The following is a 72,089-nucleotide window of genomic DNA, read 5'->3' as shown; positions in this document are numbered from 1 at the left end:
GAGAAAGCAGCAAGTAGCTATGCAGTTTGTAGTCAGGTTTCCACCATGCAGTCTGGTGTAGTAAGGAAAGAGCTGGAGTAAGAAAGAGGAGACCTGTTGGGAAACCTGCCTGGAGAACATGGTGGCACAGCTGATGGTGCTGTGAATTGCAAGGACCTGCCCAACCAAACACACATTCATAGAAGAGGCCTGGAATGCTGTGGCTGGAAATGCTGAGACTGTAGACTTTTGCTTCTCTGAAGGGTGCATAGAGAAGCCACTCTCTTAGGATGTATGCCTTCCTGGACTTCACCATGATCCAGTGTAACAAGCCACATGTTTTCCTGAACCAGTACATGCAGGCTGACAACAGCACACCCCAGATCCAGAAGGGGTAAGCTGCTGTGAGAGGATGGAAACTCTGAAACCCACAAGTGTACTTTCCAGAGGGGGTGGAGATCTGTTTGTTCAGCCGGCTTAAGAACAGATAGGATATGGGGAACTATTGGGCTTATTTTTGGCTTATAGCCTGATGAGGAACAAAGACAGTGCTGGCTGTCATGGGAGAGCAGGGCTCTGTGCTGAAGTGGTTCCAGCTCCTGCCAAGGTTGGAATTTTGTAAATAAAAACCTGTTTCCCTTAACACTAGTTGTTAGGTCATGCGCCAAGGCTCCAAGTGCACGGGCCCTGCTTTGCTCGGTTATAGTCCCCCTTATCCATGGTTTCACTGCCTGTGGTTTCAGTTACCTGTGATCAACTCTGGTCTGAAAATATTAAATGGAAAATTTCAGAAATAAACAATTCATAAGCTGCTCTGAGTAGTGTGATTAAATCTCTCACCTTTCTGCTGTATCCCTCCTGAGACGTGAATCATCCCTATGTCCAGTGCATCCATGTTGTAGCTAGCCCCTGCCCAGTAGTCACTTAGTTACCTCCTCAGTTATCAGATGGAATGTTGTGATATCTTGGTGTTTGTGTTCAAGTAACTCTATTCCACTTTAATAATGGCCCCAAAGCCATTATTAAATGGGGCCATTATTAATGGCCCCAAAGACTAGAAATGCTGGGGATTCAGGTATGCCAAAGAAAAGCCATAAAATGCTTCCTCTAAGTGAAAAGGTGTCTATGTATAGGAAAAAGCATAGTATACACATAAGGTTTGGATCTGTCCTTGGTTTCAGGCATCCACTGGGGGTCTTGGAAAGTATTCCCTGAGAATAAGGGTGCCGTATTGCTCATTTCTCCAGGAATCACACTCTCCAGGAAGAGTGTAGAGTCCTGTTTGAAGAACTCAGATTAGCACAGCATCACTGTTAAGAGCCTTCTCCAATAGAAGGTTTACTTATGTGCCAGATGCTGGGGAAAATTTTGAATCTGCATATTTCCATTTTGTCTTCATGTAACCGGAAAAGACACCAGTGTTCGGGCTGCCTGTCACTACCAAATCCAATAAGCAATGACAGCGATTAAATCTTTTATGGGAGCTTTATTCAGATGGCCGGTGATCCAAGAAGATGGTGGGTTCATACCATAACAAACCATCTTCCCCTTTCTTTCCTGGCCAGATCTTTTTGTAAGGGGGGTGGGGAAGGACAAACAATGTGGGGCTTTGAGATTCAGCTGCTGCTGCAACATTCCTGTTCTGGGCAGTTAGCTATCTCCAAGGGGGAGGGGTAGTTGCCTGCTTCTTCCTGGTACAGATGTCTCCAGGTGGTAATGTTGGGAACTGCCCTGCCTGGTATCAGAAGCTGTAACCCCTGCCAAGGCTAAGGCTGAGGGAGTGGCCTTGGACCGTAAGCCAGCAAGGAGACAAAAACTTATCTCCCTGGCAGGAGCACTGCTTCTGCTGCTTCATTCAAAACTGAACCCCAAAGCTTGGTCGGTTAGCCAATGATGGGTAAGATTCCCCAAGGGGGGAACGATTTAAGACAGGCACAATCATGTAGGAGGCCCCCAAGAAAGGACTTTGGGGGCTACAGCAAAAGGGGGTGATGGACCCTCGCACCTCGGCTGTGATATAGCCTGAGTCCTCATCATCTGGGAGAAAATCTCCTTATCTCTTGGTTGCCTTAGTTCCCTTGCCCCACCTAAGCCTGAAACAATGACAGGGTGGTGCAGCTCTGTACTGAAAAGGGCGGGTTCCCCGGGTGATCAGGCCTAAGAAAGAATATGTAAAGTCCTGCGAAACCTGCTTTGTTTAGAATGCTCTCAGTTGAATGATAAGGGTCCAAGGAAGAAGTAAGTTTGTTCCTCAAAGTTTTACAGCTCTTTGACCCTGACTCAAAATAGACCCTCAGACTTCCTTGTTATCTATTGTTTGATCCTTACTTCCTAGCAATGAGTAATGAGCTTTTAACTGAATTCTTATTCAGACGAAACCAATAAAAAGCCTCTCCAGAGGGGGAACGAGGCGCTCCCCACGTGAGGAGTGGCCATGGTGCCCTCCAGGAAAGAGGGTGGCCAAGGCTCTCCCCACATGAGGAGTGGCCCTTAAGTTCCTATTCCCCCACAGGACCTGGTAGTCTCTGTGTATGTTTTTTAGCATATTTTGACGAGCATCCACAGCCGAGATGGATACTGCTGGCTGGTATCTTCCACATGGTAATCTCTAGCCAATGCCCCAGCAGGTCAGCTGCTTTTTCCAGGCGCCAGGATGGGCCTTATCTGTAGTTTCTGAAACAAAAGCTTAACATACACATTACCTGCTAGATTTATGGCTGTTTACCTTAAGCTAAAATTTTCCAAGTCTTGAGTTCCCTATCATTCACACACAAAAACCCCCTGTGAACTGGAGGTTATTACTTGTTAAACAATACTACTTAAACTCTGAATGCTGTTTTCTAACTCATGCATTTCTACCCAACTCCAGAGCCTTGTCACTGCCACGAGCTGCAGTGTGACAGCATTTTACTTCTATCTCTTCAGATGCTCTCTGCTACCAACAAACAATTAAGAAACTTCAAGTAACATAACATAATATTTATATCCCAAAACAATGAAATGCCTACACTTAATGATGCATTTGTTGGATGGCCATCTTGTACACTATTATTTAGAAGCTATATAAATCAATTCAGTATCTTATATTATTACTCAAAAATTTTATTAAGAACCCCATCTTCTAAAAATTTGTCATACTGGTGCCCACTCTTGAAAAAAATATTATCAGGTGATTTTTTTCTATGCTTAAATTTTGCTTATTCATCAAGAAGTAATTTTAGGAGAGACTAGTGTTTGACAACACCCCAATAATGCCATAACCTATATAACAATAACGTCACTTGAGTTCACCTTTTAAGGTAGAGATGCTTCTTTCTGAAAAGACTGAAAGCAGTGTCATGACTCACCACCACTGAGGACCCAACACAAGCAGCACTGTGCCTTTATGTCTTCTAGGCTGAATGATAAAAGCCCTTTATCTCTGAGATTGCTTGTACTCAGGCAGTGGACTCACTGTGTGAAACAAACTTGATAGAATGTGTTGGGAGAAATTGGAAACCAATAAGAAAATTAGTTTTTTTTAATACCTAGGATTTCAAAATGTTTGTGGATGTAAGATGTTTCTCTATGTTATTATACTAAAGAATTGCTACCCTTTCTGATGAAAAGATTATGAGAAAGAGTCTCAAAGATCTCAGTGCTAAATTTTCACACACACACACAAACAACAACAGAAAACACCATTAGAAAGAGCATTAAATGTTTTATTAGGATAAATGTTTGATTCTCCCAAGATTTTTTTTAAAGGCTGGCCACTCAGAGAAATGTTTAAAGTACTATTAGACATAATAGGATGGTAAGGCATGCTCCTCCCCACCACCCTGCATGCACACACACAATTGACCAGAGTCCTCAATTTAATCAAAATAGTCTGACAGTAACATATTTTCAGAGAATGGGGTAGAGGATAAGAACAGGAGGTCAACTTCAGTATTTTGTGAAAAAAATCCCCAAATGTCAGGAGTTTTATTAAAGATAGTACATAATATTCTCCTATTGCTATGCTTCTAGAGGTTGAAAGTTAGTATAAAGAATGGTGATCATGAGTCCTTACAAAATAATTTATCAGAAAAAAGAGAGATCTAATATCTTTACTATAATGAAATACACTATAACATCCTAAAGTCATTTTTCATACAAGCATTGTTTGAAAGCATTTTTTTTAGATTAACCAAAATTTACTCGGGAAAAAAGCATTTTTCCATTCCCCTAATTGTGAGGATATCTGTTTAACAGGCTATATTTTTTGCAGGGGGCACAGCAGGAATGGTAAGGGAGGTTGGTGGTGTTGGTTCAGCACCCCCCTCATGTGTTTTTAATTGCATTCCTCTAACATTTAAAAATAATTGCTCCCAACATATGTATATGTATTTATTTACTAATTGTATAGAGACATTATTATTCTAATAAAGTATGCATATAAAGTGTATATAAATAGACTTAAAAAATAAAATGTGGAAAAAACGGTTCTCAGACTTTTGGGCTTTATCCCAGCAGGTTGTTTTGCGTGATTGCTGGCGTGCCCACACGCCCCCTTCCCCCACTGAGTGCACTGCTGGTGTAAGCAGAACAAGCACAGGCCGGCCTGTCCTTGTGTTCTGACCCACCAGTCCCCTGATTAGCAACTCTCTTATTGAATATGATTTTTAGGAACAAGGTTGAGAAACACTTGAAAAAATATTGCCACATTTATTCAGAAACGCCATTTCTACAGAGATTGTGAGCAATGGTAAAAAAGAACTTCCCTGGTGTCTAAGCTATTTGTCCTATCGTGATGCATTCTGCTTGGAACAGAGTTAAACCCCGTGTGAGAGAAGCCAGTAAGATGGATTTAAGGCTGTACAAGACTTTAATACAAGTTTAGTAGAAAGAATTTACTGGATAAAAGTAGGATAATGTGTAGAATCCCTCAATTATTTACTTTAAAAGTCATTTTAGTTAGTTATATATAATAGTGCATTTAAAATGTATATACTTTGGGTTATATAAGATCATAACATTTTCACAACATATTCATTTAGATATTTCATAAAATATAAACAACAAAATGGCACATTTACATATAATCATAAAAACATTTATATTAGCTAAATGTTTAAGCAAAATGGTAAGACATAAATACTTTTAAACTTTGGTTATTGTATTTATAAACCAAGAAATAGATTTTTTTCTCCTGATCCTGGCCCAGTTCCACCTTGGTCAGCCCTACCCTTGTTTCAAAATTCCTAATTCCATTTCTTCGTCAAATATTTCGAAACCCAGTCTCACTACAGTCCTAGCTAGTCCCTTCCTTCCAATCCACATGCTGCACGTTGGTGTCACTTTTCATCATCAGTGTGTAAATGGCAGATCTAACAAGAGCTCGGTTCTATCTGAATTCAAGTCCATGCCCCTCTGCCATTCTGCATCTTGTGTGTTGTGATAACTAGACTGGAGTCCCCAAAGGGCTGGCAAGGTATTGCAGCATGTAGTACAAAATGGGAAATCACAAATGTTCTGTGATTTGAATTGATAAATGCAAAACAACTACTTTGAATATGTGTATTCAAATCATATATTAACATATAATTTAATAAGTAATTTCAAAGTCTCTTAAAATTCTTATTGCCCTTTAAATATATTTTTAAGGAAAAGAATATGGAAAGGAATATGGGGAGAAAACCAGTGGACTACAATAATGTACTATTCTAAAGAAAAATACCAGAAAACAAGACAGTAAAATTTAGGTAGAAATATACTGAAAAGGAAATAAATTCATTACTCGAGGTTGATTTTACAATCTACATCTAAAATTTTTGTTCTTCTTCGACTGTTTCTTATTCACAGTAGATGGTTAATGATGTACATTAAAAATATAGAAGGATTCCACAAAGGAAATTCACTGACACATTGTAGTATCTGCATGCCTTTCTCAAGAATTCTAGGATGTCAGAATAGCCATTGGAAATCTTGTTTGATGTTTCCCAGGAAAAAACAGTGAAGATTCCTTTCTCCAGATCCTGAGAATGCTAGTGGAGGGGATTGCAGGATACTAGCAGATGCCTGAGAGAGTCAGGAGATCCCTCCTGAGATAGAAGAAAGTCATCATGGAAGATGAGTCTGGCCTTGGGAGTCTATCTAGTCTGGTTAGAAAAGAACCCTCATGAGAGTGACTGGGTGGGCAGGGGGATGGGGGCAGTTTCCCAATGTCTTCCAGGGAAGCCCTTGGGAAATTGTTCTAAATTTCCTGTGGAGAAGCTTTTAAATCTGAAAAAGTAGGGCTATTCTTTGGGGCCCAAAATAGCTATATTCATCATTCAAAATCAATTCAAGTTTTTCTAAGAAAAATTAAAAAACCAATTCTTTAACAATTTCTTAAAAGCTACAGAGCTCCACAGTTTAGGGAATAAAATCAAAAAAGGAAGTTCTGTCAATAAAATAATGAATAAATTTATAGAAGACTACTCTCGAAATATCCCCTGGCATATTTTCTTACCTCAACAATTTACCTGTACCCTCTGTAGTCCTTCTGCCAAGAGGAGCTGGTCACATTAGGAGGCACATGGTCTCTGGGAAAAGAAGACAATGAGAGCCTTGAAAGAAAAGGTCATTGCTCTGCCCTGAGTCCCAGATTTGGCTTTTAAGAATTCATAAGAAGACAAGAGTCTGGAAAGACAGCTTTAATGAGAGAATAAAGGATTTCTCTCATCATCATTGAAGTTTGGACTTCATTTTGGAACCAAAGCTTGAAGAGTTTATCTTAAAAAGTGAACATACAGCAGAAACAATGAGAATGCGGTACAGAAAATTCCTGCAACACTGAGGGCTGAAAGCAAGAGAGCGTGGCTTTCTCCACCCCATACCTAGAAGTGAGTTTCACTACCTAGATGTGAGTTTCTGAGGAGGAGGAGGACACATAAACAGAAACACCCAGATATGTCTAGGAGAATGCCAGGTCAGAAGGTCCTCAGATACAGGCTGGAAACATTTCTAATGCCTCTCAGAGAAAAACGCCATGGTTAATATAGCACGTGGACTTTAGGCTAGAGGAGCAGTAGAGTCACAGTCACTGAGGGAGGGGCCTAGATTGGTGGGCCTGAGGGCAGTCTCTCAGGGTCCTGCACAGTCCAGCTTAGTACAGAGAAAGTAATTGAGAGACCCTGGGCCCACATGAGAGGATAGTATGGATAAAGAAGGGACAGTGATAACAAAATAGGCCTCATTTTTGGAATAGGGACTTCGGAATAGGAGTCAGGAGAAAGCTCATGGTTATCAGCAATGGGTGCCAGCATGATGACCCAAAGCTGCAGGTAAGACCAACTGAACCTCAGGCAACACTAGCAAAGACACCCAGAAATGAGAAGACTAAACTGTACCATAGTGAATGCAATGAGGTTGAACACCAGGGCCCAGAGATCAAGTGGGTTAAGAAATTTCAGTTGATGACAACCATAGACTGTAGAAGACCAGACACTCCTTCCTAATGACATATAGGAAAGTTTCCTGCATGGCCAGAGGCCATTTTGGGAAGCTGGAGAAGACAGAAGAGAGAAAATCCCCGAGAGAATAAACAATTATCCAGAAGATACCATTATAAACCTTGAAAAGACTGAGATGACATCATTTGCAAGGTAAATTGTTTTCTGTCTCTGCATTAGTTTCCTAGGGATGCTGTAACAAAGCACAATAAATCAAGTGGCTCAAAACAACATTTTCCCACGGTTCTGGAGGCTACAAGTCCGACACTGAGGCGTCGGTAGTACCATGTTCTCTCTGAAGGCTCTGCAGGAAAATCTGTTCTATGCCTTGCTCTTAGCTTCTGGGGTTACCAGTTATCCTTGGAATTCCTTGAGAAGAGTATGCAAATACTGTGTGGCAATGAATTTCCTCTATAGGATTCTTCTGCTTCATTAACCTACTTCTGCTTCATTAATCTACTGTGAATTGGAGAAAGTCAAAGAAGAGCAAAAATTTTAGATGTAGAACATAAAATAATCTTATTTTTGTCAAGTAATAAATTTATTTTCTTTTCAGTATTTTCCACTGAAATTGTATTCTATTGTTTTTTGATATTTTTCTTTAGAATGGGACATTATTGTTGTCCACTGGTTTTCTCCCCTTATTCTTTCCCATAAAGAAACAACAAAAATATATTTAAAGAACAATATAAATTTAATGGTTAATGAAATGACATTAAATTCTATGGGTATATATAATTTGAATACAAATATTCAAAGTAACTGTTTTTCATTTGTCAATTCAAATTAGCAATCTTTTTAAGATTTTTTATTTATTTATCTTTAGAGGGGAAGGGAAGGAGAGAGGGAGAGAAATACCAATGTATGGTTGTCTCATGTGTGTCCCCCACTGGGAACTGGCCCGCAACCCAGGCATGTGCCCTAACTGAGAATCAAACCACGATCCTTTGGTTCGCAGCCCGCACTCAAGCCACTGAGCTACACCAGCCAGGGCCAAATTAGCAATCTTTTTGATTCCATATTTTGTGCAAGGTGCTAAGCTAGATGTGACAATGCTATGCCAGTCCTTTGGGGACCCCAGTTTACCATTACATTTCATAAGTACCAGACAGTAGTGCTCAATATTTTTTGAGGGGACATAATTCAACCCACAACAGTTCCCAATGAAGACATGGGTTTAAGAGCTAGTTCAGTTCATTTACATGATAATTTTTATCACCATCATTTTTCCCTACCGATTATAGTGTGTACTGTACATTCTGACCTCTCTCTGGCAGGGCTGACAAACCGCAGACTACATGTGAATCAAATCCAACCACATTTTTGGTATTGCCAAGACACATGCATCAGCTATAAATGATTTTTTTTTTTACATTTTTAAATGGCCTTGGACCAGTCAAAGAAGAATAATATTTTATAACACATTACAAAATATGTTAACCCCCCAAACAGGTATCCACATATATAGTTCTATCAGAATACAGTCACAATCATTTGTGTGTGTGTTTCTATGGCTGCTTCTGTGCTACGGTGGCAGAGTTGAGTAAATACAGTGGAGACTGCAGGCCTACAAAGCCTGAAATTTTTACCATCTGTCTCTTTACAGGATCAGTTTGCCAATCTCTGATCTATGGTGACGAGGGCAAAAGGGGGAGAACTATAAAATGATGAATATGAATGAATGGATAAATCTTCAGAGAGTTCACCTTAAAAAGACTTGAAAAAATGAGGACAGAAATATGAGGGGAAATCTCATGAAGCAGAAGGAGGAGAAAGAGGAGGAGAAGAAGAAGAAGAAGAAGAAGAAGAAGAAGAAGAAGAAATATTTGGCAAGTAGCAAGGGTTATATAGAAATGATGTCAGCAAGGCTAAAAGCTCAGAAGATTCTGAGGCTTGGGGAAAATTACTAATAAAAAGAAGAATGACTTATTTGTGAGTAAGGAGACATGAACAGTAATATGAGGCCATCATTTGGGATGAATGGCACAATGCTGCTGAATAGAAAACATTAATTTGAAATACTTAACTTTCTTTAACATTACTAACTCTTTAACTATATTTCCTTCCATCTTTTCTGTGAAGATTTATCATTATTTGGAATGAACAAAATGAATAGTAATAATAAGAAAGGAAGATCAAGAGAGTAAAATAGTAAAAACATATGTATCTGCCCAGTTGATTTCCAGGCCTGGGCGAACAATAGTATCTCAGGTTACCAAAAGGATACCATCACCTCAATCTGTCAAAAAGCTGTTGACTGTTAATTACTAAATGGCTGCTGATACTCTTCAGAAGTTTGGAGGGAACTGAAAAGGTGCTCAAAATATAGAGTTAGTAAAATAAAGCTTCAAATAAAGAAAGAAAAAGATACTGCAAACCACAGAACTGAGAGCTCGTTGTGACTACAAGTAAGGCTCTGGAATGAACTGTTGCATCTTTAAGAACTGGGACAGGAAACTTGTGATCAGGTTTACTAAAAAATTCATGCCAGGTAAACCTCATAATATTTTGATAGGATTATAACATATCTTGATTTTAGAAACTCCTTTGACAGGTTCTCTCATAATAGTCTTTATAGAAAATTTAGAAGAAACGATGTTTGCAGATTAAGAAGTATAATCAGTGCAGTTATGTGGATTTGTAATTGGAGCACTTGATTAATGATACTCTCCAAAGGGCTAATTAATGAATTAAAACCAAGTCATGAAGAATTTTCTAGGGGTATATTACTGTCTTATTCCCTCTCTTTTTTTTATACAAATGATTTAGTTAAGAATATTGCTGACACGATGCCTAAATTTGCAGAAACTCAGTAACAGTAAGGAGTAGCTAGCATGTCTCATGGTAAAATCAAGATTCAAAAATACCTTCAGACACTGAAGCAAAATTCTGCAAATAGATGCCCCCTTGAAAAGAAAAGCAAAACATGACCAACAAAACAAAAACCAACAATGACAACAAAAAGATGAAAACAGAACAAAACAAAATGTGGTTTTCAATGCTAGTTGCACAGCTGAATTACCTGGGGAGATTTTTATTTAATTGTTCTGGGTGCAGCCTAAGCATCAATACTTTTTAGAGGCATCCCAGTGGATTCTAAACTCAGCTGGAGCTGAAAATCACTTGCAGTTCACTAACAATGAACTTAAAGGAGGGGATGGTAAGTGGAATAGCCAAGCCCAGTGTATAAATGGAAATGTTTAGAAGATTCTGTGGACCAAAAGATCAATGAAGCAACAGTGAGATGTGACAGCTGAAAAAGTTAAAATGATCTTAAATTGTGAATATTGAACAGATAATTAGGAAATGGTAAAAGTAAGCCCCATTTGTCAGGCAATTACTCTTGTATCAGGCATAGTAAAAAGGATTTTTCATGCATTATACAGTTTAATCCTCACATTAAGTCTATGAGATAGATATTATTATCCCAAAATTGTGGTGGAGAACACCAAGACTTAGTAAGGTCAACTAATTTCCCTAAATGGCTTAGCTAGGATATAGTGGGGCTAGAGTTTACTGAATTACTCTATGAGTAATGAATTGAAGAGGGCCTAGAGAGACTAATTGTATTGGGACTGTATTAGAAAGGAAAAATGTAAGTGATGTTTTAATAAAGAATTGTGTTGAAGTGAATATAGATAATGAAGGAAATGCAAAATTCAAGTGTTTTCCCAAGATTTCCATTCTAGGAGACTGGAATATTTGTGGGACCTATGAAAAGAAATGCAATAGGGAAGAGGATTAAGTTTTTGGAGAAAAATAATTTTGGTGTATAATAATTACTATCTCTTTCTAGTTACTATCTCTTCCTTTCCAATAGTGAGAATTCTGAGTTATTCTTTTTATGCTTTAAATCAAGTCCTCTCTTTTGGGGAAAATCCATGAAAGAAAACTAAAAGTTACTTTGTTTTAAGCCTTGGTTGTACTGGTAAAAGTCATAGTTTGCCCCAATCAGTAAATATTTTCTGCTAATCCAATTCTAGATTATGTCACATCTTAATTGTTAATAACTGCATCTATTATAATAAAGTGCTCACAATTGTTAGGAATTAATGCAAAATTTTTATTGTATAAACCATAAAATACAAAGAAAGTTTACTTATTTTTTTTACTTAGATTACATAGAAATGTTTGTATTATTTAAGGTTATATAATACAGTATAAACATTTTTATATAATGAGCAATTTTTTTAGAATGTTTTTACTGCTTCACCTATTAGTATAAGTAAAAACGATGGACTGATTTCATGGCATGAATATCCATTGCTGAAAGAGTCTCAGCGCCATTTTATCAAATTTATTTTCACTAAAATTACTATCTTTCCTGCCTTATTTTACTGTAATTTAAGAAAAATCACTGATCTGGAAAAAAAAATCCCTGATTCTATGGGCTCAAGTCTTTAATTACTCTTCCACGCCTTTTCTCACAAATGAAAACTTGCACCTGGTAGCAAGCAGATACCCTTTTCAGCGATGGGACAAGATATCATCAGGACAGCATCTGTATTTCAAGCAAAATGCAGCATTTGCTGAATGCTGGTACTTTCTTCCTCATCCTTCTGCCAAAACTGATAACCAGCTTTTATACTTATTCAAGTTGTATTTTTAGTCACCTGAAAATCCTAGATAGTGATCTTATAAATTTATATCAGAAAATTTTATGATTTTTAAATGCCAGGTGATAGTTAATATTTGATATTTAAAAATATTAAATGCCAAATATTTGTCATTTGTCAAAAGCAAGAATGAAATGGTAGATATTCTAAAGGCAATATCTTGTGACATAAATTTTGTAATTTTCTCTAATATGCTGCAAATGTGTTTCAACTCTAAAAGAAAAATCCCTTCATAGAATAACAATAAAGTTTGATTTAGAGTGCCACTAAAAATTAACAAGGAGCTTCTAGCAGTTGTTTAGAAGAGAGTAGATCATAGGAAAAACTCTAGCTGCTGCATTGTTTCCAATCAATTGGAAATAAATCTTAAAATTAGTCACATGTAGCATTTACTTCCTTTTGCATCCAAGTTGAATTCAGTATTGACAAATGATCTGTAACAGGAAGCATTCTGTGTCTGTTTATTTGCATGAAAAGCTGTCTACTGAGACACAAATCACAACTGCCCTTTTCCTCGTCTATTAACATATCAGCTTTGACATTCAACAAAGAATTATATTTCAGAAATTAATGACTACTTGAATAAATACAGTTCTATTTTCTTTATTTTCTTTAACTCGATTTACAACACATGCATGAATTAAGCACAGTCCACATTTACCTGGCAGAAGGCTGTTTTAAAATAAATGTCAAATAAACTTATTTTCTATCAAGTCTACTTCTTCCCTAGAGGGCTAAGGAGCACTCAGACACACTAGGTCATGGAAGTGTGCAGAGGAAAGGCCTCTGAAGGACACCTTAAATAAGTCACAACCTTGACCCTCACATGAGAATATGTGGGTGTCTGCTAGATACCACCTACAGTCAAGAGAGAAGTATAACAGTAACAACTGAATAAAGAAAACTTGCTTTCAAACTCCGGTTTCTCTTCACATCATATAAATCTTTTATCTTTTAAGAAGGAAAATTTGCTTCTTTCCCCTTAGCTTCTCTTTTGCCATCCTCCTTAACTGTATGAGATCTAGTACCAGTAGTGGGTATCAGGATGGACACTGGACTAAACTGGATTGGATTTTTAAATCTTCAAAGGGAAAGCTGTGGGGTCTGTCCAACCTGTCATTAAGAGTCATGGAAGGTATCTGAAAAAGTATCTTTGAAAAACAAAACAAAGTAACATTTTATGCTGGTACCCCAACAACTTTGTATGATTCAATAAATCAGTGATGTAATGTTTCATTGTTCCCCCTTGATTGATATTTATCTCTAAATATCAAACACTTAATTCATCTCAGCTTTACCATATTTAAACATTTTAAAGACAGTGTCAGGATTGGTTTCTCATTACAAAGATAGAGTATAAATATAAATTTATTTTAATTCTATATTTATGGTAAGCAATTTTCTCCATTTTGCCTAAAATACAAAAAATTAATATAAAATTTAAGATTTGGTCAATATGAATGTTCCTCAAGATTGAGGAACATATCTTGCTTATATTTGCATCCCCAGTATGTAGTACCTGGCACAGTATAGACACGAAGTAAATATTTGTGAATTAAGCTAAAGTATTGGTTGATATTTAAAGAACCGTTCAACAGCTTGAAGGGCTATATTTTTTTCTTTGTCTCTCAAATTCCTTGTCTTAGTTTTCCATTATGACCATTGACTAGAAAGAAACCTTTTAGAGGATAGTCTTTTCTAGGCTTATTTCCTTTAGCACTTAAGATTAATTTAGCATTTACAGATCCTAAAAGGAAAGCATTTTCCCACTGTTTAGTAACAAGTTAAATTCAGTGATACACAAATCAAATCTCTAAGTGGTCAAGAAGACAAAATAAAATTAAGTATTATTGAGTGCCTCTTATGAATTTGGACTGGGCAATTTGAAAGAAGCATAAGTGGTTAAAAGTTTGTGACATATGCTCTTAAGGAATTTATACTTACTGGAGGCTAGCTTATAAATACTATGATTGGTTCAAGATTCTTGAAAGGGAGGTGGGGGATGAGAAAGGCATCCCAGGCAGAGAGAAGCATTCCAGTAGAGGTTTGGATATAAGTACCAAAGCCACTTGCTTAACCTCTCTGTGCTTCTCATACTTAAAATATGGGTTAAAAAATGAGTTAATGTAGCTCCTGATCTTTAAATAAGTGATTATAATGATGATGATGATGAACAGAAACTTGGAGTTAGGTTTTTGAGGGACTCAACAATGAAATTGATGGGAGCAATTCCTGTATTAGAATAGTGAAGAAAAGGTCAGAAAGAAAGGGATAGTGACAGATGGAGCCCACTGATGTCCAAAACATTTGGATTTTGTTTGGTAATAGTCACTGAACTTTTAAAATTGGTGAGTAATACTATAAAAATAATGTTTTGGAAAACTGGCTATGTAGAATTGTTTGGAATAGGGGCAAGTAAAAGACTGAGGGAATATAATAAAAACAGTCAAATTCTATTAGATGCTTACCAAGACCTTTGTAAGTGTGCAAGTAACATTAGCTATAAACATTATTATGTTCCAGACAATATGCTAAGTCCTGTATCTTGCTGTGTATAATGCACACTTTGCCCAAGTTTTTGAGCGAAAAATAAGGATGTTCGTTATATATGGGTAGTACCTGAAAAACCTTGTATTTATGTGTTCATGTGTTTTGTAATTATATGTTACATAAAATTTCTTGTGCCATAATATGTTTAACAATAAATGCTAAAATCCCTTTACAATACAAAAACAAGTATCTAAATATAAATAAATAAAAATTGAATTTAAAAATTAAAACAAAAATTTTTTTCTGGAAGTTTGCGCCAAAAATGTGGGTGCGCGTTATACATCGCAGAATACGGTATTTTATACGCAATGTCTGTTGAAAACAGAATTTTGTTCCCCCCAAATTCATAAGTTGAAGCCCTAACTTCCAATGGGAAAGTATTTGAAGATAGGGCCTTTAAAGTGGTAGTTAAGGTTAAATGAGATTAAAGCGGTGGGGCGGGGCGGGGGGGGGGAGGGCTAATCCAATAGGACTGGTTTCCTTATATGAAGCGAAAGGGATACCAGAGGTTAGAGCACACAGAATAAGGGCCGTGTGAGGACACAATGAGCGGGCTGTCACCTGCAAGCCAAGGCCTTAGGAGAAATCAACTTTGCAGGCATAGTGATCTTGGACTTCCAGCATCCAGAACTGTGAGAAAAATACATGCTGTTGTTGAAGCCACTCCATCAGTGGTATTTTGTTATGGTGGCCCAGGCAGACCAAGCTCATTTGACTCTTTTATTTTTTAGAAATAGAGGAAAGCAGGGAGGGAGGGAGATAGAGGAAGAGAAACAATGATGTGAGAGGGAAACACTGATTGGTTGCCTCTGAGTCGTATGCACTCCTACCAGGATCAAATCTGCCACCTTTTGGTGGACAGGATGGCGCTCCACACCATTGAGCAACTTGGCTAGGGCAGCTCATTTGACTCTTAAAACAGCCTCATGGGGTGATATTCTGATGGTCATCTGTTTTCCACGAAGAAACTCAGGCTCGGGGAGCTAAACATGAATTGCCTAAGACAGCTAGTAAGAGGCAGTAAACAAGATTTATACTTAAGCTGTCTGACTACAAATATTATACAAATATTTGTACTTGGAAATGTACTTGTACTTTGGAACATTTCCAAATGTTCACTTGGAAACCGATAGGTGAAAGGATTTACAAAGTTTGGATTCAGGCTAAAAGAAAGGGTTATCACCAGATGGCAGACTTTAAGCCTTGGGGTCCACACAATATAAATGACTGGATTATTTGTATGTGATGTGTATAGTTTATATTAACTATTGGGGAAAGGCTCAGAGCAGAAAGGAATTTATAGTGACTGAAGGTCTCAGAAAACCTCATGATGGATGATAGGTAAAACGAGGGCAGAGATGTAGTACTACTAGGGAGAAAAATAGTGTTAAAGGAAAAGGATATATGGGGGTACACAAGAATAATGAGGGAGATTTTGGGTATGGATTAAGAGGTCAGATCCCGGTCATCTGTTTTAACTGGTATTGCCTATAACGACGCCTTGCTTTTAGAAGACATTGAACAACATTTGATGGCTAAAGGAAAGAAGAATAAAGTCAAATTTAATACCTGGAAGAAAGTAGTTAAAGATTTTTTTTTTTTATAGTAGGAGCAGTAATAGATTGAGATTGAATTTTCCTCTTGTCTTGACTGGGATTTCTTTTTTGTTTCAGAAATGCCCGAAGCTAGCTCTAACTAAGCAGATAAAAAAAACGTGGATACTAAACAAAGTAATTTAATATCTAATATCTAATCGATGATTGCTGTATGTGTATGTCTCTGGACACAATAAAACACACAGTCATAGGATTATCAAGTCCACAAAAACTGACGACAAAGGCTACTTTAGCTATTCTGAATAAAACGAGCAGGCCCTGAATATAATCATCAGTAGTTGGCCCATTAATCTTATCATGGTTCCTTTTTTTTGAGGAACTGGCTCTTCAACGTGAGGAGGGAGTGTGCCCAGCAGAGGAACAGCTGCCTTTAGAGCGAACTCGACCATCACTATCAAGGATCACTGTTAGAAAGTCGCCACTAGGCCTTTCCCAAGGACACCAACTGATCCGCAATGCGCCTGCCCAAAACGCAGCAGCCTAGCTCCGCGGACATCCGATAGAAGCAAAGGCCGAGAAAATCCCTATGCGCTGCAGAAACCCAGTGCGCGGTGAATCTAAAGCTTCTTTCCACCATAGCTGCCTTGCCAGACTGCAAATCCCAGCATTCCTGACATCCAAGGGAGCCAATAAAAGGTAGTTCCTTCGGCCAATCACACCCTAATCCACTGTAACCACCCCCCAACTGAATTCTGGGATTTGTGGTTTTCACGTGGCAACATTATACCATCGTGGTTAAGGCAATGTAGGCCACGCATCTCCTTCGGAACGAAAGATCCTTTTCGTAAGTCTTCTGTTGGTCACCAGGCTAGCCCCTTAACTAGCAACACTCCCAGTCCTTATACTCCTTAAAAATTGTAAACGATTTCTCTGTCAGACAGAAAAAAAAAACCCCAAATTATTTCTAGGTTAGGTACACTCGCTCCACTTGCTCCCCCATGCTTTAACCGTCGCTTTTAAATCTCGCGAGAATTTTTTTCGGTCGTGTCTCGCCTCCTGAAAGGCGGTACACGTGAAGACTGACACAATCCTCAGCCAACAAGATTACCCTTTAAGTAGCGTCTCTACAGCGTGCTCCGGAGACCTCCGTGAACTCTGACCTCAGCTTTCCGCGGCGTCCCGCGTACACCGCCGCCTCCCCCGGAGCGAAGGAGGCGGGCTTTGGCCTCTAGCCCTAGGGAGAGAGTGCGGAGGGAGTGGGAGCGAGACGAGCTAGATCGGAAGTGTCTGGCTCCCGGGAGAGGCCCTGCTATACTCCTTGCTTCCTATGAGCTCGTCCTCCGGCGAGCAGCGCCGTCGTTAGGCCGGCCTCGTAGCCTCTGCTTTCCCCGAGCCAGGCCCACGCTTCGCCGGGGAGGGGGCAACCCGTCGAGGCGCCTCCGTAGTCGGCGTCTGCGTCGTGCTGCGACCCTGGAAGCGGCACCGCCGCGAGTGAGAGGAACAGCAGCGGCGGCGGCAGCGGGCAGCAGCATCGGCAGCGCCGGCGGGCGGAATCGAGGCCGTCAACATGGCGAGCGCCTCGTACCACATTTCCAATCTGCTGGAAAAAATGACATCCAGTGACAAGGACTTCAGGTAAGGCCGAAACCCGACCCTAAACCCACCTCGGGTCCCTAATCCGCGGCCCGGGCTCTTACACAGGCCTTGCCCCACCCCTTTGGCCGTAGCCGGTTCCTCCGCTTCCCGAAGTCCCCAGCCCACCACTGTGATTCCAGATCCCGGCAGTCCCCTTTCCTCTCCCACCTCGTAACCCCTTCCCCCGTTCCTTTCTTTAGGTTGTTGCCCGCCGGAGGTCCTAGGCTCCTTCTGCGTCTCCACTGCATTCTCTGCTACCTTTCCTCTCACTCCCCGACACAATTTTCGAGTCCCGGGTAGGGAAAACGGGCGAAATCACCCACCGAAGTGGGAAAGGAGTTGCTGTAGTCTTGGAGATCGCGAGGCCAGGCCTACCCGCCGGCCCGCCGGGGGCGCTAGGCCGCCCTGCGCTGGGGCCGAGTGGCTGCCCACTCGGGGACCTAGCTTTCTCCTCCTTTCCCGTAGTTGTGAGGGGGCCTAGGTGCATTCATCATGAACGATTTGCTTTTCTGGAGCTCTTCTCGGATTAGATTATAAACTTTTTCTTAGGGTTATTTTACTCGTGTAACTGGAAAGAAGGGGGAGGGCACCCAGGATGGAGGAAACTTGACTCGCACGGTTTTCCCGCCAGCATCTCTGTCCTTTTCCCTTGTCAGGTGAAAACCCAAGTAGGAACTCGGGGTTTCGGTTTTATATTTTTATATCCAAAATTTACTGTCAGAGAGGTGAATTGCTGAACCTTGAACAGAAGAAAAAACCAAGCAAATGGATCTTATCGGAAGGAGTTTCTTTCTAGTATGGGGATGGTAAATATGAACACTTTTATTCTAGGAGACTTGTATTGTCGGTTCCAAACCCTGGTAACATGCGTATTGAAGAATTGTTTTATTTTCACGGATTATCTTGGTTTCTCTCTCTTTTTTGCACTACGGTTACTTACATTTTTTTTCTTCTCGCCTGCTGTCCTTGAACTTAGTGGTTGTATTTTTATGTGCGTTTTAAAAGAAAGAACATACAGTCTTCTAGTAAGATTGTGGCTGAAAAGCTTTTTATTTATTTATTTTATGAGCAGTACGATTTAACACCTGAGAACTTGTGCACACTTTCTCTACCAGGAAGAAATTTCCTGATTTGTGAAGCAAGAACCATGAAAAATGTAGAGATCATGTTCCTACTTAAAGTGATGTGTTGGCATATTAAAATGGCCAATGAAATAGTCTTAGTTCTGTGACTTCAAAGACAAGTGATTTTTACCAAGTTTGGTATCTGGGAAATTTTTTTAGTATTGCATTTGAAACTGATGGTACTAGGGGTTTTAGTGTTGTTACTTTCTGGAGGGGACATGTCTGTTTTGGGTATTTTGGTATTTTAGATTTGTGTAGTGCTAGGGCCAAAATTATTGGGGAAAATAAAAGATTTTGAAGGTTTTTTGAAAGGATTAGAATGTTATTATATTTGGAGCTTTGCTTGCTCCCAACACAAGCCTTTGAAGTTTAAATAAACATTTGAACAGAATATACATATGACTAACTCTAACTAGTAGAGTGTATGGTGTGATTTTCCCCTCATCCATTTCTGTCAGTTTGGCTCATGCTGTAAAAGTACTGAATTTCATTTTGATTGTGATCAATTTCAGTCTAAAGATACCGTATAATAGTACAATTCTGTTCACTTAGACTTGTGCATGGGTAATATGTTTAGAATAAAGAAATCAAATCTTGTGATATATGATTATTTACTGAAGCTTGGCAAAAATATACACGTGTTTGTGTTTTTTGTTTTTTTAAACTATATGAGTATGCAAGAAATAGGGCTCTGATGTTAAGTTGTAGTCAGTGTTGGACTTATCTGTCAGTTGGGACTGGAATAAATCAAAGCATTGCTTGGAAGATTCTAAAAGTATAATATTGAAATATTTCTAATAGTTGGTGGGTATTACAGAAGATACTTTTGGGTAGAAGATATGTTTAGGAACAATAGGTGACTTCCCAGTAAGTTGGCATCATTAAGAATTTTTATTTACTCTATTTTAAAGACTTGTGATATGCTCAAGCCATTCAGTTAACAGACAAGTCTTTGGAACTAAAGCACTGTGTGTATTAAATTACTGACATTTAGAGATTAATTAAAATAGTGAGCATTTGAAGTCAAGTATTTTGAAGATTTTTCTGTATATTTTTAGTGCAGGTATTTACTTGAATACATGTTTTCTATTTTAAAGTGATGCTTTCTAATTTCTCATTAGAAATGTATTTACTTGCTTATATATTTTGATGTAAATACCATTGTTTTTTCTGCTACATGTTTTAAAATACCTAGTGCCAGGAGGATGCTGAGGACAAAGCTAATTAACATATAGTGTCGAACATGCAAACCACTCTACCTTATGCTAAGGGAAAAAAAATACATTTAAAAGTAAGAAAAAAAATGTATTCTCATGGTAGACGCCAAACAGGAAATCGACTAGTTTCAAGATACGGGTTCTAGTCATGTAGAATTTTTTTGTTGTAAAATATCTGTGAGATCTTGGGCAGGCTGCTTAATTTGGGGTTAAATTTTCACTGAAGAGACTTAAACATGGATGATCACAAAAGGTCCCTTACTGGCCCAAAATTTCAGGTCTCTGGATAACTCCATTGTCCATTAATGCAAAGAAGGTAAAGAAATGGGTGGGTGTTTCAAAGTTTTGAAAAGTCAGCATTTTAAAAAAATTGTTTTATAGGATTTGAACCTTAAAACTCAATTTATTGGAGGGGCGAACGAATGCTTTTTCTTTTGTGTTTAATATTCTATATTCTTTGAAGGTGGGATATATATTCAATATATTAAATTTAGTGCCAGCAGGTAGGTGATTGACTAGGTACCCAGATGAAAACTTCAGTGTGTGTGAATCATGTGAATGCTCCACTTGTGCATAATAACATTGAAGACTCGGTGGGTTGTGGTAACAAAGTTCTGCTTTTACTTTTCATACCTCATCACCAACTGAAGTATTCCAAGGAATCAAGAGCTAAAGAGAAAAAAATTACCATTCTTTTATTTCCCTGTACATAATAGTTAATGGTTAGTGTGAACTTTAAACATTTGATCCTATTTATCTTTAAGTGGTTACTACCAATCTCCAGTACAGCTGAGGAAACTGAAATGGTGATGTTAAGTATTGAATACTTGCCTAAAGTCAGTCTGATGGGAGATCTGGGCTTTCCAGATCGCCTCAGAGCATGAACTCTTAACTACCATACTATGCTACTTCTCCAGGGTTTTGACTAGGGGACATTAAGAGTAAGAACTTAATTTCAGTTCCTTCGACTTATGACTTACGGAATATTTTGTGCTGGAAGATGCATTTAATTCCCTAAGAGGGACTACAAAAAGTTGCTAGTGCTTGCCCTCAGCAATGTCTACATGCTTGTTGAATGGTTAAAACACTATTGTAAAAAGATAAGCAACCCATGGCAATACATAGTTGTCTGGTTGAAGTGGCAGAGAAGATGAAAACGAGGAGATTTGTGTCTGTGGAGTATCTGAGCTAGATTCTTTAAATTCTAAGTAGAGAAGCAATGTGAAAACACACTATACAAAATTTCATTGGGGGAGGGGGAGTAGATAATCTTGATTGTAGCTGGACGTGAGTATTCTGGAAACTCTTTGAGTGTAGGAACCTTGTCTTACTGAACTGAATCCTTCACTCTGTTTAGTGCCTTGAACATATGGGATCTCAATGGATGCTTGTTTTAGTTGAATTGGATTTTAGTTCCAGAGTTAAGAAAAAAGCGTCTAAGGATTTGGGAAGTTTCTTCCATAAGCCAGTGTAAAATCTGCCGACCTATTTTTTAAAATACCATTTGATACAAACTAAAATAGTTCACTGCATTATAGAATTTCCTCGTTTGATACTGGTTTGTGTTACCCAACTTAGGTATTTAGGGAGTCATTTTCTCTTGAAAGCTGCTTAAAATGTTAATAAAAATCTCAGTCCTGTTAAATGGAATAATGGGTTTTCAGAGCTGGAAGGGACATTAGAGGTCCTATAACATTGCTGAAAGCACTGTGGGGGCATTTACCATAATGTAACAGTAAGTACTAAGTGAAGTTATCTGGTTTGCTTGTGCTTGGAAAAAAACTAGGTTTAATCAAAAGAAGTAGATTTGTAAAGATTAAGAAGGTGACTTTTGGACATTTTAAAGTACTTTCCAGGTTAATGAAAGTAAGTTACTTAGTTTCATTTAAGTGATTTCTCTTGAACTGATGACACTTGATTATCATCAATGATTACAGTTCACCACTGAAAAAGAGGAGAAAGGGACCTCATTGAGGAAACTGGAAAGAAGAAAGATAACTAAAAATTACTTTTGTACACATGAACAATATAGTAAGACTGTCCCAAGTTAATTTCATAACTAGAATAAATGAGAAAAAGTGAGATAGCCATGTTTTGTACACAAGATCTTTAAAAGATAATTCATTCACTGGGTGATGTAATTGGCCCATATAATTTAGAAACAAGGGTAAAATTGTGTTTATATATGAGGAGATGGGTGGTGAGAGTTACTCATTGTGCAGGATAGTATATTTATTTCTACCATTACTTATGCTTCTCTACATTGGATTTACTAAAGGTGAATAAGTTTTCCCCTTAAGGAAATTTCAGTCCTGTAGAATAAGCCAGGTATGTAAGTTATACACTATGACTGTCTTGTTCATAACTGTGTTTGCAGAGTCTGGCACAGTTCCTAATAGTACCCCAAAATATTTGTTCAACTAATGAATGAGTGGCACTGCCTCTAAGTTATATCCACGTGGGACTCCTATAGGATTCTGAGAGTTAACATCTTATGTTCCCCTCTTCTACCATAAATTAAGCCTTTTTAAATCTTATTTTATCTTGTTACATTACCATCCACTAGATGTCCCAGTTGGAACACCTTGATGTCACCCTTTTACTTACTTTTCTTCTCTTCTTTGGTCCCATAAGTATTTCTCAAATTAGTCTCACCATCTTAGACTTCTTTTTAATCCAATCTGTTGGTAACTCTTCCATTAGAATTTTCTTCCTCAGAGTCACCGTTGATCCCTGCCTTCCCCACTAATTCTCATTGACTACATGAGAAACTCGAAACTTCTTAGCTGTTGCCCTCCTAAACTCACTGAAATTACTCTCCCCCGGATCCCTAACAATCTTCATGTAACTGATTTAGTGGGTCTTTGTCTATTTGATATATAAGCAGCTTTACCACTTTTTCCTTCTTGAAATTCTCCTATAAGGTATTCCTGACCCAGCTTGAGTTTATTACTATTATAGTGAGAGAGAACACATGATGTGAGATGTCTCAGCAAGGACCTTTTTATGTGGGTAATTTTGGGAAAAGTCTAAGTGGTTATTTGGTTGTTGTCTGAAACTGGGGGAAATTCTATAATTTGACATCTTAATGTTACAGATAGGGTAGACTACAGCAGAGGAAGAGCTGAAAGTGGTAAAGGAAGTAACAGTCACTCAGAGAGGGAGGAAGTTTGGTATTTTATGTTGTTAAGTGAACTTGGCTGATACGGTTGTGCTATGTGGTTGTTTATATCTAGGAAACAATATGCTTTTGTTGTAAACATCAGATCAGTTTGGAATAACATTGTGGTTTAGCTATGGGCCTCAAATCAGTTTCTGGACTTAAGGGACTGCTGTTTTTTTCTTTCTCAGTATTCACTTTTGGCCAAAGGCAGATGAATTTGGGCCGCAGGACATTAATTCATGATGTTCAGATCTTTACTACTGCTGGTATTTTGTTGTTTAAGGTCAAAGGAGTAGCCATTCAATGTACTTTGTAGTTGAACATAGCTTATTAACCTTTTCTCCTTTTGTAAGATAAGTGGTTGGACTATCTGATGTCAGAATGGTTGTTCAATAACATTAAGACTGGACAGGATACATATTCATCTCTAACATCTGAGTCCTGTGGTTTTCCTCCTTCGTTGTCCATTTCCTAACCGATCTCTTACCATTGCCATATCTAATCCATTTCAAAGACCTATTAACTTTACCTTGTAAATCTCCGAGTTGGCTCTCAAAAGTTGCCAAGAATATTCAGTTAGTGATGCTGAACCATTAGGGTTAGGTTCCTATGGGCAAGTTACAGAGTTTTCATCAGTTACTCACTTTGTAGATTTGTTTTATGTGTTTTTCTGTATCAAACCGCCCATCTAATATATGTTTATTCATTAACTTTGAACTGAACCGCCAATAGCACTGTAACTCATGCCTGAAAAAATATTACCTGACACATGTATTTTTTTTTGGAAGACACATCACAGTTTTCTTGTACTTAGGAACACTAGACAGCTCATTTGCACTACGCTTAGGGGTCATTTTAAATGGCAAAATTACTACAAAATTGCACACATATAAAATGTGGCACTAAGTAGACTGAGGAGAGGATACAGTGGTGCCTCTTTATCCGTGGTTTCGCTTTCTGCTCTTTCACTTACCTATAGTCAACTATGGTCCAAAAATGTTTAATGGAAAATTTCAGAAATAAGTAGTTACTAAGTTTTAAATTGAGCACTGTGTTGAACTCTCTCGCCATCCCATTCTGTCCCACCTGGGACATGAATCATCTCTGTTCAGTATACCCACGCTCCCCTCTTGGTTATGAGGACTTGCCACTGAACTGCTCCTTAGTCTTTTACTCTGAGGTACTATAACCCTTACCAACACCACCCACACAAAAATAAACAATTAAAAATTCCAAACCAGGTTTCCCAATTCAAACCCTTGTTAATCCCTTGAGACCCAAGCTAAGCATCAGTTCTTTGGTGTGATCATTGCCAGATACCCTTGAGTATTGTTTTTACAAATTTGTAAGATTGAAGTTTGTCCATTTACCTGTCTGTCTGCCATATAGATGAAAAAGTTAAAAAAAGGGACTGAGTCTGTGTTTATCATCTCAGCCATTACACACCATACCTAAAGAGTAAATGCTCAGGAGATAGTTTGCCAGTTTTTTAAATCTGCCATGGACAGCTTTCAGAATTGTCAATGTCCTTATAAAAAGATTTATAGTGCAATTTTTTTTTTATATCAGATTAACAGAAGGAGGAAATTCTCAGACTTTTCTGGTGTTTAGAATCATTTAAAAGTAACATTTAATTTAATTTTTTAATGTGCATTGGAATTTTTATATTACTATTTAATCCCCTTAAACCCCTCTCCCCTCATACTATATCAGCCTAGTTTTTCTGGATTGCTAATCTTGCTGGTGCTCATTTTAATTAAAAAAAAATTTTAACCATTAATTGATTTTTTAAAAGATTTTATTTATTTATTTTTAGAGAGGGAAGGGGGGAGGGAGGGAGAGAGGGAGAGAGAAAGAGAAACAATGTGTGGTTGCTGGGGGTGGGGGTCATGGCCTGCAACCCAGGCATGTGCCCTGACTGGGAATCGAACCTGCGACACTTTGGTTTGCAGCCCTTGCTCAATCCACTGAGCTACGCCGGCCAGGGCTCATTAATTGATTTTTGAAAATCAGTAGACTTATTAGAAAATAAGTTCTCTGAGGTCAGGAACCAAAGTTTATCTTTTATGTATTCTTTGCCTGTAGGCATATGATCATAATAGGCAGTGAGTGAATGAATGAATCTGTGTGCTAGTACTATAGAATCACGTCAGAACCATAAAACAACAATTTTTTACATTGGGATTATCTGCTTTTTTATTGCAATCCATGTTTTTCTTTACAAGATGATTAGCATTTCAGGGATTCTTAGAGACACTAACTACTGTGGTTATTGAATTTTTCTAAGTAAAATTGTTTAATGTTTTAAGTGTAGAAGTGCCTACATTCATGTGCTAACTTAGTTTTATTTTACTTTCCAGAATATTGTGTGGTTTTAATTTACTTTTGTCACGTAAAGTGGGGAGGCCTTCTGATTAGGAGAACTATGTCATTTTTAAAAAGTACATGCTTAATTTACCTTGTATTATCCCAATTTGAACATAAATTTTTCTTTATAAGCAGTTTTACAAAATTTGGTAAGAATTTTGCTTGCATGTAGTTTAAAACTTCTGTGAATTTGGTATTAAATGAACATACTAAACACTGGAATTCTTAAAATATGCTTATAAGTAATGAGTTGCTAATTAATAAGTTATTTGCCAAATCCTTGCCACATAGTTTATGGCCTGCATTGCCAGGCTATCTGTATAGCTGTTTATCATTTCAGCCCTAATAGTTATATTTTAATTGATTTAAAACATGGATGCTGACATTACTGCATGTAACAACTGAATTTTTGCTCAAACTGGACCTGGTTTAAATAAAAAAGAAAAAGGCATTATTGTTACTTTGCTGTGTATAATGCGCACCCATGTTTTGGGCTCAAACTTTCAGGGAAAAAAATCTTTCATTTTAATTTTTAATTCAGTTTTCTATTTACTTATATTTAGAAGCAAACTGATTTGTCATATTCCAGGGTATTGTTTTGCATACAGGTATCATTATTGCTTTTTATATTTTAGAGTTACACTTTTAACATATAAGCATAAATAAAAGAAAAACATTTATGTAGATACAGAATTAGTACTGCCCATGTATAATACACATCCTTACTTTTTCCTCAAAAATTTAGGCAAAAAAATGCACATAATACGGTGTAAAATATGCTAAGTAGTTATTTCAGTTATGTTATTTTGATAGGTAGAGGGTAGCCAGAAATGATGGGAAAATTTTATTTGTCCTTTAAATAGATTTAGGGTTTTATTTCAGTGTGACTATCTAATATTCTGAGAAATTACTTAAAACAACAAATTGTCTGGTGAGGTATAAAGAAAAAGTCTGCAAGTCTGTTTACCTTATTTTTATCTTCTATTCAAGCTTTTATTTAAAATCAAGGCTAGAGAGTTAATCACTTGGGTTTTTTGTCAGGCTGTTTTAGTATTAAACCTTCCTTTGGCAGTGGTTATTAAGGGGAAGGGTTTGGATGTCACGTGGAACAACTTTCTAGAATCACCTCATTGTCATTTTGAAAAAACATCTGATACCTAGTGGTGGGAATTTGGATGGAGGTGAGAATCTGTATTTTGGAAATTTCCTAGTAAGTTATGATATGTGACCTCAATCCAACACAGTATTACTTAAGAACATATTCATAATGTTTATAGTTAAGGGCTTCTTACGTAAAATTCAAAGAAGAAGTTAAGAGGAGCTTTTCGTCCCCTAAGTGCAGTGATGAAATTAATTAGAGTGAAAGATCAGACACGTGTAGGTCCTGTTACTAAATATGAAATCAAGACAAATCTGGGGAAGGTAATTTTGGGTAATTATACCTTATTTAAATTAACAAATTTTAATTTTTGATAGGTTTATGGCTACAAATGATTTGATGACAGAACTACAGAAAGACTCCATCAAGTTGGATGATGATAGTGAAAGGAAAGTAGTGAAAATGATTTTGAAATTACTGGAAGATAAAAATGGAGAGGTACAGAATTTAGCTGTCAAATGGTAAGTTATGGTTTTGTTTTTTTTGTTGTTGTTTTTACTTTTTTTAGTATGCCCTCCACCACATTTTTAAAATACTGTAATAATCGGTAAGTTATCTTAGTCTTGTACTGTGTCTTTCTGGAGTAGGTGACTAGTGAAAGTTTAGTGTTTTTACTTGGTACATATATTTCTTTATAGTTGCTATATTGTCTAAATGTAGCCTTTTATGTATTTTACTTAAGAAGTACATATAGGAAACTCCAGAAAGAGTGGTTCTCTCACTTGTTTGACCTAATTGCATCTATTTAATTTATACTGACCAAATATTGGAAATGCTTAACAATTTATGCAGTAAGTTATTAGTAAGTATAATGTTTAGTTTCATATAAAAATTAAATGATGGAATTTTATGTCAATTTGTATGTCATTTGATACAATTTAATTAAATAAAGCATTGCCTCATTACTCCTTTATTGGATTTTCTTATAAAGGTTTTACATTTGTTTTGAGCTAAGCCTTCACATACTTGCTGTAAGAGCAGACAAAAATGTGAGAAATCATTGTTCAGTAAAGAATTTCTAGACATGCAGTATAACTTTATATTGATACATGTTTAACTTGGGACATTTGCAAGCTTAAAATAAACTGGGTCTTTAAAAATGATGAGTTGCAGGATAATACAAATGAGCTTGTAATTTTACTTTGTTATTTTTCATCTTTTAATTATTTTGCCATGTGCTTAATAAACTTTTGTTCAAAATATATGCTGAACATTTACTTTTCAGCCTTTAAGTACAATGAGAAAAAGTAGTCTTTGTTCCATAGAGTTGAGAGGCGTGTAGGTCTTAATCACATGAGTATGAATCTTAACTCATAGGAACCTGAGCTTTTGATCTTTTGATCTTTCATACTTAAAATTAATGGGTTGGGGGAAATGACATATTCAAGAAAATAAATGCATTTAGATATAAACAAAAGTAATAAATTAGGAGATGAAACTCGAGAGAAAAATCCCAGTAGAGAGTTAAAAAGTAGCCTTATCAAGAAATTGGGAAAATTGTCAAAGAACTGATCATCCAAAAGAAACTCAGGCCCAGAAATTTTTCACATGCTCTTTGAAACTTCAATATATAATTCCAGTACACATAGTTCTCCTAGTACTATTCCAGAATGTGAAGTATGAAATCCTTCCAGTCTTTTATTTAAACTAAGTACTGATAACAAATCCCTACTAAAGATAACACTGTAAAAGAAAATTACAGACCAGTTTCATTTAAAGTTCAAAATAAAATTAAACAATATGTTAAGTGTAACATGCCATGATCAAGTGGCGTTCATCCCAAGAATATAGGGCAGTTCAATATTATGTGCTGTATTAGTACATTTATTTCATCATGTTAATAGGTCAGAGGGAGGAAAAAAATGTCTGGTTAGTTGATGAGGCACTGTAAGATTCCATCTTGATTTTGATTAAACCAAAAACCACCCCAACACTTAAGGCTACTTTGGATAATTAGAGGAATGAAGGAAGCACCTTCCAAAGACCAGAATCATATATAACGTGTCACGACGGGAAAGAACAGGTCAGGGATGCTTTATCTCACTACAGAGAATTTATCGCTGGTTTGAAATAAAACATTTAATAATGTGGAATGGATAGTACCTTTTTAACATTAAAGTTCATAACCACAACTCAAATATCAATAAATTACCAGATACTTTCATACAGAAGTCAGGAACAAGGCAAAGATGTGTCTCTGTCCCTGCTACATTTAAGACAAAGGAGGAAAATTAGACATGAAAGAATTGGTAAAGGTACATGGGAAAAATTAATCAGGAAAAAATTTAAACGATAAGAATTCAGTGAGATGACAGGATGTAAAATTTATGAAGAAAAAACAGTAGCTTTCATACAAGCAAATAATAACCAGTTGGGAGATGTAAAAAATGTCCATTTTTTACAGCAATGAGAAGACAAAATGCCTGGGGATAAGTTTAACAAAATATTAACAGTGGTGACCTTGAGTGAGGGTATTGTAATGATACAAGAGAAACTTATAATTTCAGCTTTTTCAAAACTTATGTGAAAAAAAAACTTAAAAGTACTCCTAAGGGATAACAAAAATGTACTTAGAACAAATGGAAGGATATCCCATGGTCTTGGATTAGGATATAACTCAGTTTTTCCAGGTTAATTTAATGCTGACCTAATTACACAATTCAGTGATTTTTTTCTGCAAGCTTAAGTAATTTTGGTGGGAAGGAGAAGGGGGTAGTAGGGTGTTTCAAAGTATAACAGTTTGCCCTTTCCTATGCACTTTAAAGGTTGATGCAGTGCCTTAAGAGAAGGCACTGTGCAGTGCCTTAGCACAGAAGGGAAGAGTAAGTCTCCATAAAACCCAGAGAAGAGATAGTAAAATCCCTTCTTTGGATGCTGTCTGGAGTCATAGCTGAAAAAAAAGGTATAGCAATTGCTGCAGTTGGGGTGAGAGTAGGGGTGTTGATTAGCCTTACTAGATAGGAAAACATACTCTTTGTGTCTGTAATCAAAACAGTGAGATAGGGAGGCATTAATAGACCAGTGAAGTAGAATAGAATGGAAAGTACATGATGAAGGTGGCATCACTGGTGAAAAGTTGCACCTTTTTTCCAAAGACTGGATAACCATTTTAAAAAAGATAAATTCGTATTCTTACCTCACATACAGTATCCCTACTTGAGGTCACCATTGTTTTTGTTTATCTTAAATTAGTTTTGCTTGTTACAGAACTTCATTTAAATGGAGTCATATAGTATGTGCACATTTGTTTCTGGCTTTTTTCACTCATAACGTCTGTGAGATTTATCTGTGTTGGGTATATTAGGGTATCATAAGTCTAGTACTCATTAATAGTTCATTGATAACACAGTCTGTTACATACTTGGTTTCTTGCTAGGGTTTGGCTATTGTTAATGAAGATAAAATGAACATTATTGTATGAGTCCTTTTTAATTAGTACGTTTGTCTCTATTTCTTATGGATAAATACTAAGAATGAAATTGCTGTTGTTCATTTAGATTTATTAAGAGACTGACACATTGTTTCCCAAAATATTTATACCATTTTACGTGAAAGTACCAGTTGCTCCACATTTTCGTCAACACTTGGTTGTGTGTCACTCTTTAATTTTAGCCATTCTAGTAGGTGTGCAGTTGTAGTTTTAATTTATATTTGCCTGATAATTAATGATGTCCAGTGTTGTTTTGTGTTACTGGCCATTTGTTTATTTTTTGTGGACTCTTCCCAGTTTTTAAACATGAGGTTGTCTTTATTATCAAATTGTAAGTATTTTTCACCGTGGCTGGTGTGGCTCTGGATTGAGTGCCAGCCTGTGAAGTAGAGTTGCTGGGTCAATTCCTAGTTAGGGCACATGCCTGGGCTGCAGGCCAGGTCTCCAGTTGGGGGTTCAAAAGAGGCAACCACAGATTGATGTTTCTTTCCCTCTCTTTCTCCCTTCCCTTCTGTCTAAAAATAAATAAAATAACATCTTTTTAAAAATTGTATTTTTCATATATTCTGGGTATAAGTCCTTTGACACTTTTATTTTTTGTAAATATTTTCTCCCAGTTTGACGAACTTAAGGTTTTAATATTAGTTTTAAATTTATTTTACGATTAATTTCAACTTTTTTTTTTTTTAAAGATTTTGTTTTTAGAGAGGTGAAGGGAGGCAGAAAGGGAGAGAAACATTAATGTGTGGTTGCCTCTTGCTTACCCCCTACTGGGGACTTGGCCCGTAGCTCAGGCATGTGCCCTAGACTGGGAATTGAACCAACAACCCTTTGGTTCACAAGCCACACTCAATCCACTGAGCTACACCAGCCAGGGCCATTTTTTCCTTTCTTAATACACCGAACTGTTGTGTAACTTCTTCCATCGTCAATATTAAAATGGCTGCACAAAAAATATTCAGTTTTGTTGAGTTTTTTTAATGCACACTGATATGACAGCTGTCATAGTACAGTCTTAGCAAGATTGTTTCAAATGATGTTAAAGACAACTAAGCACTATAGAGCCATCATATAAAAAAACTAAATGTACTTTTTGGCTAACCCAGTATTTCTAGGCTCTATTCTGTTCCATTCATCTATTTGTCTATTCTAATGCCAGTATAACACTGTTTTATTGGTGTAGCTGAGGCTTTTTCAGCCTTGGCCTATTGACTTTTGGGCCAGATAATACTTTGTTGTTAGGAATTATCTTGTGCATTCTGTATATTTTAGGATGTTTAGCAGCAATTTGGCCTATAACCCACTATTTGCCATCAGCATTCCTTCTTCCCTCAATAGTGATGACAGCCAAAATTGTCCCTAGTCCTGGCTGGTGTGGCTCTGTCGGTTAGAGCGTCATCCTGTAAACCAAAAGGTCACTGGTTTGATTCCCAGTCAGGGTACATGCCTGGGTTGCAGATTCATTTCCTGGTTGGGGTGTGTACAGGAGGCAATTTATCATTGTTTCTCTCAACTCCCTTCTTCTGTCTTTCTAATAAAAAATAATAATAATAAATGTCTCTAGACATTACCAGATATTTACTGGAGGGTAAAAATGCTCTTGATTGAGAAAGGCTGGAGTAGATCTATAGAAGTAAGGTAGTACACGTTTCCTAGCTTCATTCTTTCTTTCCCAAGTATATTTTGATTTTTTAGGTTGTGTTTCCATGTAAATTGTAGAACCGATTTGTCAATTTCTATTTTTTTTATAAATAAGCTTGCTCAAATTTTGATTGAGACAGTGTTGAAGCTATGGAAATACTTGAAGATAATCACCATCTTAACAAGAATGAGCCTTTTAATGCAGTATCTCATACTTTTTGTTCAGTTTTCGGGATTGTGTACCTAAGTAATTACCATCAGTGAATATTCCCCTCTTTTAATCCTGATTTTGGTAATTGGTGTTTTCTCTTTTTCCCCTTTAATTCTGCTAATTAGGGATTTACTAACTTTATTACTCTTATCAAAGAACTGATTTAATGGTTTGTTAATGTTCTCTATTATTTGTTGCTTATTTTGTTGATTTCTCCTTACTATTACTTTCCTTCTACTCACCTTTTCTAAATCTCAACTTTAAAGGCATATTTTTTTCTCTAATTCTTGAGGAATTTTCATTATCATTCAATTTGAAATGTTTTTATCTTCATTATGATTTTTCTTTGATCCGTGGATTATTTAGAAGCAATTTTTAATGTTTGAGGTTATCTAGGCGTTTACTTTGATTTTTACTGGTTCCTAGTTTAATTCCATTATGGACAGAGAACAGTACTCTTTCATATTTCAGGGTGGTTTTGTTTGTTGGGTATTGGCTTGTTTGTTTTGTCTGCTTACTGAGATTTGTTTTATGGTTCACCATATGGTAGGTCTTTGTCAATGTTCTGTGTACACTGGGAAAAAAGTGTACTCTGCAGTAGTTGAGTACAATGTTTTAGAAATGTCAGCTACCCGTATTTTTTTAGAACATAAGACGCACTGAGGTTTCAGAGGAAAATAGGAAAATTTTGAAGCAAAAAATGTGGTAAAATATTTAATAACATAAATAACATAATATTTCACCAATGTAAATTTAAATAGAACTCAGCAGCAGCATTAACAACCATTATTCCTCAAATTGGCAGGGGGAAGTGGTGGGGAGGTGTCTTACAGTCTGTCAGTATGTCAGACAAAAGACAGTATGTCAAGGTATTTGATAGTGTTCTTCAGATTTATATCCTTAGTGATTTTTTCTCTTGTTGATATTAAACACCAAAAGGAGTGTTAACATTTCTAGCTATAATTTTCAGTTTATCTATTTTTCCCTTTAATGTCGATTTTGTTCATGTACTTTAAAGTTGAATAACTGGGTATATACACCTTTATAATTATCTTTCTTTTTGTAAAGATTTTATTTATTTATTTTTAGAGAGAGGGGAAGGGAGGGAGAAAGAGGGAGAGAAACATCGATCAGTTGCCAGTTCGATGCCCCCAGCTCCAACTGAGGACCTGGCCCTCAACCCCGGCAACTGGGAATCGAGCTGTGACCTTTTGGTTTGCAGGACAATGCCCAATCCACTGAGCCACACCAGTCAGGGCTGTAATTATGTCTTTCTGATGTTTGACCTTTTTTGTGAGTATAAAATATTGTGAGTAAAAACTATTTGTGAGTATCTTTAAATACACCATAGCTTGAAATATATTTTTGCTTATGTTAATACAGCCTCTCCAACATTTTTAAGATTAATGTTTGTATAGTATATCTCTTTATATCACTTTAATTTTTTTAAAGATTTTATTTATTTATTTATTTTAGAGAGGGAAGGGAGGGAGGGGGAGAGAGAGAGAGAGAGACATCAATGTGCGGTTGCTGGGGGTTATAGCCTGCAACCCAGGCATGTACCCTGGCTGGGAATCGAACCTGCGACACTTTGGTTCGCAGCCTGCGCTCAATCCACCGAGCTACGCCAACCAGGGCTCACTTTAATTTTTAATCTGCTTTTATTTTAAATATTTTATTTTTATTTTATTTATTTATTTTTAGAGATGGGGGAGTGAGGGAGAAAGACAAGGGGGGAAAACATCGATGTGAGAGAGAAACAACTATCAGTTGTCTCTCATACTTGCCCTGACCTAGAACCAAATCTGCAGCATAGGCATGTGCCCAGACCTGGTGTGGAACTGTAACCTTTCAATTTGCAGGGTGACACCCAACTAACTGAGCCTCACTGGTTAGGGTTATATGTTACTTTGTTTTGTTTTGTTTTTTAAGTTTTTATATTTTTATATTTATTTTTATTTTTATTTACTTTAATTGATTTTAGAGAGAAAGAGGAAGAGAGGGAGAAACATTGATTTGTTTTTCCACTTATACATTCATTGGTGGTTCTTGTAGTGCCCTGGCAGGGAAACCAACACGCAACCTTGGCATATCACGACGACACTAACCAACTGAGCTACCTGGCCAGGGCTGTTTTTATTTTTAAATTATGTATCTTATAGGCAGCAGATAGTTTAGTCCTTTGACATTTATTGTAAATATTGATATAGTTGGATTAAGTGTGCCATTTTGCTTCTCGTTTTCTTTTTGTAATTGTTGTTCCTAAGGTTTTTTGGTTCTTGGTTCCTTTCCTCTGCTTTCTTTGGGTTAATCAAATATATTATAGCAGGAATTCTGAAACTTTGATTTGGGGATGCCTAGGATATCACATGATCCTGAAAGTGTCAAAACTATTATATGAATAATACTAAGGTTTTGTTTTTCCTTTGACTCTCCTTTTCTCCTAAGTACACAGTATAATTTTCCAGAGGCCACGTGATATGTGTTACAATAGATTGAATTCTGTTGTTTTCTTTTAAACCCAAAAGTTAATTTACAAAAATGTTAAATATTATTTTTAGAGAATATAGTTATTTTTCTTAAAAACAATACTTATTTTAACATGTAATGGGTTTGTTATTGTTACTTTTATTTTTTAATATGGTAAATATTGACAGATAACAGCCCACATAAAGAAAGTTCTTCAGGGTCTTCATTGATTTTGGAAGTTTTCTTTATTTTTTATTGTTGTGCAAGTACAGTTGTCTCCATTTTTCCCCCACCGCTTCCCCCTACCCCAGATCCCACCCACCTTGGTTTTGTCTGTGTGTCCTTATAGATGTTCCTGAAAACCCTTCTCCCTTTTCCCCTCACTATCCCCTCCCACCTCCCCTCTGGTCACTGTCAGTTTGTTCCTAATTTCAATGTCTGTGGTTATATTTTGTTTGCTTGTTTGTTTTGTTGATTACATTTGATTTTGGAAGTTTTAAAAGGGTTTTTGAAACCCAAAATGTTGGGAATCACTATTACAATATTTAATTTTTATTTCCTCTGTTGACTTTTTAGATATATTTGATTATATTATTTTTCAAGTCATTCTAGGCTAGGGGTTATAAATTGCATCTTATATTTGCACAGTCTATTAGAATTTAATGTACCATGTGACATAAATTATATAAACCTTGTAGTAACATATTTTCATTTTCTTTTTCCTTTGTGCTATTGTTTTTTACAATATATATGGGGATGTGTTTATGTTCATAAATGCAAAATACATAATTTTTAAAATGCAGCCTTTTATATATGTGTGTACACACACACACACACACACACACACACACAGATATCTACTGTTTCTGGTGATTTATCTTACTTTCTGTAAATTCAAATTACTATCTGGTTTAATTTTCCTTTAGCCCAGAAAACTTTGGCAATTCTCGTTGTATAGATCTGGTGGTAATATATTCCCAGCTTTTAACTGAAATTGGCTTAATTTATCTTTATTTTTAAAAGGTAATTTTACTGGATATGAAATTTAGGTAGTTTTCCTCTGGTTTTAGTTTCATCATTATCTGGCATTTAAATTGTTGCTTTCTAAAATAATAGTTTTAGAGGTCTTACAGTTGTTATTTGTAGGAGGGTTAGTCCAACAAAGCTATTTTGTCATTAATGGAAGCTAGAACTCTTTAAATTTATTTTTGAATTTCTTTTATTTTCAATCCCAATTTTCATTGTTTCACATTAGGTCTCACTACATATATGCCATGTTTTTGTTGTCACTGCCATTATTTTGGATTGGACTATTCTTGGGTTTCTTTAACCTTTTTGTTTTTCTTCCTTTCTCTTCTTATTTCCTCAGATTTCTCTCCCTACTACTTCTCTAGTCACTCAGCAGCATTTATTTATTGAGAATATATATGTGAAACATTGATCTAAGCATTTACCAAATTAAACTGTTTTTATTGTCACTTACGCTTGAAAAAACGCATTGGCTTCAAATTTTACCACATCACATTTAAATTTATTGGTCTAACTTTAAAGGTTCTCCATACTGTCCCAGGGGCCTTAGTTTCCTATTATGTTTCTTATCTGCCTTTTGTATCAGTTTTCTCTCCTCATTTCTTTCAATATGCATTCCACTCATTCTAGTCTCTGATCTTTTTATATGACGTGCCTTTCTTTTTTAACTATCCCATCAAAACCCAGTACCTAAAAATCTCTTAGGTAAAATCCCCTGTAAATATTAAGAGTGAATTTAAAATTTCTTTAACACAAAAATTGTGCAGAATAGTGAATGTCTTTAATTCATTCGTAAAGTAGTTAGGTGAATTCCTTACCTCACCAACCAGATGGTAAATTTTTTGTGAAAAGGGCTTTCTTTGGTTATTCAGTACAGTCCTGAATATAATGGCTTCTCCTCAGTGAGTATTCATGCACTTAGCATTACCTACGGAGTGTTAAATTTTATGGGAAGGACACAAAGGAATGACTTTTCTCTTTCCTCAACCAGAGGGCCTACATGCAGACCTTTAGCTGTATAAAATCCTCATATGAAAAGCATGTTAATACAAGACGCTTTGAGAACACAGACTAGTACTATCTTAAGTTTCTTTATACTATAATGGAAATCAGTGGGGAAGTGATTGGAAACCAACTTTAAGAAGCTTATGAATCAAGAATTTCTTTTACACCCTTATTTGAACACTATTTATGATACAGGCATAGTATGTTTACTTGGTGTTGACAGGTGCTAGGCAGGAACATTAATATTCCTATTTGTTTATTTTTCTGTTTTTGTATTTATCTAGGTGTAAAATTTTGTTTTTCTTCTTTATGGTTACAGCCTTGGCCCTTTAGTGAGTAAAGTGAAAGAATACCAAGTAGAGACCATTGTAGATACCCTCTGCACAAACATGCTTTCTGATAAAGAACAACTTCGAGATATTTCAAGTATTGGCCTTAAAACAGTAATTGGAGAACTTCCTCCAGCTTCCAGTGGTAAGTAGGAAAGATAACACTTTTCTTCCTATTTCCCTTTGGAGGGATTTGTCCTCTACTCTTCTTTTTTTCTTTCCCTCACTTCTGGCCAAAGAAGGAGAGAGGCATTTATCCTAAAAGATCTTTGGTAAGCATCCCTTTGAATAACTAAGAAAAAAAAGTCTGGAGTCTTATTTTTGCTTAAAAATGAATTCAATTTTAAGTGAGTATTTTGATTGAATTTAAGTATCTCATAGGAATACCAATTCTGAAGAATTCTTATGTTGGAGCAAAGTTTAACATTATTGTATGTACTGTGACTATAGAATGGAGTTAACGCCATTCTGTACAGTGAGGGAAAAGATAACCAAAATTATGAATTATTTCTCTTAGCACTTTATTCTCAGTATTAATTTTGCTTTGCCTTAGATTAGTGATATAAAACTTTCAACACTGTTAAGACAGCTGTGAAATAGTTCTGTTTCCTAGTATCTTTAAGGTTGAGTGTGTTATAGCTACTTGGCAATTTTTTAAAAAATTAAAAACAATTTGTCAATTAATTTAGCTTTTGACCTCTGACAGAAATGTTTAGATAATGTTTTAAAATTGGTCTTTAACTGCTGTCCTACTGTTTAAAGTTAGCAGGCTAAAAGTTTTTGTCTCATCTGCAAATGGAGTGCAATTATCTCCTTATTTGGTGGAAAGATGTAGATTAGTAGTAATGTAATCTGGGTGTGTAGTTTTTACTCATCTACTTAAAAAATATTTATTAGCCATTCATTATGCTAGCTATCATGTTGGATGGTGCATGTATATTATTTCACTTAGTCTAAATATCAACCATATGGAAGGCCTTAATATTCCTAGTTTGTGGATGAAGGAACTGAAATTCAGGGAGATTATGTTAATTCTTCCAAAGTTTTTTATTACCTAGTTGGGTGAAGATTCAAATCCATTATCTTTTAATCCAGAACTGATGCTTTTTCTGAAATATCATACCAATGTTACTTTAATCTTAATTTCAATAAAATATTTCACTAACTCTAAGTTATGTTATTTGTAATTATATTAGCTATATTGATATTTTCCTCATTTTTTTCTCTCATTGAAACATGTGTTTTTAGCTGGTTTCTGGTTGTTAACCATTCATATTCTTCCTTTAAAAAATTTTTTTTGCTCACTTTTTATTAACACAAATCTTCTTTAAATAGTAACCTTCATTTATGAGTTTTCTGGAGTAACATTTTTATTTGGTAATGAAGTTATAGAAATCTTTGGACTGGATTGGTTTTTATTAGAAGTTATAGTTATGTTTTTTCTTTTTTAAAGGGACCATTTAAATTGTTGGTTTTTAAGTCACTGAAATTTAAAAGCCTAGGTACTGGTAAAGGGAAGGACTCCCTTGCTTCTTTATAAGAACTTCACAGCTCCTACTGAGGAGCTGTTCATAGTTGGCATTCATGCTATGCAAGGAAATAGTCGTCCACTAGAGCCTATCTGAATCAATACTGTTTTCCCTAGGTCATGTACACTCCTTATGCAGTTATGTCTAATTTTTGTCTAATAAGTTATTTTATTGAGAAACAACCCATTTTGAAATACATGTTTTTATGACATGTATCTCTTGAGTCTGTCATAATCAAGTTTACAGTTGTTGAATTACTTGGCATCTTCCATGAATATAAGTGGAATTCAGTATACTTGCCTTGAAATTATTATTGGTTTTTATTCATGCAGGCTCCGCATTAGCTGCTAATGTATGTAAAAAGATTACTGGACGTCTTACCAGTGCAATAGCAAAGCAGGAAGATGTCTCTGTTCAACTAGAAGCCTTGGATATTATGGCTGATATGTTGAGCAGGTAAACATGCCTATAATTTGTAGTACTTGTAATATAAATATTATGTATGTTTGCTAAAACCCCCTTTTGATAAATATTATAAAACTTGGTCTAAAATTATTCATGTTTAAATTGTGGCTCTTTATAAGTGTGTAGTTAGGAGCGAGGGGAGAAATAAGCTAATTATATTTATCGTGTAATACTGCATAGCAAGCATATAAAACCATATAAAAAACCAGTTTTATATGGTTTTGAGAAATAATAAAATTTGTGATTTAAATATTTTAGCAAAGTTTTTTTTACTTTAGTCTTTCATATTCTTGAATACAATGATCTACTTAGATAAAATGTGCCTGTAGGCATGGCAAATGTTCCAGTTAATATAATGCTGTTTGTAAACTTCAGCAACCATGTTTATAGTGCATGTTTTTGAAGAGGAAGGAACTTGTCTTTTTACATCTGTTACTTTTCTATTTTCCTCTGGAAGTCAGAATTGGAAAGATACAAAGATTTAAACAACTCCTAAAGGAAAACACCTCAGACACCTGTGAATTTCAGCTTGTCCTTGATTTTCATAATTATTGTACATTACCATTATTTGTGGCTAATGCACCTCAACTTAAAAATAAATAATCAAGTGTCTTCATATGGTACATAATGGACAGTATATACTTTACTTACTGTAGGACTACAGATTAGAGCACAAATGGCCATAAGACAAAAGGAGAATAAATACTAATGGCGAATATGTGTTTTAGGGTTTAAAATGGAAGAATCCAAGAAAATTTGTATGGAAAAAAGAGTAGCATTTGAATTTAGTTTTGAAGAATGGATATAGCACAGGTGTATATGTCCACGTATAGAATATATCAACAATTGTAATGGAGTTAGGGAAAATTGTATTCTAGTTTTCCAGAATATAGAATGAATAGTAGGAAGTCTTTTTTGATAGATTGCAGTCATGTTGAGAAGGGTGAGGGATTTACACATAATTTGGTAAGTATTGAGAAGTCAGTGAGACTTTTTGCACTCTGTGCCTTAATCATTAGCATTGTTTTGGCACATAGCTATTTGGTTGCTGTTGACTCATTGAATTACACATGTCAAATGAGTTGGAAGAGAGGGTTAGACCAACAGGTTAAATGAAATTTAGTACATAAATGTGTAGAGGAATGACAATAGGGAGAGGGGGTAGTCAAGAGATGCTAATATTTTAAGTTGTGAACCGTGAAAGAACTGTAATGGAGGAAAAGCTATCTAATAGAGAAAATTTAAAGATCTAGGAAGGGGAAAATGACAAGATCATTGTTGTTCTTTTTAATGTGCTCCCAAGAGTGCTGGTTGGATATCCTATAAATGAGAATATAGGTCAAGATTCTGGAAGGTAATTTAGGGCTACAAATGTCAAAACTGCATTCACTTAGCACACGTTTTCAGCTGAGTTGGTATGGATAGTAAGAATTTAGTTTTTCTTTCATTCTGATTTTGGATATGTCATACAGATTTTTACTCTTCAAATACAATGAGTTCAGAGTCCAGACATTTTAATAATGCTCAAACATCCTGAATTTATTTGTCATTTCTTTTTTTATTTTATTTTAAGGCAAGGAGGACTTCTTGTTAATTTCCATCCTTCAATTCTGACCTGTCTACTCCCCCAGTTGACCAGCCCTAGACTTGCAGTAAGGAAAAGAACCATTATTGCTCTTGGCCATCTGGTTATGAGCTGTGGAAATATAGTTTTTGTAGATCTTATTGAACACCTTTTGTCAGAGTTGTCCAAAAATGATTCCATGTCAACAACAAGAACCTACATACAATGTATTGCTGCTATTAGTAGGCAAGCTGGTCATAGAATAGGTAAGAAATGTTTAAATATTTTCAAGTTTTCTTTAATTAAAAAAAGTATTAATGAATGTTTTTAAGAACCAATATGCTCTTCTTAGGTGAATACCTTGAGAAGATAATTCCTTTGGTGGTAAAATTTTGTAATGTAGATGATGATGAGTTAAGAGAGTACTGCATTCAAGCCTTTGAATCATTTGTGAGAAGGTAAGTTTTTACGATATCTATTTTTAAATATTTTTCTTTTTTAAAGATTTTATTTAATTTTATTTTTAAATACATGTTATTGATTATGCTATTAGTTGTCCCCCTTTTCCCCCTTTATTCTCTTCTGCCCTGCGCCACCCTTCACCCACATCCCCCAGCCCCACCCCTTAGTTCATATCTGTAGGTTGTACATATAAGTTCTTTGGCTTCTTTAGCCTCCCTCAGTCTATTTTGTACCTACCATTTATACTTATTATTCCCTGTACTTTCCACCGCCCTATTTTCCCCTTTCCCCTCCTGGCTGGTAATTTTCTATGTGATCTCTATTTCTGTGATTCTGTTCTTGTTCTAGTTGTTCGCTTAGTTCGTTTTTGTTTTTGATTTTGTTTAGGTTCAGTTGTTGATAGTTGTGAGTTTGTTGTCATTTCACTGTTCATATTTTTGATCATCTTCTTTTTCTTAGATAAATCCCTTTAACATTTCATATATTAAGGACTTGGTGATGATGAACTCCTTTAATTTGACCTTACTGGGAAGCACTTTATCTGCCCTTCCATTCTGAATGATAGCTTTGCTGGACAGAGTAATCTTGGATGTAGGTTCTTGCCTTTCATGACTTGGAATACTTCTTTCCAGCCCCTTCTTGTCTGCAAGGTCTCTTTTGAGAAATCAGCTGAGAGTCATATGGGAACTCCTTTGTAGGTAACCGTCTCCTTTTCTCTTTCTGCTTTTAGGGTTCTCTCCTTATCTTTAATTTTGGGTAATGTAATTATATTGTGCCTTTGTGTGTGCTTCCTTGGGTCCAACCTCTTTGGAACTCTCTGAGCTTCCTGGACTTCCTGGAAGTTCAGTTTCTTTCCCAGATTGGAGAAGTTCTCTTTCATTATTTTTTGAAATAAGATTTCAATTTCTTGGCCTGCCTCTTGTCCTTCTGGCACCTTTATGATTCTGCTATTGGAACGTTTAAAGTTTCCCCAGAGGTTTTTCAGCCTCTCATTTTTTTGAATTCTTATTTCTTCATTCTGTTTTGGTTGAATGTTTATTTCTTACATTTGCTCCAAATCATAGATATGAGTCCCGGTTTCGTTCTCTGTATTTTTTTCTTTATTTCACTTTACATAGCCTTCACTTTTTCCTCTATTTTGCAACCATACTCAACCATTTCTGTGAGCATCTGGATTACTGGTATTTGAATTCTGCGTCTGATAGGTTGGCTGTCTCTTTATTGTTTAGTTCTATTTTTGGAGCTTTTATCTGTTCTTTCATTTGGGCCATATTTCTTTGTCTCAGTGGAGCCTTAGGTATTCACCAGGGCAGTGCAACCCACATCACTGCATTGCGGCACTGTCTGTGGAGGAGGGGTCAGAGAAGGAACAAATGCTGCCAGCTTTCAGTCATTTCCCCCACTACTCATAAGCAAATTGGGCCCTTCTGGTGCTGATTCCCCAGTGGGTGGGTTTGCATAAGTTCTAGGACCCCGTGGGTCTGTCCAATGAACTCTCCTGGGAGGCTGGGAGTTTCTCCCACCACCCACAGGTATTTACAGACAGTGAGGCTGTGAAGCTTTATTTCCCCAGGTTGGAACCCTGGTGTGTGCAGTCTGTCTCGCTCCCCAGTTTTTCCCTCAGGGTTTCTCTGCATGCAAATATGGGACTGCCTGATCCTTTGCTGCTGCATTGCTGCATATCCTTTCCACCCTGGCTGCTTGTTTCAGCCCCTCCTACCAGTCTGAATGAATGTTTCTTTTAACTCCTTGGTTGTCAGACTTCCATACAGTTTGATTTTGTGGCATTTGTGATTTTTATTTGTTTTTAAATTTGTTCTTATTTTGGTTGTTCAAGGATGCAAAGTGTATCTACTTATGTCTTCATCTTGGTCAGAAGTCCCCTATTTACTTATTTTTAGAAAGAAGAAGGGAGGGAGAAAGAAAGGGAGACAAATAGCAATCTGTGGTTGCCTCTTGCGTGCCCCCTACTGGGCACCCGGCCTGCAGGCTGGCACTCAGCCCACCTAGTCACACAAGCCAGGGCAAACAATTTTATTAAAAATAGAATAACAATTAAGATCCAGATTAGGTGGGTGGTGAGAAACAAGTTATTTTACTGACAGCCAGGAATCTGGCCAGAAATGTGTAAATGTATAGCAAATTTTGTAACTTGTCAACAATTTTTTTTGAGGTCTGTCATGTCCATTTTGCTAGAGCAGTGGTTCTTAATCTAATAATAAAATTGGCAAATGTACTATGAGGGGCTTTGTAACAGATTCCCCCTCCCCCCCTTGAGCTAGTGTAGTAGTACAGTACAGAGTCTTGAGGCTTCACAGGTGGTTATTTACAGAATCCCTTGCCACTCATGGTTTGAACTAGCTTTATAGTTGAATTGTAAAAATCAGAAATTGTGGGATTCATTTCTTCTTTAATCAAGAAACACGTTATTCCTTTATTTGGGGGGGTGTATATATATGTTTATATATCTATACATTTATACACACACACACACACACATACATATATATCTTCTTAACATATAGCTAGAAGGCCAAGCCTAAATGAATGTGCACTGGCATTTGCATGATAATTCTAATTCCTAAAGATCAAGTTCATACTTTAGTCTTCCAGTCATAAATTGGAAAGATAACAGTATATAATAGTCTCCTTTATCCATGGTTTCTCTTTCTGAAATTTCAGTTGCCCACTGTCAGCTACTCCAGAATATTATAAATGGAAAATTCCAGAAATAAGCAGTTCATAAGTTTTATTTTTTATTGTATTTTTTCCATTACCATTTAGTTCCCTTATATCCCCCTCCCCCTTTCAATCATTACTGTTGTCGATGAGTCCTTTTCCTTTTTTGCTCAGTCCCTCCACCCCTGACCTCCCAGCATCCCTTAGCTGTCACCTGTTCTCCACCTATGAGTCTGTCTCTGTTTTGCTTGTAGTTCAGTTCATTAGATTCCACATACGAGTGAAATCATATGGTATTTGTCTTTCTATGACTGGCTTATTTCACTTAGCATAATGTTCTCTGAATCTATCCATACTGTTGCAAAGGGTAAATTGTACCATTTTGCGTAGCCTAATGAAATCTCACACCATCCTGTGAGAATGTGAAACATCGCTTTGACCAGCGTGTCCCTGCTATATATGCTTCAGACCTTTAGCTGTCTCTGTTATCAGATCCACTGCTGCATGTTACAGTATGTCTTTTACTTAATACAGTCATGTGCTGCTTCATGACAGGGGTATATTAAGATATATTTCTTATTAGGTGATTTTCTTCTTGTGCAAACATAGAGTGCACTTAAACACTCTATGCATTCTTAGCCTACTGCATTCTTAGGCCCTGTGTTATACAGCCTGTTGTCCTATAAGGGAGCAAAAGTCATTTTTTCTCTACCTTTCTGGGTTCTTGGTTGAGACCCCTTGTGTTAAGACAGATTAGCAAGAAAAAAACAAGTTTAATAACATGTATACTTCATGTCTACATGGGAGATGCTCATGAAAACTAACTCGCTCAAATGACTAAAGCCACCGCTTAAAAACCATCTTTAGTTGAAGAGAAAAGATGGGCGGTGGGGAGTCGGTTGTGGGAATTTACAATAAACAAGGGTAAAGTTGTTACACAGATTTGAATCCTCACCTTCATTGATACAAATTTTTAGAGATAAGATCATCCCTCTCTTTCTAGTACAGCCAAGGAGAAACCATTAGAAATAGAGGTTTTTCCTTATAAAATGTAAATTGTCTTTTACACAGGGTAACTTATACTTGGTCTTCTAAAATTTTCTCATGCCTGCTGTTATATTAACCAGCCTAATGTAATCCTTATGCCAAAGAGACATATTTTGAGGTGACAAATTCTGTTCCCTTACAAGCTCCTAGGCTACAGATCTATTCAGCATGTTACTGTACTGAATACTGTAAGCAACTGTATGACTGTAATGACCCCCAAATGTAAGAATAGTAAAGCTATTCCGATATGCCAAAGAGAAGCTATAAAAGTGTATTAAATAAGTAATTTGATGGGAGAGAAAGATGTAGGGGCATTGGTGTTGAAAAGGCTGTTGAAAGAACCACTTTCCTATGCTGTATTAAAGGGGAGGAAAAAAATCTGGTAACAAAGCAAAATGTGGCAGGGACTGAGTAAAGGAGAAAAATACAGTTACTCAAGACAGCTTTTGTTTTCTTCCTTCAGATGTCCTAAGGAAGTATATCCTCATGTTTCTACCATTATAAATATTTGTCTTAAATATCTCACCTATGACCCGAATTACAATTATGATGATGAAGATGAAGATGAAAATGCCATGGATGCTGATGGTGGTGATGATGATGACCAAGGTATTTCAAATTAAATAGAAGAAATTTGTTAAATTTTCGTGAAAAGACCACTGTTATATAGATGGGAGTTAATTCTTACCCCAAATTGTACTAATGATTTATTTATTTATAATAGTGAAAATGGAAACAACCTCAATATTCAACAATAGCAAATTGATTAAATTATGGGGATCCATGTATTGAACTGATATGCAGTATTTTCTAAACATGTTTTAGAAAAAGATTTATTAAAGCAGTTAATAAGCTGAGGTAACAGAAATTACTGTGTCCCAGTTTCCTGTCTTTAAAAAACAAAATTCAGCCCATTTTATTTGAAGATCTAATTGGCTTTAATTAAAGGATTTCTGAATCAGACAGTATCCCACCTAGCAATGAGAAGGTCTCTCTGAGAGTTGTACAAAATGTAGGATTTTTTATAGGAAGGAGGGTAGGGCAAGAGTATTATTAGAGAATATAACTACCTGTAGATAAACATATTCAGAGCAGTGTGGTTGGTTTATGTGTAGTTACTTTCATAAAAAATTCTAAATATTGTTTGAGGCTCCATTGAGCTTTAGATGATTCATAAAGAAGCTAAACATTTCTGAGGCTCTTAAGATTGATGTCATGCTATGATTTGTCATATTTACTCTGGAAAGGAGTAGCACTTAAAGGACATAGGGGTTGCCCATATTTTGTTGTTTGCTACTATCAAAAGAATCACAATGGAGATGTCTAAGTGGGTAACTACTAGATATACAAGTTAGTGGATTTCCTCATATTTTTTTATCACATTTTTTAGTTTGATTCTTTGAATGAATTTATATAATGACTTTCCTTTAAAGTCTATAATTTTATTAATCTCTTAAAAACAAAAGAACAACTTAAAAAAACTCCTAAAGCCATGTTATGCTCTAGCCACTACTGCCTAGTTTGTTTCCTTTGCAAAGAATGCTTTCCAGTTCCTTTCTTTCTTGTCTCTCTTGGATCTAGTTTTGCAGTGATGAACAGGATTGTCAGTGACCTCAAATGATTCTTCCTGTTACTCTGTCTCAGCAGCATTTCTTTATTTAACATTCATGATACCCCACTCCTGGTTTGTTGTGATTACTCCTTCTCAGTCTCCATACTGGTTCCTCTTCATCACCCTGGCCCTTAAACTTTGGAGAATTCCAGGGCTCAGTCCTTGGACTTTTCTTTTATATTCTTATGTTCTTGTTGATTTCATCTAGTCTTCTAGCTTTAATGTCTGTGCTGAAAATCCAAATTTTATCCCAGCTCTTTCCTGTGAATTCCAGGTTTATATATATAGCTATTTAATTGATTTATTACTGCATAGATGCCTAAAATATCTTCTCCTTACCCTCCTATCCTGTTTCACCCTTGCCCAACCTGTTTCTCTAGCCTTTTCTGTCTCAGAATGGCACCTCCATTCTTTTTTTAGTTTCTCAGGCCAAAAAGTTTGGTGTTATACTTGATTACTTTTTCTCACTTTTCTTACCTCGCCCACCTCCCCCACCCTCAGTCTCGGGGCTTCTCCCTTATTTTATATTCTTATCTCTCTTTTCAGCATTTTTATTTTCTTCATTACACTTTCTGGCATTTAGTAGTTATTTTCTACCTAGCAGGATATAAGCTTCATGCAGGCAGAAATATTTAGTCTTTTTATTGACTGCTATATCTCAGTGCCTGGGATAGTGCTTGACACACAGTAGTCAATAAATATGTTGTATTAATGAAGGGAAATCTTAGCTTCTAATATGAATATCCTTTGGAAAAAGCTGTAGCAATATATTTTCCAGGTTTTGATTGTTGGCTTTTAGTGTACTTACGATGAAAAATCAACTTCAGCTGCTGTATCAGTTACATATTAGTGTCAGTGATTAGGATGTTTGAATTTTTATAACCGTTTTTAAATAAAGTATATTTCTGCAAAGTTATTCCCATAGCTGAATTGCCATGAGAAAAACTTTATTTGCTTTTAAATAGTCTATTTTGATAGTACCTTGTAATTTTTATTCAAATAGGTATCGGTAAATAAATCAAATGCCTTGGGTTTAGCAGTATTTGGTTGGGTTTTCCTATAATGTGCTAAGAGGAAATGAAGTAATGAGATTGGACAACTTTATTATATATCCTTGGGTTTCCCTAAGGCATAGCTGACTACCTTTGACTAGCTAATTGGGATATAAGTCAGTGAAGAGATGTTATTTTTTTCCCCCACTGAGGAATCATTTCAGGGCTTAATCCTGTTCTAAGAATAACAAAACTGTTGTTAGATGGTTTTGGACTGCCCTGAGAACTGCTAATATTTTTTGCCATCCTTCTGACTTCTGATTACTCTCAACTGATTCATCCTGATGCTGTTAGAAGGAAATTTCAGAGATTTCACAAACACATAAGTTATCAAGTATACATAAATGGGATGGAATTGTTAATGTTTATGGTTACAATATTGTTTTAAAGCTTAAGAGTTTGGAGAAGATGGTGCTCTGTTACATGGGCAGAATTTTCTTTGTTATAATTGAGACTGTAGTTTCTCTAAACTCTACATTAAGATAGTATCTTGAAAGGTTACAAATATGCATATTTGTTCCTAAGAGCCCCCTCCCCTTTATTAATAAGTTTAGTGAAGTCTTATAGTCACAAAGAAAGTTGATATCAGAATTCTTTCTATCCCCAGAAAATTATTTCTACTGAATATCCTGAGATTGATAGCTGTTCTTTTTATCACATCATCTATCGCCACAAACCTGTTTTATGGGTTATCCTGTAAAACTCCCAATTGTTTGATTTTTCAATAGTGTCAAGTGATTTCTTTGAAATGAACTTTTATTCATATTGTTTAAAAGGCTGGGGGCATTTATGATTTTGTAAGTATTTATGTTCTAAAGAAATTTACTGTGTTAATGATTTTGAAGGGTTAATAAGCAGCTCATTACACTATAAATGATAAAATGTTTAACAATTTAAAAACACAATTATGATTTTTCTTCAGAGAGGTTATTGTGTAAATTTATTAAAGTTAACTTCTCTGTTCTAGTTCTTCATAAACTTATCTACTGCTATATGTTATTGAAAAGTTAGAAAACTATCTTATTAATAATTTACCTACTGTATTAAAAATAAGCTTTTTCTATGATTAATAGCCCAACATTAAAACTTCTGTTTAGGGAGTGATGATGAATACAGTGATGATGATGACATGAGCTGGAAAGTGAGACGTGCAGCTGCTAAGTGCTTGGATGCTGTGGTTAGCACAAGGCATGAAATGCTTCCAGAATTCTATAAGACTGTCTCCCCTGCACTGATATCCAGATTTAAAGAGCGCGAAGAGAATGTAAAGGCAGATGTTTTTCACGCGTATCTTTCCCTTCTGAAGCAAACTCGTCCTGTGCAAAGTTGGCTGTGTGACCCTGATGCAATGGAACAGGGAGAAACACCTTTGACAATGCTTCAGAGTCAGGTTGGTTTAAAGTATGGTTTTGAAAGTCATGCTAGTAAATATGATCCTTTAAAATGGTATTTTTAATGTGGAAATGTGAATTTCAGAACATCTTTAGAGACACAAAGTTCTGAGATATGTTTGTATAGTAGTTTATGTATGTTCATATACTGTACTTGTAAATAGTTTATTTTTATTGAAGTTTTCTTAATTGTACTAAACAATATTAAAATAATTTTATGATTCAGTAAAGTAATTTTTATCTGTGATACTAATGGGGGTCTTGGAACTGTGGAGTCAGACTACTTGCGTTTGTAGCTGGCTTCATTTCTAATTTAGTTGTGTGAGCTTAGAGAGATTATTCGTTTATTAAACCTTTTTTCATTTGTAATAAGAGTATACTTAGAACTGTCTGCCCTAAGTAATGGTAGAAGAGATAGATGATCTGTGTAACATTAAATGTAGTGTCTTTTACATAGTAAGTACTTATAAATGGCATCTCTTATTGTTAATAAAATGCATGTTTTCACTTACAGGACATCTTTTCTAAGATTGTAAACATTATATCTATATAGCTCCCATTTGGTACATGCTTGGCATTTTCCTATTGTGTATATAATCCCTATGGCAGCCCAGTGGAATGCATATTTGTTGTTTTTTATTTTTTAAAAGAGATTTTATTTATTTTTAGAGAGAGGGGAAGGGAGGAAGAAAAAGGGGGAAACATCAATGTGTGGTTGCCTCTCACACGCCCTCTATTGGGAACCTGGCCCACAACCCAGGCATGTGCCCTAACTGGTAATAGAACTGGGATCCTTTGGTTGGGTTTGCAGGCCTGCACTCAATACACTTGAGCCGCACTAGCCAGGGCCATATTTGTTGTTTTTTTAAATCCTCACTCAAGGACATGCTCATTGATTTTGGAGGGATTTAGGGGAAAGAAACATCAATTGGTTGGTTGCCTCTTGTACAATCCCTGAATGGAATTGGACCTGCATCCTAGGCATGTGTCCTGACAGGGAATCAAACCTGTGACCTTTCAGTTTATGGGATGATGCTCCAACCAACTGAACCACACTACCTATGGCTTTTATTTATTTTTTTAATCCCACTTGTCCATTTTTATAGATTACAAAACATGTGAGTCAGATTAAACAACTAAACCAAGGGAGAGATGTACATACTATATCTTGTTTTCAAGTAGGACAATTTTTAAAAAATTTGGTAAACTTAAAGGTGAACATTGAAGATTAATGATAGAAAGAAATAAGGTAAAGTATATGGGTATATAAGCAGTTGAAAAGGTGTACAGAAGTTAGGAAAAATCACAGGAAATTCTGAGATACTGTGATGAATTAGGTGTTTTTTCTGTAGTTCTCAGATCATTGATTGAGATCATTGATTGATATATGTGGCTTTATCTTGGCATTCATAAGATTTATTAGTAATAAATTTTTACTGTAGGTTTTACTAACAGAACATTAGACTAGAAAGTAAAGCATACATTTTTTAATCATATCCCTGCTGCTTGTAGCTACATTTGAAGTGAGATTATTATAATGGCAAACTAAAAGCAAAAAAGAAGGCTCATTTAGTGGTTTCTTTTTTATAATTTGCCTTTTTTCCCCCCTTTGAATACTTGTCTGTGCTGTGTTCAAAAAACCATTTATAAATTATGCTCGGAAAATTTTAGTTGAAAACTCTTATTCAGTTAGATTTCTATTTAATCTTGTGCATTCATAATTAAAAATTAATCAAGGAGACTAATTTGTTGCTTTGCAGAAAGCTAACAGTTTTTCTCTGTTGAGTATTAAACAAATACAGTTAGAAGAGAACGGAATTGATGCAACAAAGTTTGTATCTAACAATGTTGTTAGCCATTAGAGGAATTAGAAATTTAACCAAAAAAAAAGATAAATTCTTCCCTTTCTTTTTCATCCCCAGTAATTTGTGTTAAGTGTACTGAAGAAATACCAATAGCTGAAACAGCTAATGAGTGTGTGGTAATTACAGGTTCCCAACATTGTTAAAGCTCTGCACAAACAGATGAAAGAAAAAAGTGTGAAGACCCGACAGTGTTGTTTTAACATGTTAACTGAACTGGTAAATGTATTACCTGGGGCCCTAACGCAGCACATTCCTGTTCTTGTACCAGGTATGAAAGAAATAGCAAATCACTTTTGGAACTTAATATAGCCTTTATTATAAAGACTAGATAAGCTTAAATGTTCCTTCAAGAGGATAATTTGTGACAACTTAATTTGTACGTAGAACTAACTTTGTTGTAGAACAAACTTAAAGTTAGAAATTTGAAAGTAAAAAGTTAAATCTTACATAAATATTGGGCTTTCATATAGATTGTGGAATTTCTTCTACTTTAGCGATAATGTGATGAAGTAGAAACTAGTAATATTTTAGGGATTAGTTTTTAATTTTTCCTTTCATAAAACTATGCATAAAATTATTGGATTTTTTATTGGCTTTTTAGGAATCATTTTCTCATTGAATGATAAATCAAGCTCATCAAATTTGAAGATCGATGCTTTGTCGTGTCTGTATGTAATCCTCTGTAACCACTCTCCTCAAGTCTTCCATCCTCATGTTCAGGCTCTGGTCCCTCCAGTGGTGGCTTGTGTTGGAGACCCATTTTACAAGATTACATCTGAAGCACTGCTTGTTACTCAACAGCTTGTCAAAGTAATTCGTCCCTTAGATCAGCCTTCCTCGTTTGATGCAACTCCTTACATCAAAGATTTATTTACCTGTACCATTAAGAGGTTAAAAGCAGCTGATATTGATCAGGAAGTCAAGGAAAGGGCTATTTCCTGTATGGGACAAATTATTTGCAACCTTGGAGACAATTTGGGTTCTGACTTGCCTAATACACTTCAGATTTTTTTGGAGAGACTGAAGAATGAAATTACACGGTTGACTACAGTGAAAGCGTTGACACTGATTGCTGGGTCACCTTTGAAGATAGATTTGAGGCCTGTCCTGGGAGAAGGGGTTCCCATCCTTGCTTCATTTCTCAGGAAAAACCAGAGAGCTTTGAAACTGGGTACTCTTTCTGCTCTAGATATTCTTATTAAAAACTATAGCGACAGCTTGACAGCTGCCATGATTGATGCAGTTCTAGATGAGCTCCCACCTCTTATCAGTGAAAGTGATATGCATGTTTCACAGATGGCTATCAGCTTTCTTACCACACTGGCAAAAGTGTATCCTTCCTCCCTTTCAAAGATAAGTGGATCCATTCTCAATGAACTTATTGGACTTGTGAGATCACCGTTATTGCAGGGGGGTGCTCTTAGCGCCATGCTAGACTTTTTCCAGGCTCTGGTTGTCACTGGAACAAATAATCTAGGGTACATGGATTTGTTACGCATGCTGACCGGTCCAGTTTATTCTCAGAGCACAGCTCTTACTCACAAGCAGTCTTATTATTCCATTGCCAAATGTGTAGCTGCCCTTACTCGAGCGTGCCCTAAAGAAGGACCAGCTGTAGTAGGTCAGTTTATTCAAGATGTCAAGAACTCAAGGTCTACAGATTCTATTCGTCTGTTAGCTCTGCTTTCTCTTGGAGAAGTTGGGCATCATATTGACTTAAGTGGGCAGCTGGAACTAAAATCTGTAATATTAGAAGCCTTCTCGTCTCCTAGTGAAGAAGTCAAATCAGCTGCATCTTATGCATTAGGCAGTATTAGTGTGGGCAACCTTCCTGAATATCTACCATTTGTCTTACAAGAAATAACCAGTCAACCCAAAAGGCAGTATCTTCTGCTTCATTCCTTGAAGGAAATTATTAGCTCTGCATCAGTGGTGGGCCTTAAACCATATGTTGAAAACATCTGGGCTTTACTGCTAAAGCACTGTGAGTGTGCGGAAGAAGGAACCAGAAATGTTGTTGCTGAATGTCTAGGCAAACTCACTCTAATTGATCCAGAAACTCTCCTTCCACGGCTTAAGGGGTACTTGATATCAGGTAAGTACCTGGTTTTCTTGTTTTAAAAAATTTTAATTATTAGCAGTTGGTTGCATTAAAAGATGCCTTATGTGGAATTTAAAACATTTCTTTATCTTGTTACATATAGGACCCATTGCCTTATGTTATAATACGGAGCTATATTTGAATGACATTTTGTATAAAAGTAAAGAGAGCATAATTAGATAATGGTTAAATGAATCTATTCTAGTGTTCATTATGTTCTAATGTTACTCTGTTGTCTTACAATATGGTAAAGACAGTTATCTCTTGAATTACTATATCCTTAGGAGCTTGTTTGTAAAAATTATAATACTAAAATTAATGCATTTAACTAGTTCAAATTAAAGATTCTAGAAGAGTTTTTAGATTAACAAGTGTGAATCCCTTTAGATCAAGTAGAAGGTAATAATAGCAACTTATTCTTAGAGTTTACTTTCTTTTTCTGATTAAAAACTAGAAGACACTCTAACAATTTATGGATATTAATAATTCCCTTGTGTGAGGGCTAGATCCTCCACTGCTACTCTGTCAGGCCTCCTCCTTCCCAGAAGAAAGTACATCTTTTGAAATACAGGGTCCAGCACAAATAACGCCCCTTTATTATTACAAAATCATAAGCATGTAATTCTATAACATAACAGTATCACACTCAACCACATTATATGACATTTTAGGTGTTCAAATTAAAACCATATGTTTAAATTAAAACTATAAGCTATTCACCCATATTATTACCCTACGAACTAGACTCAAGCAGGCCTTGAGTACTTCTGCTGGATGCAGTGTGGTGAGATTATGTTCATGAGTAAACTTTGCCTGCTCTGTTAACACTCTGATAGCAATACCCCTCGTGGCCAAAGAGGATTTTTACAAATTGAAGACTCTAGTGTTATGTGGAGTGGTTTGAAAAATGATAAAGATGTCCATGGATTTTAGTGGACTTACATACCAAAGACTGAAATTTATTTTTAATTAGGCTCATCATATGCCCGAAGCTCAGTGGTTACAGCTGTAAAGTTTACTATTTCTGATCATCCGCAACCTATTGATCCACTACTAAAGAACTGCATAGGTAAGTTCTTTACAAAGATAAACATGCTGGTTATTTGGTGTTAATTGTCACAAAATGAATTATTTCAATAACTAAAAATATTACCGGGGAACTCAAATACTTTTAACAGTCTGGTAATGGTTTCATTAGAAAGATAATGCGCAATCTTACATTCTGTCATCCCTTGGTTTTATACTGTTACTAGATAATTTTGGAAATAGCCGAAATTAGTAAATATATTAGGTGTCTTTAGAGTCAACTACACATTTGATAATCATATTTTGGGGATGGCCTAAAGTAATTAATGAATAAAGGGAAAAAATATTTGATATATCTAAATAGTCCTGAAGTTTCCACTTAGATAAATGAATCTTAACTTGAGATTTTCTCAAGGGCCCCGATTTTCTGTTACTACTTGTAACCCTTCAGTTCCTGAGGGGATCTGTTGAGACTTCCATATGTAAGGCGGGAGCAGCCTGAAATAAAAAAGATGATTACCAGAGAAACTAAGAGGGCATACCCTAGAAATGGTAGGGCTCTCTCTGTTGCTGTGAGGATAAGAATTAGCATTTAGGATTGTTTCTCCATAACATCTTTGTGTTGTTTTCACTATCCGTTTTCCTGGAGCTGGGAGTAGTAGCTAAGAGTCCTCAGAATATGGTTTAGTTCAGTATTATTTGTGATTATAAGAACATCTTAGAACCACTTAGGTAGCTTTTTTAAACACTGGAATTCCTAGACCAAGGACTTGGGCACCACTGATCCTAGTCCATGTCACTGTTTGTTCATAATACTTTCTCCACGTTTGTTGGAAAACTAGACTTGTATCTGTTTTCAAGTGCCTAGGTGCTTGCTTTAGCTTTTTGTCCTATGTCAGGTTTCATTTTCCTCCTTTTGCATTCTTACCCTCTTACCAGTTCATTAAAGATAATAATAAATAGTAGGGCTTTTGGAGCACATTTCTCTTTGTCATCTGATAAATTGTGTACTTGTTAACAGTATTCCATCTTTATCAAGCAGTGGATCTGTCTTTACCTTGTTTATCTTCTTTTGATCTAGGACAGTCATTCAAATTATTAGTTCTTGTGCCTGCTGGCTCTCTCCCTTCTCTTTGCAACCCACCTTCTTACAAAATATCTGTGAAAGTATTTAGGGTACTTTTTGGACTCTCACTATGTACCCTGTGCATTATAGGTGCTTGAGAGTTAGTTATCAATTAAATACACTCACATTGAGACATGATAGTTTACCTGCTGCTGAAAGAAACTATATATTTCACTTAGTACTCTATCATGTTCTTCTCTGACCCACACTGAAGACATAGCAATAATACCAACAACAAACTATCAATTTAGAAATAATATAATGTATGTTTTATTGTAAGCTTACCATAATTGTATGTTGCTTCGCTTATAATTTTTTAGGTGATTTCCTAAAAACATTGGAAGACCCAGATTTGAATGTAAGAAGAGTAGCCTTGGTTACATTCAATTCAGCAGCACATAATAAGCCATCTTTAATAAGGGATCTTCTAGATACTGTTCTTCCACATCTTTACAATGAAACAAAAGTTAGAAAGGAGCTTATAAGAGAGGTAAGCTACTTAAATTACACCTCTTAAGATTATCTTTTACTTTTAAGTATATGCACACGTTCTTTTGTGTTTCAACAGGTAGAGATGGGACCATTTAAGCATACAGTTGATGACGGCTTGGATATTCGAAAGGCAGCTTTTGAGTGTATGTACACACTTCTAGACAGTTGTCTTGATAGACTAGATATCTTTGAATTCCTAAATCATGTTGAAGATGGTTTGAAGGACCATTATGATATTAAGGTAAGATGTTTTGTCCTTGTTTATAGAATGTTTTAGAAAATTTAGTAGCTACAGTGACTTTTATCTTGGTAATTTACTTTTGTTTATTGAGAAAAAATTGGTTTGCTAGTCATGAACTATAATATGCAAAAGTAATAGTGGTACAATTGTAACATCAGTTACCATACACAGAAAAAATCCAGAAACCATTTTCTTGGAGGAGGTAGTCAAGTCTGAGTGAATGGAAAATTCTAAGAAATTCTGTGTCAGCTTGCTTAGTGTGGAGTCCCTAGATACTTTCCCTCCAAAGAAGAGTGCAGACTGGTTTTCCCATTCAAAGTATAATCTGTGATCTCTTTGGCTTTTCTTAAAAGTGTATTGCAGTTGCTACCCACGGAGGATTTTCTTAGTTTCCCATCACTGCCTTGGCTAATTCTCTTTGGCTGTCTTTGGGATCATTCTACATGATAACCATGTTACTTACCTAAATGAGGGATTTTTGTTTTCTAGTCTGTATACTGGGTTTAATATCAAGTGTTTTGTTAAAGGATGACATGGAAGAACTGTTTTCAGTTACCTAAAGCAATCTGTGTAGAAGCAGGTAGGAAAGAAACCATACCACTCTCTAGGTATAGAGCATGAACATTGCTTATAAATGCTCTTGGTTTTCTGATTTGCCCATGTCCATTTTAAATGTGAACTATTAAATGGTAAATTGAAAAATAATAAGTGCATTTCTTTTTTTCTTTTCCATCCATGGCCTTTGATCAAACAGGCAAAAGTGGTAGTTGAGCAGTTAGTTATTCAGCCAGACTCAGGCTCCACCTTGCTTGTTTCCATGTGTGGTAGTAACTTGGCCCCTCTCAGAATACATTAAGAAGAGCCCCCAGGGGAGTGATAGCATCTTCCTGTTTAATTCTACAGTTTATAGTCCAAGAGGAAAAAGATCATGGATTACCAGGCTTTATATAGATAATCTGAATAACCCGTTTTTTCTTTTTAAAGGAAAATTTGCTGAGAAATTTAAAAAAGCTTTTCTCCTGGTTCAGTTATTTTCTTATTTAATGGTTTTCCATTTTGGTGTACATGACCTTTTTATTTTTATTTTTTTCTTGTTTAAAGTTATAGATAGGACGGGGGAGAGAGGGAGCAAGAGTGGGAGAGAAACATCAGTTGCCTCTTATACGTACCCCGACCAGGAACTGAACCCACAACCTAGGCATGTGCCCTGAACGGGAATCCAACCAATGGCTTTTTGCTTTGCAGAAATGATGTCCAACCAACTAAGCTACCTTGCAGGACGTACATGAGCTTTTTAAATTCTAACTCTATGGCCCTCTCCTAACAGGTTACGTAAAAATCTCTGGGAACAGTAAAGTTCCTCAATTCTAATGTGTGGTTGAGATTGAGAACCGATTTTCTAGTTCTGTACTACATTAGGACCCCATTATAGGTGAGGTCTCTGTAGTACTTGTAACTGAAATTCCTCAGATAAGGTTTGTGACAATTCTTTGAAATAGATTACATTAAAATGAAACTTTGTGGTGCACGCTAGTTGTTTGTTAGAATTTGGAGTTCTCCTTAGAAAATAATGCAATGCCTAAGTTGTCTTTTTTAATTTGTAATAGATGCTAACATTTTTAATGTTGGTGAGACTCTCGACGCTTTGTCCAAGCGCCGTACTGCAGAGGTTGGACCGGCTTGTTGAGCCATTACGTGCCACGTGTACAACTAAGGTAATCATTGATAGACATCAAGTTAGGCCAGACTTGGTGTATTCAGGGTTCCTAGTTGATTTTAACACTATTTAATGCTATTCTTTAAAGTTTTTATGTATACAAATAACAATATGATATAAATTTTGAAGTACTGATATAGGATAAAGGGAGAAGGGTCCACAAAAAAGGAAATGTGATTTTGGAGAGGAGGAGGTGGGATGTGGTGGTAATAGAAGACTTTATATGAAAGTGGTGACATTTGAAATGGATGTTAAAAAGTCAGAAATACTTTTAAATTCAGAAGGTGAAACAGGACTTTTCATATAAAAATAATTATATGAATTAAGGCACAGAGATGTCAGTATGTGGTGTGTTTGAAGAAGAATGAATGCACAGAGGAGCAGTTTCTTGGTGGAAGCTGAAGTAGGACTTGCTAAGCAGGTAAAGCTGAGGTTCTCACTCTTTCAACCATGATGGCTCTGGGTTTTCTGTTTTCCTAATGGGCTTTGAATAAGATATCCCTTAAAGGGAAAGGAGACAAACTGCTGTTAAAAAGAAGTTCAAAAACAACTGTGCTTCAAATATAGTGTGACTTTGGGACCTATGAAAGAGCAGCTTTATTTACCAGAAATTTCTAGGTGCTTAAGTTTTGTTCATATAAAAGCTTGTCTTTTATAGCATATAATACAAATTTACTCAATGTTACAGGTAAAGGCAAACTCAGTAAAGCAGGAGTTTGAAAAGCAAGATGAACTAAAGCGATCTGCCATGAGAGCAGTAGCAGCACTACTAACCATTCCAGAAGCAGAGAAGAGTCCACTGATGAGTGAATTCCAGTCACAGATCAGTTCTAACCCTGAGCTGGCAGCGATCTTTGAAAGTATCCAAAAAGATTCATCATCCACTAACTTGGAGTCAATGGACACTAGTTAGATGTTTGTTCAACACGGGGACCATGACATTGACCATATGATGCACTGAATCGACAGGTTATTACTCATAAGACGTGGAAAGGGAAGTGTCTAAAAGCTTCAAAATGTTCCACTTTGGTTTTCCTTCATGAAGACAGTTTGGCTTTCTTCCACTTTTGTTTTTGTAACATTTGTTTCAGAAATATGTATTTCCATAATCCAGAGGTTGTAAAACCACTAATGTTTTAGTGGTTAGGACAACATTTAAAATGGAAACTAAAAGTTAGGATTTATGGAATATGGAGATAGGGTCCAGGATCATTTGCCCTGTAATGTTTAGGATTAAAATGTTAAAATTTTGTGACCATGAATTTCTTTCTTTTATAAAATTTCTCATTTAAAAATCAAAAATTCTGCAAGACAAAACCATGTTTCTTTCTCTTGTATAACTTTGTTTCAGCAACATACATAGATTTTTAGCTGGCACATAAGATCTGTGTAAGATTTGTTCCATTTCAGAGGATTTAGCAATTTAAAAAAGACAATAAGATATCATTTTTTTAAAGTGCAGGGATCAACATATCCCTGTTGCACACACTAATTTTGCATGAGCAAGTTTACAAATAATGTATTGTCTGTAAAGCAGCATGTGCAGATTATTCATTATACAAAAGTTAAAATAAGTATTGTATTAGTGCAATTTGCAGATATTTTATTTTTGCACAGAAAACATATTTGGAGTGAGGAGTAAATTTTTGAAACTTTGGTTTTCTTAATACCAGTGTGAATTTGCAGATGTTTTCAGCAAATCAAGTCACAATAACAATTTGCCACTTTTTTTCTATTATAAATTTTCGTACACATTTAAAATTTGAATATTTAAGTACACAGTTTTTCTCAGTTACCCATTTGTGTGTGTGTTGCCACTTAGAAATTATATTCTGAAGGCCAGTTTTTTCTTCATTCCCTTTGGATCTCTACATCCCTTATTGAAGGATACAAATACTGTGTATGCTTTTCAAATTTAGTTTTAGGAAAATTCTGAAGCCGGCTATCATGGGTTTGTTAGCTCATAAATAGTCTTTTCTTTTAGTCAGATTTTTCCCCTTCTCTTGTAGAGCTAATTTACATATTGTACTTGGTAAACAGTGACTACTTTTCCTGATTAAGGGGGTCTCTGCTGGGGGAAAGAAGGCTTTGCAGTACCATATCATATTTAAAATTTTAAATATGTCCTTCAGTGAACTCATTGCACACTGTAGCCTCTTCCTTCAAATTTGTGGTGCTTCTGTAACAGTAAGAACTAACTCTGAAATAAAGACATCTCCTGATGCTGTGCAAACATAGTTTACATGTATTGAAGGAGGCAGTTGTTAAATTTAGTGACCAATTTTAAGCAATCAAACATTTGAAAACTGCACCCTTTATTTTTGAAACTGTGAATTAGAAATACCTTTTCTGCTGTATTACCTGCTTTAACGTCCAAATATGGAGTGATTTGAATTGGTAATATACTGTGGTTATTAGATTAACAGCTTAAATTTGAATATTCAGATGATAATGCATAGAACATCATTACCATAAGGACTTTGAGTAGTACACTGATGTGGAACATTATATGAAGTTGGTGCCATTTCAGAATGTGGCAGGTGGTAGTCTTGTACCATAATTTGCATAAAATTGTAATAGAAATTTATTTTGAGATGTTAGTATATTATGTACTATACATTACCGTGGTATACATGTTGTGGATATATTTAAATATTCGGTTACATGGTTTCACAATAAATTACAATACCACAGGCTCTAGGACCAAATAGGAGACTGACATGCATATGTTGTATGAATATCTTAATTATCTAAAGTTAAATGCAAATACTTTTCATGTATTGGATTTTTTTTTAACCTTCCAAGATACACTTTTTTTTTAAAGTTTGCAAGATGGCTAATTTTTTTAATATAGCTGAAATTCTGTCTTTTAATACAAAAATAGATTCTGTTCTTTCTAGTAGTAGATACGGTTTACTACCATGTATAAAATTAGTAACAGAATAATACTCAGATTTGAATGCCAAGTCATACTGGTTAACTCCATACTTCTAGTGCTGATGTCCTAATACTGGTACAGCGGGTGCAGGGTGTGAGGCGCAGTCATTGTCCGCCTCTCACACTGCTTCCTGGTCTTTTAAGATTTATTAACAGGTTGTGCTTAGCATCTCTACATGCATAGTTTCTTCAGGAGATCTGAAAGTTAAGGAAATGGCTGTTGGCTGCTTTTCTTGAAGATGTTTAAATTCTTTAGATCTACCTGATTTCTTTTTAAAGAAAGCTCAATATGGGGTTGCGTTTTAAAGTTAGATTATTTTATGAAACTAAGACAGAAAGGAAATTTGGTATGACAAGACCTAAGCTAAACATTTATAAAATCAATAGCACTGAATAAGTTTTAAAATAATGGTCATAAATTCATTAATGATATCTAAAACTTCTTAACCATTGGGAATTAGAATTCTTAAAAGGTTGGAGTACGATGACTAAATCAAATGTTGAATATTTATATAATAATTTTTATGTAACCAATTAAAAAATTCAGTTAACTGATTAGGAGGCCTTATCGGCTGTAATTAACCACATGACCAAGTATACAGTAATATCTCACGGTTTAAGCAGTTGAACATTTCTGCCCACTTTAAATTTTACGCAAAATTTAAATCATTAAAATTAACTGCCAATTTCTAGATACAATATGCTTAATAACTGTGTTGATATTAAAGAGCTTTAAAATTCAGCAAATTTTGGGAGCTAGCTCTATCTCAAATTGAATTCTAACTTTTAAACAACTGCCACCCCAGATTCCTATATTTTTGAAATCTTACTCCTGTGTGGAATGGAAAATGGACAATACAGCATTCATTTTACTGTTTAGAAAAAGGATATTATGGATTTAACTGACTTTTCCAGTTAAATAAAACTCCTTCGTTATCTTTAGTTGCAGAAGTATTTGGTGGCAAGCTGCCATTATCACCATATAAGACCACTAAGGAATATGTATACTGAAATTACGTATTTTCCTTTTGCAATACAGTAACTTGCTTTATTTTCCTATCAGTACTAGAAAAATATGGTTTGTGAACACTTATATTGTAATTTAGGACAAGATCTATCAGCATGATTTTGCTCTTTGTAACTTCAAAAGTTAGCTTTAAATTCAAAGTGGGATTTGTTTTTTATGATATCATAAAAACCAACTTGCCCTGGCCAGTTGGTTTGGTTCAGTTGGTTCGTTTGAATTGGTTGGAGCATCGTCCCGTACACCAAAAGGTTGTGGGTTTGATTCCTGGTCAGGGCACATGCCTAGGGAGCAGGTTCAGTCCCCAGTCAGTGTGCATATGGGAAGTAACTGACCGATGTTTCTCTCCTGTCCTCTCTCTAAAAATCAACAAAACATCCCCTCGTGGAGATTAAAATAAAACAAAACAAAACTTCAATGAAGACTAAGGGGAGAGTATCACAGATAATTTTACTTTGTTAGATCCCATCAAGTGTGTGTCCGGTTTCAGAACAAGTTTTTGTAGAGGGACTCGTATTACCCTGACGTCTTCACACCTTTTTATTCTGATCCTAAATGATTATCAGTGGTGATTCTGGCAAATTGTTTCTTTTAGGTTTTAGAAAGAAAAGGTTTTATTTTGTGAACTGAAATTCTTTCTGGATTAGGGAGTATTGGAATTGGTGTATTCAGCCATTATCAATAATTAATGGTCTGCACATTGAATGATTTTATTCTAGAATGCTCTTTTCACACATGAGTTTAAAGAATTATACTCTGGAACTGGTAATGTACGATACTATGATATCCTCATGTTTTAATAGCCTGTAATAATCCTATTCCTCTGCAGAGCTGTTTCACTTGTTTCACATACATTTCACTTTTAATACAAATTCACTGCTTCCTTAGGTAAGGGCAACTTAAATATGTGTGGTAGTAGCTTACTGTACTACTGGCATTTTTAAGACACAAATGTTTATCTTGCTTGAAATCGTTAACCATCCATGAACTAAGGCCTTCTAAAAGATCTGGAAATAAACTCTCGGTTTCTTATTATAGAAGTAAAAATCCATGCTTTCCTCCAGAATATATACTTCAATAGAAAAGCGCATGTTCTTTTTAGGTCAGGATTTCTCAACTTTGGAACTGTTGACATTTTGGACTGCATAATTCTGCATCATGGGGTCCTGCCCTATGCAATGTAGGTATTAGCTTCCCTGGCCCCTACCCACTTAGATAGCACTTATACCATCTCCCCCACTTCAATATTGCCCACTCAGGACAATAAAAATTGTCTCCAGCTATTGCCAAATATCTCCAGAGGAGGGTGGGGTGGAGCCAGAATGGTCTCAGTTGAGAAGCACTGTTTTATAGAAAGCTTTTTCTTGCAGCTACAGCCAGCTGAGATTGTATGCATGTAGAAGTTTTCAGACAGTTTTGAGTGTCAGTTCTTCAGCTTTCTAACCAACCTCTTTTCCACTATTTATTTAAAACTATCGTAATTTAGTGAAAATAGGTTTCTACTCTGTATACTATTACTTCCTCTTATTTAAATGGATGGTCCTTATAAAATCCTTTAACATGCTGTTTTTTATGGGTGTAAAATGCTTTCTGCATACTCGAGAAATACAAATATAAAGGGGCTCCTACTGTGGAGGGGAGTATGAAGCATTCAGAGTGCATTCGAATCAAAACACTACATAAAAAGTTTAGGATCAGTAGCCATAAGCAACTAGTGTTACTTTACTTGAATTCTTACAAAGAGTAAATGGTTTTCAAAATTACTCATTTACATTCTCTTCGGAAAAGTTTGTCCAATAATTTCTTGAACTAGTACGGGTAATTTCTTATTTAGCTATAAAGGCATGCCAAAGAGTGATATTTTGTGTAGTTCCTAAACATATATTTGAACTCTTAAGTCATAAACAACTATTAAAATTAAGCTGACTGTAGCAAATTTTTGCTATTTTCCTAGGGTTGGTTGATGTTTGGAGACAATAAAATGCTCCTTTATGACTCTTGATACCCACACATGGGATTTTAAAGACTGATGGTGAGAGCATGTGGCAGCAAAGCTACCACAAATTGCCTATCTGAAACAGGACCACTGAGTGAATGAGTAGTCCTTAAAGCATCTGAACCATTTCAGTCCCATTTGAGAAAATCAGCATAAGCAAAAAGGTTATTTTCCTTTTACATGGTATTACTGGAATATTAACGGTGCTGATCAGTCAGCAGTTTAAGTTCAGAATGCTGAGCTTGGAAACCTTGAAAATCAGTCTTTAAAATCTACTTTTAAAAGATTTAGAAGTTTGTGTTAGCATCAACTGTACTCTTGAGTGCAATCAGCTATTATCAGGTGGCCGTGTGTGGCTGCTCAAGTGAGGCCCGCTGCGTTCACAGTGCTCTACGTGTCTGCGTTGATGCAAAGTTTATTGTCATGCCTCAGTTCCTGTAAATGGATCATCAAAGGCAAAGCTAATTACCTTCCTCCCCTTCGCTTGGTGCCTCCTATTCTGTAGCACTATGTGCTTGACATCAGGGACAGTGTCTGGGAAAAACACTAGTTAACTACTATTAAATAGTGCTGCGACGGGGAAATACATGATTCTGTGTTGTTTGTGGCACAGGTTCCTGGTCTGGGAATAAAGACAAGCTGGAGCCAAGGAGAAGTCATGGACCCTGGAGTGGGAACAGAACTGGCAAAAGCTTAGAGATGAGGTCATGGTGTATTCAGAAGCTGAGTATGGGCTGTAGTTTGGAATATAAAGAGTAGTGAGAGGCTAGGAAGGGTCGATGATAGGGGACCTTGTAAATAGTTCAGATTTAATTTCAGGGATGATGGCAAGCCATAGAAAGACTTAAGAGCCAGGCAGTTGTGTGATCAGATTTGTATTTTTGAAAGAGTATCTACAGTTTAGGTGGGAAGGAAGGGAGGTAAGACATTTGCTGATGAGTTAGGACATTATTGGGGTAACAGGTAAGAGGGAATGTTACACTGAACAAGTATATTTTTAGAGTGAAGCTTGGGATATTTCAGATAAAATCGACAGGACAGCAATTGATTGATTATGGGAATTATGTACTATTCTGGAATACAAACAGTCCCCCAGATCAGTAATATAGAATAACTGCTACATTGTGTGAAGTGAGGAGATCTGCTTCCTATCTCTTGGACCAAACTACCACTGGGAACATTGTCAGCTGCTGTGAGAGGGAAGGGAGTAGGGAATCAGCTGTCTGCCTGTGCTTTGTCCTGACACCGACCTTCACCACTTTTTTTTGGTGGGCAACAAAGTCATAGCATCAACACCTAATGGGTGAACACCATTCACAAGGCACTGGTGAGAATGGTAAGCTCAGATGAGCTGTGGAGTGATCAGAGTGACCTTTTTTAGTGGTAGGAGAGCAGAGGAGTTGACGTCACATTGCACACTTCACCGTAAACAATTTGAAATTAGATGTTGCTACCCATCATACAATTGCTTCCAGTCACCCTGCCACTTTTTTCTTAAGCTCTTCCTATAGTCAGTGCCAGTGTGTGACTCCTGTCCCTCCTCTGTGGCCACCCTCACCCCTTCCAGAGTCACAGATTGTGTTAACTGCTTGTTAAGCTGTGACATCCAGAGCCATGGGCCATCTACCTCAAGCATTTTTTCCCCCTTTTCATATTTCAGGTGTATTTTCCAAACAAAAGTGGCACTCTCAAAGAGTGCCAATAGTTTAAATGTTTTCTGACATGTACTTAGTAGATACTCTATTTAATATCCCAGCCCTGTGATTCTTTTATCAAACTTCATGTCTACCATTTCAACCAGTCGCTTGGAAGGCTACAGCTTGGACATTTTCATCCAGAGCTGTTAGAACTCAAACCCTAATATCCTACTCAAGTTCCATCCTCAATGTAAAGATCTCAGTCCTGTAGTCTGTATTTCCCACCATTTTCTCACAGTCCCTCCTAGCCTTCGTCTTTACCCAATTGTGATCTGATTGATTTTATGAGTGGCTTATTCATAAAATTATTTGTTCTTTTATTGCATTTAGGGATGCTCCCTCTCATCCCCCAAATCTTCCTTTAAGTGTAACACTTAACCCTTGCCTACATACCCAGCAGACTCATTTCATCAATACGGTTAAAGCCATTATTCCTGTCCTTCCCTCATACCCGTTCCCACCCTTGTATACCATCCCAGAGACTTGAGTTATCCTTTAGCCCAAGACCAACCTGTCACCCATGCTTCTGTTGAGTTGGTCCTCCATCTCTTCCCTGTTCTATCTTCCACTGCTTCCATCTACTAAGACTGTCAAAATATGCTGAGGTCTCATCTAAAACATTTAAAAATTTCTTTGAATCTTCCACAAGTTGCCATCTATGTGCAGAAAATTAAATTGGCTTTCCCAATTTCTTGCTTTTCACTTCTTAACCTATTCCAGTTTGGCTTTCACCCCTCTATTGGTGATCATATCACAACAATTTCAGTAAAGTCTTAGGTGGCCAAATGACATTCCATCTTTTTTTCTTGAACTCGTTAACACTAATACTGTTCACTGCTCCCTTCATGAGACTAGCTGTTGTCTTAACTTACCAGATATCACTGTCTGCTGGGGGTTTCCTTATACTTGGAAGGCCACTGCATCTTAGTTTCCTTTAAATATTGCTCACTAGGGCCTTTACTCCACGTCTTCTCACTATACGAGTATATAATCCTCCCAGGGTCACCTCACCCATTCTCATAGTTTACATGTTGTTGCTCTCTAAGTCTGTACACGTAGCCCATTCTATGACCCTGTGTTTCAGACTATTACATCAAACCACTTGCCAGATACCCCGTAAAGGGATCTCTAACAGCATGTCCAATGCTGAACTCAGCATCTTCCCCTGGTTTTTCCTTTCTTTACGTCTGCTGATGGCACCCTCTTTACCCAACCACTGAAGCTGGAAAGCCCAGCACAAGTTTGGGGGGCAGAATGACATAAATAAGGACGCTGCTGCCAGACCTCCACCTGTGTTTGAATCTTGCCTGAATATTCACTGCTTGACTTGGGTAAATTACTGAACTCTGTCCTCCTCTACAATATGGGAATGAAAATAGTAACTACCTCAGAAGGTTATCGTGTGGATTAAATAGGAATACTTGTGAAACACTTAAAACTGCCTGGTATGCGCTAAGTGCCATATAACCGTTAGCTCTTACCAGCCTTCTGCCCACTTTGTTTCCTAAATATCACTTAGGTTCCTTTCCACTTCTCTTGGTTAAAGATCTCATTTCCTCCTTACCTATGACTGGACTACTGCATATGCCTCCTAATTGGTATTTTGTTTGTTCATTGAGCAAGTTCATTAAGCATTTTGCTAGGTCCTGCAAAGCTGCAAAGGCAGGTGGGAATACCTGCTGTACAGAAGCATGCTGGTTCCCATGAGAAGACTGACATAAAGAAGTACTAAAAAATTCTATATGAGAAATATATACAAGGGACAGGGGTGAAAATAGAGGTTATGATCCATTCTACGTGGATGGGGCAGGAGAGGTTTATAGACAAGATGAGATGTCTTGAGATAAGAGGTATTCCTCAAAAGAATAGTTTTCAAATGAATGTGCATCATAGTCATGCAGATGGCATGTTAAAACAGTTTCCTGGTCCACCTCCAGAGGTTCTGATTCAGTAGGTTGGAGTGGGGCCAAATAATTTGCATTCCTCATAAATTCTCCAGTCTTGACATTGCCTCTTCAGACCATGCTTTGGGGATTGCAGCACTAGGATACCCAGAGTATCCATTGCCAATTGTCTACACAACTTCCAAAACAATGGTGTTAGTTATTTCACATCCTTACACTACATCCTTCCATGGCTCCCTTTGCCTGTAGGGAAAGTACAACCTCAAGGTGTGGCTACTCTCTGCACCTCTAGCTTCAGCAACTGTCACACCTAGGACTGACCTTTATCCTCTGAGGGAACAAATTTCCCTCAGGCACCATGCTCTTCCTTGCCTTCATGACTTTGCTCAAGTAAAGTTGTGCCTTTGCCCAGAATATCTTGCCTTCTCTTCTCTGTGTGTAGTCCAAGTCAAGGACTCCAGGAAGTTTTCCCTGCTGCCAAGTGAAAGAGGGCATCATCTAGAAGCCAATTCCCATGTTTGGAGCCTGATCTCATAGCCACACATATAACATAGTCCAATTTCATTAAAAAGCACCCCACTGGTAACATTGTATTACCATTCCCCATGCCATTGTCAACAGTGAGTCGGGGAGGGTAATGGAAAAAGCCAACTGGACCAACTGTTCTCAGCCCTTTATGTAAAAGTGAACACTGCCAGCTACCCAGTCTCACTCTGCATCGAATGTCTCACAGCTTAGAGTCCCTTAGGGGTTTGGCTGGACTAAACCCTCAGAAGGGTTTGCAACTTCCTCTACTCTGATGCCCCCTGCTTTCTGTCTTCTAGTAATTGTCAGAATTTCTGAAATACTTGGGTCTTTTCGTCTACTCTATATTGTTTTGGATTTATTCTCTTTTACAAATGTTTACGTCATTTAAGTAGAATTTTGAGGCTGAATAAATAGCACATGAGATTTGTCTGCCATCTTGAAACTTCTTTTATTTCTTGGCCTTCTCTAATGCTTTCATGAGAAACAGTATTACGTAGTTGTTTAGAATTGAGCTCAAATCTGATTCTACCACTAATTAGCTGTGGGATTTTGGGAAAATTACTAATATCTTTAGGTCTGTTTCCTCCTCATTAGTAAAAGTGAGTTATGTGTAGCACCCTCAAAAGAATTGTTAAGGTTAACACATGCATATATACACATACGAAAATAGTGTGTGGTATGTAGTAAGCACTCAATAAATATATTTGAAACATATATTTATTCATACATGATTGTCTATAGGAGCTTCACAGTCAACTCATTGGGTTTTTCAAAAAGGAGCAATAGGCAAATTGTGAAAGGTACTTTGAGAAAAAATTTTACCCCATATTTTGAGAATGCTAGGATAGCTCAATACTAGAACTATTATCAGCATAATTATATCAGTAAAGTAAAACTATAAAGACTAGTTATCAGAATTCAACAACAAATAATATCCTTAATGGTAAAACATGAAAATAATTTGATTTAAAGTTAGGTGCTAGGCTACTAGCATTATTATACAGCATTATCTTGGGGGTTTTCAGAAAAATGAAACTGAACAAGAAAAGATAATAAATGATATAAATTAGAAAAGAGGAAGACAGCCCAAGATAACTGAGGATCCTGAACTCACCTCCTTCCATGGACACGTGGAACAATTTTCTCTTAAAAAGACCTAAAAACTAGCTGAGCAATATTTCGTAGCAGCAAACAAGAAAAAGGCCACATCAAAGTGGGTCAGAGAGGCTGAGATGTGGTCTCACCATAAACCCCACCCCAGGTGCAGTAACCCACAATCAGCAAGAAATTCTCCCTGATTCAAATTTAAACCACAATGAGATACCACCTCACACTGGTCAGAATGGCCATCATAAACAAAGCAACAAACAACAAGTGTTGGAGATGTTGTGGAGAAAAGGGAACCCTAGTGCACTGTTGGTGGGATTGCAGACTGGTGCAACCACTATGGAAAACAGTATGGAATTTCCTCAGAAAAATAAAAATGGAACTGCCTTTTGACCCGGCAATTCCACTGCTATGATTATATCCTAAGAATCCTGAAACACCAATCCAAGAGAACATGCACCCCAATGTTCACTGCAGCACAATTTACAATAGCCAAGTGCTGGAAGCAACCTAAGTGCCCATCAGTAAATGAATGGATCAAAAAACTATGGTACATTTACACAATGGAATACTACACAGTAGAAAGAAAGGAGCTCCTACCCTTTGCAACAGCATGGATGGAACTAAAAAAGCATTATGCTAAGCAAAATAAGCCAGGCAGTGAAAGACAAATACCATATGATCTCACCTTTAACAGGAACCTAAACAACAAAACAAAGAAACAAGCAAAATATAACCAAAGACACTGAAATAGAGGACAGGCTGACAGTGACCAGAGGGGAGAGGGGAGGAAATTTCAGGGGAAAAGGGTGGAGGGTTTGCAGGAACAATTATAAAGGACACATGGACAATAACAAAGAGGGGCTGGTGGAAACGGGAGGGAGGTGGGGAGGGCTGGGGGACTGGGGTGAGGGGGAAAGGCAGAAAACTGTACTTGAACAAAAATTAAAGAAAGAATGCATTGGAGGGGAAAAAAGTTCTCTCTGAGGAGTGAAGCATTGGTACCCCACATCAGGCACCCCAACTTTTAAGACCTGCACCTGAGAGATCAGCCATCAAAACATCTGGCTTTGGAAACCAACAGAACTCATGTCCATGAGACCCATAGGACTATAGCAAATTGAGAGATGTCTCTTAAAGTGCTCAAGCACCATCACCAGCCCCAGGGTCCAGTGCAGAAGGACCCTTTGAAAAGCACCCAGACTTCACGTGAGATCATTTGCTAATCTGAAAGCATTGACTGGAGGCATGCGGCCTGTTGGGGTACTCTCAGGATGGATGCACTGGTGGATGCTCCTTGTACATTCTTTGTCTACTTTGTTAAAACTGGTGGGTGGCATTTTTTCTTTCTTTTTCCTCAGTAGATACCATCTTTGCACTCTGCATCTGCCATGGTCCACGGTACCACTATTTCTTGAAGGGGAACGTTTATACCTCTTTGGTGCCCTGGTTTTTGCAGGTTCACCCCAAAGGATGCCTCATTATCTCTGGGCTCTGAAGGCCAGGGGTGCTTGTATTCCTAGGCCCTATGGGATGATAACAAGGTGAGAGACAGTTCTTGGGAGACTACCACCCCCAGGGCACTGCATAGACAGCAGAGTGAAACATACCCCCAGTCCTGAGAAAGGGGCCTATTTGCTTGTCCCTGAGCTGTGGCTTGCAGGGCAGACTTCTGGTCTGGCACACATCTGGAGGTCCACGGAGGTGCACTCAGAGAACAGAAGTCAGTGGACACAATCTTTGCAGTCCCCCAGTTGCCTTGCTATACCTCCCTGCTATCTCCCAGAAAGGAGCGTATATCTTTGTGCAGGACCCTGGTTTTACAGTTGCTGCCAGGGGACCTCTGGTGGCTCATTGGGCTTATGCTTGTGGGTCCATAAAAACTAATCAACGGAGAGTTCTTAAACAACTACCACCCTTAGGATATAGTAGGAGGAAACAGACCTAGGAGCTCAGACTTTCTGGGAAGAAAGATTATAAGATTATTTTCAAATCTGCAGCCTGAGGGTCAGGCTTCCTAGTAAACACACATATTAAGGCTGATTGCAAATCTTTCCGGAGACCTCAGAGGTCAAGTCCTATCTTTGCACTTTCCCCCTGTTGCATATCAGAGCACAAATATCTCTTGGAGGGGAGCTCTTCTGTGTGTCTAGTGTCCCAGTTTTTATGTCTGGTACCCTGATTTTTGTGGCTGCTTCCCAAGGGACACTCCGTGAACACCTATTTCTGGTGGCATGGGGGCTTGCCTTCCTGGGTCCCAATGGACTGTAACAATTGGAGAGACAGTTCTAGGCAGGCTACCACATTCATGATACTGCATAAACAGTAGATTGAAATACACCCTCAGTGTTTATTTCTCTGGGAGATGCCTACTTTCTTGTGTTGAAGTGTTAGCCTCAGTAGCAGGCTTCAAGTTGACACACAACTAGAGGCCTACCCCTGTCCTCAGGGAACGTAGGAAGATCTCCATCTTTGCTCTATCCCTCTGCCTCATTACAACATGCTGGTATCTCCCAGAAAGGAGCTTATCCACACCCAGAACCCTGATTTGTGCAACTGTCACCCAGGAGACACCTCCATGTGTCTGACCTTGTGGCCAGGAGGGCTTGTGTTTGTTGACCGGCAGGATGGTGTATATTTGTCTACTGTAAAAGCTTCTGCCTGAAAGTCTTGCTTCCTATCAGCCTGAATCTAGGTGCTGACTGAGAATCTGCCTCCCATTGGCACACACAGGTCTTGCCACACTCTCCAAAATGGGGAGTGATTAAAATAGACTGCTTGGAAAATCACAAAGGTTGGAAAGACAGCCAAGAGCTAGGGCAAGGATGAATGACATCCAGATCCAGGAAGCTCAGATAGTTCCAAATAAGATAAACTCAAGAAACCTACAGTAAGACACATTATACATAAATGACAAAAGTTAAGCACAAGGAGATAATCTTAAAAGTAGCAAAAGAAAAACAACTTGTTATATATAAAGGAACCCCCATAAAACTGGTTTTTTAGAAGAAACTTTGTAGGCTAAAATGGAGCGAAGCGATATATTGAAAATACTAAAAGAAAAAAAAATTCCAACCAAGAATACTATGCCCAGCAAAGTTATCACTCAGAGAGATAAGAGCTTTCTACATAAGCAAATAGCAAGAGTTCATCACAACTATACTGGCCTTACAAGAATATTAAAGGGATTTCTTTCAGCTGAAAATAAAGGGTGCTGATTAGTAACAACACATGTGAAAGTACTCACTGGTAAAGGTAAATGTGTAGTAAAGGTAGTGGATTTTTCACTTAGAAAGCTAGTCTGAAGATTAAAAAACAAATGTAGTAAAAGTAACTATACAATTATCAGATATACACAAGATAAAAAATAAAATAACATTAAAACCATAAAAAAATTGGGGAGGAACAAACTTACCAACTTAAAATTGGCTATTATAAATATAGGTGTTTATACTTAAGCTTCAAGGTAACCATAAAGCAAAAACCTATAGTAAATATGCAAAAGCTAAAGGCAAAGTTCTATAAATACACCACTAAGGAAAATCATTAAACCACAAAGGAAGAAAGAGGATCACAAACAGCTAGAACAC

The 72,089-nt window shown here is 36.7% G+C and overlaps 1 protein-coding gene and 1 pseudogene across 1 annotated transcript; both read left to right on the top strand.

Moving 5' to 3' along the window:
• The first annotated feature begins 17,334 nt into the window (after nt 1-17,334).
• CAND1 (cullin associated and neddylation dissociated 1) lies at nt 17,335-59,073 on the top strand. The gene is made up of 15 exons (XM_045828980.1): nt 17,335-17,793; nt 27,141-27,284; nt 36,928-37,082; nt 38,799-38,922; nt 40,505-40,761; nt 40,848-40,953; nt 45,147-45,292; nt 48,445-48,737; nt 50,730-50,871; nt 51,205-52,698; nt 53,678-53,773; nt 55,177-55,346; nt 55,425-55,589; nt 57,197-57,304; nt 57,995-59,073. Exons 1-15 carry the CDS (start codon nt 17,726-17,728, stop codon nt 58,217-58,219), a joined length of 3,693 nt encoding a protein of 1,230 aa, XP_045684936.1. The 5' UTR covers nt 17,335-17,725; the 3' UTR covers nt 58,220-59,073.
• On the top strand, nt 29,576-29,715 carry LOC123813154 (annotated as a pseudogene).
• Nucleotides 59,074-72,089: the final 13,016 nt, after the last annotated feature.

The sequence above is a fragment of the Phyllostomus hastatus genome, unplaced genomic scaffold, assembly GCF_019186645.2.
Source record: "Phyllostomus hastatus isolate PE091 unplaced genomic scaffold, TTU_PhHast_1.1 phas_scaffold_93, whole genome shotgun sequence".
Taxonomy (NCBI): Eukaryota; Metazoa; Chordata; class Mammalia; order Chiroptera; family Phyllostomidae; genus Phyllostomus; species Phyllostomus hastatus.
Note: the sequence above shows the minus strand (reverse complement) of the source record. Positions and strands in the feature narration are given on the sequence as shown.

Bases quoted from the DNA above. Each gene is read 5' to 3' on its own strand.
- CAND1 (XM_045828980.1), top strand. From the start codon at position 17,726: ATGGCGAGCGCCTCGTACCACATTTCCAATCTGCTGGAAAAAATGACA. The intron at 48,738-50,729 runs GTTGGTTTAAAG...TGGTAATTACAG, and splicing joins TGACAATGCTTCAGAGTCAG to GTTCCCAACATTGTTAAAGC. The intron at 55,347-55,424 runs GTAAGCTACTTA...GTGTTTCAACAG, and splicing joins GAAAGGAGCTTATAAGAGAG to GTAGAGATGGGACCATTTAA.